General features: G+C 41.6%; 1 protein-coding gene across 1 annotated transcript; it reads right to left on the bottom strand.

The window, feature by feature from the left end:
• Nucleotides 1-6,188: 6,188 nt before the first annotated feature.
• LOC134572772 (uncharacterized) lies at nt 6,189-45,745 on the bottom strand. The gene is made up of 13 exons (XM_063431955.1): nt 45,678-45,745; nt 39,537-39,759; nt 32,219-32,352; nt 28,827-29,037; nt 27,643-27,662; nt 26,675-26,745; nt 21,318-21,404; nt 16,741-16,842; nt 12,577-12,687; nt 10,619-10,732; nt 9,361-9,469; nt 7,407-7,450; nt 6,189-6,567 (listed from the first exon to the last, which is right to left on the bottom strand). The coding sequence occupies exons 2-13, from the start codon at nt 39,659-39,661 to the stop codon at nt 6,271-6,273; spliced, it is 1,425 nt and encodes a 474-aa protein (XP_063288025.1). The 5' UTR covers nt 39,662-39,759; nt 45,678-45,745; the 3' UTR covers nt 6,189-6,270.
• Between the last annotated feature and the right edge of the window lie 26,344 nt (nt 45,746-72,089).

The raw sequence follows: 72,089 nt of genomic DNA on the forward strand, positions 1-72,089 counted from the left end.
TGAGTAGTTTGTGGTATTGTGTATGATACCAATGAATGTTGGCTGTGTATGGGCAGCTGCTTGTGGAATTGAGTGTGGTGATGGACATGTCACATTGTGTGTTTGGTGGGGTGTGTATGTGGGGGCTGCTTGGGGTATTGCATGTGAGAGACTGCTTTTGGGGTTGTGTGCGTCTATGTGGATTGTTATTGGTGTTGTTTGTGCGGACGGTGTGTGTGTTTGTGTGTGAGCTGTTCAGGGGCGGACTGAGTGGTCGGACACTTAGGACATGGTCCAAGGGCCTGGCCGAGTAAGCTCTATGTGTCTGGCACTGTCAGTCATTCACACTACTAAATTGACACAGGCCACTCGAGTCTGACGCGCAATAACCGCGCCGTCCTCGAGCCCGGTGAGGCAGTGATTACAAGAAGAGGAGGCAGGGCCCGGCAATGCTGATGATTCATGCAGCCCAGTGTGCATAGGCGCTCAACATCACGTTACGTACTTATCTCCGGCACGGGCCACTCCGATGAAAAGAAAAAAAAATGTTTCAATGATCAAGGGAACCTTTTTCAGCGCGTCCGGTCCCCTGCTGCTGTGCGGGGAGGAAGTTCCCCTGATTACCAACAAACTGCCAGGACAGAGAGGAGGGAGACCAATAGGCAGCACCAGAGGAAGGAGAACCTAACTCCCATCACATTCAGCCAGATGCCACTGGACACCAGGTATGAAAGCAGGAGGGATGGTTAAAACTATGTAATGTTATCTGGGTGTCTATGTGTATGTGTGTTAGTGTGTGTCTGTATCTGTTTGTGTGTCAGTGTGCATCTGTATCTGTCTGTGTGTCAGTGTGCGTCTGTATCTGTTTGTGTGTCAGTGTGCGTCCATCTGTTTGTGTGTCAGTGTATCTGTATGTGTTAGTGCGTGCCTGTGTATCTGTGTATTCGGATGTATCTGTGCGTGTGTGTGTGTGTGTGTATATATATATATATATCTATATATAGTTTATATATATATGGCAGAGTATACATCTCAGCATTTAAACGAAAACACTTCACACAAATGTGCCCCGGCATTTAAACATCAACACTACATACAGACACATGCATTCCAAAGCAAATACTATTCCTGAGTAAACCACTGCTTTTAAAAGGTAACAGCAGATAACAACACATTACACAGAAATACACCCCTACATTCACACACATACTGCATTCAAAAACATGTTTATATATAAAACATACAAACACTGCTCAGTGCTAAGTACAACACTGCAAGGATGGGCAAATGGTAGATCCCCAGCTGGGAGTTGTACGACCTTTCTTTCCATCCTTGCGATAAGGGGGTTAAAAAGAATTCTTGGACCAGGGCCCTATCTATTTTAGCTCCACCACTAAGCGCAATGCAGATTATCGACTTAAAAACTGGTACACAAGGCTGATCTCGACTGACATACCCACACCTGTCTGGGAATTTACCTACTGTTACTTTCACGTTGTCTAATAAGCCATCCCCAGATGGGAAGCCTAGCAACACAAGCATATTGAAGCATCTGCCTACTCAGAGATACACACTCACTCACCCATTCATTCACTAAGCGTCTGCCACGCTTATATTAACAGGGTCACTAGATAGGCCTAACCACTCTCTCATACTCACATGCTGACCTACACAACTCTGTTTATTCGTATAAAATTTTTAAAAATGTGCATAGTTTCTCCATGCCATTTGTATCTATATGTATACGAAATTCCTGGCATTAGCTATTGTGGCATTGCTGGCGTACCTGTAACCTGTATAATCCATGCACAACGAAATAAAGAATTTAAAAAAAAAAAAAAAAATAATAATAAAAAAAAAAAAAAAACTGGTACACATAGAAAACATTTGTAAAGCAAAGCAGGGGAATAATAAATCAGAGGCAAACTTAAATAGACACTATAGTCACCAGAACAACTACAGCTTAATATAGTTGTTCTGGCGTGTATACAGTAGTATGTCTCTGCAGGCTTTTTAACATAAACACTATCTTTTCAGAGAAAAGGCAGTGTTTACATTACTGCTTAGTAGCCCCTCTAGTTGCAGTCACTCAGATAGCCACTAGAGGACTTCCTGGGTCAGTGCTGCATAGTGCGCAGCACCTACGTTCAGCGTATCTACGCTCTGCATGGAGACGCTAAATGCTCTCCATAAAGATGAATTGCTTCAGTGCATCTCTATGAGGAGATGCTTACAGATGCAGCACATCATTTTGCTACATTTGCGCCATAGCCTCCCAATGCTTTCTTATGTAAAGCTTCGGATTGGCTGAGATCGTTCACTTGATGTAGCCAACTGCGACAAGATTGGTGTTGCTCTGGTAAAAAGGTAAATAAAATAACCTTTTAATGGTAGAAAAGTAGGGATGAGGGCCTAAAATGTGTTCTTACAATCTTATCCCTCTACTTCAGCCCTATCTCCCTGGAAGCCCCAAACGACCCAACCCCCACACTACAGTCTCTATCCCCCAGTTACATCCTTTATACCCACTACAATCTTTCTTCCCCCACTACTTCCCCTATATCACTTGTACAGCCTCTTCCACCTCACTACAATTACAACCCCTATAACCCCATTACAGCTCCTATTCCCCCATTAGAGCCCTTATTTGTAACACAAGAATGAACATGTGGACGGTGTGTGTATGTTGGCGCGATGTATATTTGTGTTGCATGCAAGCTGGTGGGTACAAGTGGGGGCCCGTGATCTTCTATTGTGCAGGGGCCCCATGAGTTGTCAGTCCGCCATTGGAGCTGTTTGTATTATTTGTATATCTAGCAGTGTGGATGGGGTCCAGTGGGGACCGTGCTGGCCAGGTACAGGTCAAGGGCAGGAACTGCGATGACTGCTTTAGGCTGCTCTACTCCAGGGCAGATTCCCATTCACAAGTGCTGGGATAAAGTTATCGGAGAACACTTGCTGCAATGCATAAATTGAGGATTGTCTTTCACCACCGTTTCATATTAGCAGACTTATGAAGTTCCACTGGGACTCCTGATAGGCCAGAGAAGGCTGTTTGGCTCTAGAAGCCTCAAGTGCCGTTTGGCTCTAGAAGCCTTGAGTGCCATGCATCCCACTAGTCTGTACTTTAGCAAATAACAGTGTCAATTTTTTTATTTTTTTTTCACCTTATGAGCACTTATTTGTTACGTATTAGAAATCCTGGGAAGCAACTGTCCTTCTTTAACATTGCACCCACAGTAAGTATTCATTGGTAATTTAAACAATGTGAAAGAATAACACAATACTTACCTTTTAGTAGTTGTTGAATGAGTTCACTCGCTTTTTTCAGAGCCTCTTCTTCACGCATCGAGGGTTCCTCGGTAGACAGAATCAAATCACTGATAGAATTCAGATAATCTGGTATTTTATCTTCTGAAAACATTCTCTGTATATCCTGAAATATCATTTTAATATAGCCATCCAGCCATCTGCAAAAAAAATACCGAGACGCAAGAGGTTTATCCTTACCATTTATTCATCGATTCAATCAGACATCAAAATAAATGTAACTTAAGCATTAATTAATTAATTTAATTAACACAATAGGAAAAGGCAATAACATGACCCTCCAAAATCTATCAGAATAAGCAGGACATTCATGAACTGGTGGACCTCAGAGCTAGATTAAGATGACCCTATACATTTTTATGTGATTTTCATTCTGGTAGCACCATAATAATGGGCATCCTCTGCAGTGCAGAATTATGTTTTGGGACAAGAAATAGGTTTGTAAGTCAAGTGATGTAGTGAGTTATGAGAAAAATGGAAGGGTCAAAAACTAAAAATGTATGTGGTTGACCTCGGACTTCAAGGGACACTTCACTGTCCCCTCCACTGCATTTAATTATGCATGTTCTCATTGGGGGTATACCGGTATTTAAAAACAGCTCTCTTCTGTGCAGCCTTTGCAAGCTATCCTCTTCTTCTCAAACCCAGACTTTCTGTGGCTGTCCAATCACAGACTTCCCAGTGCAGCTCAATTAGAAGTCTTTGCAAGGCAGGTGCTCTGGGCAATTGCAACCTCTTGAATTTAGTGCAAATAAGCTAACCAAACCAGGAAGTAACAGCACCAATGTCTGCTTGAAAAGCCAGGGGGGTGTAACCAGTATAATTAAAAAATGTGTCAAGTTCTATTGAAATCTGCACTACAGTATTTTCAAACTGACAAAAAGAGGGCACAATCATCACACATAAAGCTTTTCAGGAAGCTTAAGTGCTTTAGGGGTCTGGAGTGTCCCTTTAAGCATTGTTGATCCAAGGTGAGATTTATTTTCCACCTTTTGTGGCAAAATTGGATAGCTCTTCAAATTGTGGGGTGGATGGGGGGGCTTTATTTTAGATCAATAGCAGTAAAAATAAATAGGTGAAAGGCAGAATTCGAACAGCTTGATACTTTTTTCAGCCTATAATATGGACGTAACTATCTGAGCCTTAGGGAATGGAAAAGCCCTGTTTTGTTGGCAAACTGCACCATAACCACCGCAATGAGCTGTACTGGTTAGGATACATAAGACATGTTACACAAAAAAGTGATAAAAAGTGGACTGAGATGATTTTAAAAAATGCTATTATACCTTAGGGTAGAACCTCGAGAGGAGCTGGGTGTATAAATCATTGCTTATTATTATTATTTGGTATACATATAGAGCCAGCTTATTCTGGAGCGCTTTACAACAAAAGGGGAATTTAACAAATGAGACAATAACAAAGTGTAACAGGAACAAAATCATGAGTAATTAGTTCCTGGAAAAAAAACGTAATAAGTTTAATAAAACAAATAAAAAAAACGTAACCACCCCGAGAAAATCGATTGAATCAGATTCCTACTTACCCTAGTATTTTCACAAAGTTAACTAATCGATTATCACCTGAAAGAGATGACAGTGTAAAGTCAGCTTGGTGTGTAATAAGATATATATATATCAGGGCTTAAAATTTGCACTTCCCACTGGCCATTGGGCGAGTGAAACGGCCACAACACCTGACCAGTAGAAATTCACCTCTGGGGAATATGACATGGACGGCCTTTTCCAATAAATAGCAATGACTGTTATCAATGAGCAGTCACATTTCTGAAAATTACACCATGTAAACTCTATTAAATAAACTGTACCTCTAACAGACCACCTTACTCAGGAAGCATACTACCATAAGGCCCCACCACACAAGTTAGCAATTCTATCCAAATCTAAATGGAAGTGAAATTTCTGGATGGCATTGCAATGTACATTGCTTATGTGGCAGTGTAATTCTGCGTTGGCAGTACAGTGATGGCCAGGCTGTGGGAGCTGGAGGGACTCTTTGTATAAAACAGCTGGACATGGTTCCCATAGATTCTTGCCAAAACCACATGCAGGTAGACCAATACACACTCCATGTACCTAGGCTTTAATAAGCCTTTTACATGTGAAATACTCTGAATAAATGTCCCATTAATTGTGTCTAATATAATATGGGACAATGTTGTCCTATTTGCTAAAGGTTGAATTGTCAGGAATTAATTCAAAGCAAATTACTTCAAAGCAAATTTCAAATTTTAGTCCAAAATAGCTGAAATGAAAATATAGCTTCTTGGAGAAATTTTCTAATTCAGCTATTTTGCCCTAAAATTTGAAAATTCAATTTGAATTCCAGACAATTCACACTTCAGTAAATAACTTTTGGAGTTCTCCCTGCCTTTATTCAGAGGCATATGTAATGTATTCTGAATATCGACCACTTGTATTACATTGCCTGGGCATGGATTTCCTAATATGAGTTTGATCAGCACAGGGATACCATAATTATTACTACCGCAAAAATGTTGCTTTATATTGTGTTTTATCAATTAGATTCTATGTTTAACCCCTTAAGGACCAAACTTCTGGAATAAAAGGGAATCATGACGTGTCACACACGTCATGTGTCCTTAAGGGGTTAAAGACACATGTTTGAAAATACCATTGAGAGATATGCAAAATCATAATTATTTTGCCTTTATTAAATTCACTAAGATAAGAACTTAAAGTGAATTCACATTTAAGGTCAAAGTAGCTGAATTGGAAGCATAGCTGTCATGGAGAATTGAACTAGATCAGCTATCTCACTTTAATAACTAATCCTGTGTGAGTGCACAATCCCATTGGTTTTCGTTGTATATCTTTTTTTCCCCCTGTTTACATGATTTGTACTTGTGTTTTTTTGTTTTGTTTTTTTGTCTTCCCACAAATTATATATATAGCGTTTTCCAATTCCTGGTTTATTTGGCTTTTAATCCCGTATCCCTATCTGTCTGAATTGTGAAAATTCTAAAATAGAAAATGCAGCGATCGTATTAAATATACCTGTGCAGATTTCATTGATCAAGTCAAACAATGCCTTTTTAGCTTCATTTTGGAGCTGTTCTTTAGTTTTCCTTCTTTGTTTCTCTAGTTTTTTTTGATCTCTTGAATTTACGTCACTTCCACCAACAACATCAAAACTCATATACGGTAAGTGGCTTTCAGATACGTTATTCAGTTCCTCTTGAGAATGATTGTGCGTAATGTTTAATCCAGTTTCAGGACTCTACAATAGATTAAAGTGGACTTGTCATGCATGCAGTATTTGCATTTTATAGTAATTCATTTCTTTAAACGATCTGCCACACTTTCTTTCTATCTTTTTAAAAATTATTTATTGTATTTCTTTTTAAAGATGTAATTCATCAATGTTCCATTACTTCAAAAGATTATGGAAAGACAATTTATATAGATTTGCTGCTTACCTGATAATTCCTGTATCCCTCTTGCAAATGCTCTACTTACTGATGATATGCCTTTGCACACTCAGTACAGTTAGGGCTGCCATCAGAAATCTTGGGGTCCCTGACACAGCTCAATTTCTGGTCCCCCAGGGCCACCCCCCCTCCCCCCGAGTCTGCCCACAGGGCCCATCCTAAGTCTGCCCACAAGGATGAGGTGTGTGTGGGGGAGCATATTTGTTTATCATTTCTTTAAATTGTATTCTATTCCCCCCTCCCTGCATCTTACCTTGGCCAGGGAGGGGGGAGATCACATTCCCTGGTGGTCTGGTGGCATGGTGCAGGCCCCTGACAACCTGTACACTGCAGGGGGCCCAGCACACCCTATCTCCAATTCCTAGTTGCTCTTCTCTCTCCAAGATAGGGTGTGCTGGGCCCCATGCAGTGTACAGGTTGTCTGGGGCCCACAGATGCACATATATGTGTGAAACATGATATATATATGTGCACATAGGGAATGTGGGGCCGGGACTCCCTGAGCAGTCTGGGCCACCCAGGGCCACCTGGCCCTGACAACCATAATGGTTCTCATGCCCTGAATACCGTTTTATACTATATTTGAATTTAAAAATATATATATATATATTTATATATATTAGCATACCTCTTCACTTCCAATAGTCGCGGGTGACCGTTTTCCCTTTTTGCCTAAAGATAAAATACAATGTAATGAGAAAATATTTACAGTAAGCGGTACTTTTATGCTGATTCAAAGATCAAAGAAAAAGAGTCTAAAAAACCTAGTAGTTTTAACCACTTAAGGACCAAACTTCTGCAATAAAAGTGAACCATAACATGTCACACATGTCATGTGTCCTTAAGGGGTTAAATAGGGCTGCTATTTATTTTTAAATAATCAGTAGTTTACATTCATTTTGTGTATGAAATATTAGAGATGTCAATAAGCGTTACTTTACTTTTGTGCATTTATTTTACTTTGGTTAAAGGGGAATTTCCACTTCCCAAGAAATTTAAATAAAATAATATAAAATAAACATAAATTATTATGTTTGCTTATTCTTGTATTTCTATTAACAAAATGTGTATTTGTGAAATGTGAAAAATTTAATTAAATGCAGAAATCCACACCTCCTTATCCTGCTACCTGGTGTCTCCATCTAAGCTCCCTGTTGGTTCTCTGTCCTTAACACCTCACAGTCAGCATAGAGAAAGCATACAGAGAGAAGAGGAGAAATGAAACAATAATCCTATTTATCTCTTTCATTAGTGTGGAGGAAGCTCCCATGCCGCAAACCCTTGGAGAGGCTTGAAGGCCAGCCTCCTACTCACAAACTATAGGGGTGGTCCCATGGGCCCCCAAAAGGGGCTATTGTCACTGGTGGGAGGGGAGCAATGCTTAATTTGCTTCACAGCCAGACTAAGCGGGTATCGCTCTGTCCCCCGATCTCCAAGCGTTATTTGGAGGAGAGGTCAGAGAGGTAAGAAAGAGTTGAAGGATACCCAAAGACTGGAGAGAGCTCTACTCCCCAGAGGACTGGGAATCCCTTATTGAAGAATGTAGCTAAGCACTGCATGCTTGGAACTCCTTACCGAATCGTAGAATAGCCCCGACCCGATAAAACTTAAACACTCTGTAATTCTGAGGCAGATTTTCAGATCAGGGAGCTATTTGGACAGCGAGGGTGCTCGGTGGCAAGCTTTCCAGAAATACATGTTATGTGGGGGTATGGTCCAGGAAAAGGGAGTTCTGGTGGACTTTTTGTGTGCTCTGCCTCTAGGACTGCGAGGGCACACCAGGGAGCAGATTGTGTTAACTGGGGATGATGCAATTAAGTCTCCAGACAGAGTGAGGCCAGGGAGGGACAATTGTACTGTGTATTGTTTTGTATGGAGGACCCCCTACAGAGAGAGTCAACACTGTTCTGTCTAAATATCTGTGCAATAAAAATCATTGTACACCCTATATTCAGACTCAACTAATGTGTTGACGAAAGGCCATAGTAAGTAAAGCTATAATCACAGCTCTATAGGAGAGATGGTTTCCACAGTTGTATTCACTGCAGCCTGGCTCCAGTGGAAGAGGTTCTTCGAGACCACAGTCAGGTTTTGTCGACTAAGTCTGAAGCGCTCCAGAGTACCTGGTAGCAGAGTGGAAGCCGACGTGGCGGAGATACTCAATTGGAGTACAGGAGGTCTGTCACAATTAGCAATGGTTGCCATGACTTTGTCTTGTCCAAACTGGATTGTGATGCCATTTACTAAATCATTAATATAATTTTAAAAGAAAATTGAGCATTTAATTAAAAAAAGGTTGACATAAGTAATACATGTCTTTTATTGTTTTATTCAATGAGGTTAATTCCAGAAAAGTGACCTCTTTAATGAGATATATATATTTCCGAGGTTGATAAAATGAGTTCCATTAAGTTGGGTAACAGGCACTGCTATTAAAGAAAGCATGCCCTAATCACTTTGAGTACACTTAAATGGGCAAAGGGCAATATGTGATAAGTTGTTCTAAAAATTATCGTACAATTATTTTTGATATTTTATGTTTACATCGGAGACAGTTTTTTCTGATTGCAAAGTTTCATTACCTTTTTTATACCATCTTGCTTTCAATCCTCTGTAGCCAATTCCATCGCTTTCAGAAGAGCCATCACTGTGTATGCTTAAAGTATCAGAACTGCTTTCATCCAAGAGCTCCTGGAATTTAAGGAAACACATGTAAAGTTGTATAGAGGGTTCTAAGTGGAGACAACCTGCTATGGGTTGAGGCTTGACAAACGCGTTGGCAAGGAGCCTTACATCCAACATCAAGAGAACCGAAAGGGTGGGTTCAAGATGGCTAAAGTCTCCTTTCTTAAAGTAAGAGTAAATGTTTTTTTTTTCCTCCTAGAAGGACAGATTCTAATAAATATGGTATGTGATACAGGTGTAAATAATAATATTGTGGCTGTTTTATTATCTGGTGTCAGCTGCCCAGTTGCTTATCTAGTTAGACATGAATTCGGATAGTAAGGGACCACTGGCAGTAGCCTTTTCTTTATTACTAAATAAAGCACCTCAACCTGGCATTAATCAGATGAGGTTATTATCATGTGATCGATCACTGGTTGCTCGACTTTTCATTTGGTAACCCCACATCCAATGGGCATAAAGAGGACAGGAAGGGACCACTAGCATGCATGGCTGGAGGGATTATATAGGAACCAGAGGGAGATCTACCATTCTCATAAACTCTCCTATCTCACTGCTCAGGGAAAGATGGATTAATATATATGAATTATTCAGCATCTGCCCAGCATCTGACAGACCCTACACAAGGCAGAACAAAAACCTCCCAGCATTTAAATAGGCGCTATCTTGACACCTGATGTCCAAAGGTAGATACCATGTGTCTTTAAAGATGTGTAAAGCTAGATCTCCCCTCCCCTCCCTCTTTCCCACTCCCTGCTCCTCCCTCTCCTTGCTGGCCCAGACCATGCGTATGCGCTTAGCTGGCAAAAAGCTCTGATCGCAAATATCTCTATGAGAGCCCCAGTGATCTCAGGAAAAGGCGTGGAAGAACAGCGATTTGCCCAGCGCTTGATTGAAGGTGAATAAAACCTTTATTTTTTTCAGGTTTTTCAGCTAATTGAAAGGGGGGACCTTCTCCATAGTGCTTAGTCCGGCATACAACACAGAAGAGGTCCTCCCTCTCAAAAGGGTTATAGTAACCCTTTAAACAAAGAAACATATGATGTCAATGGCTACACCGTTTGTTTTTTTGTTGTGTTTTTTTTGCAGCACATAGAAAATTATTTTACAGTATTTTAGCTTTAGATACTGTTTATATATTAATCAGTCACTTACCTCTCCTGAAAGATTGCTTTCAAATAGCTCTCTCTCTTTTTGATTGTAATTGAATGGTGATAAGAAGAATGCTGCTTCTGCATCTTCATCTTCTTTAATATTGCTCACTAGTAACTAGAAGAAACATATTTGTCACATTACAGTCAATATAACACAGAGACTTGCTTCGAGATACAAACACTAACAATGAAAACGTCAGCAACCAATAGTTTCCCTCACTTTTTTATAATCTAAACATTACCATGACCATGCCGACAGGAGGAAATCCCAATTACACTCACAGGTTTTAGCTGCACATTACTCATACCAATAGTGAGAAGGGCATGTATGTGTGACTACTTAAATTCACAGAACCTAACTGCACTACATGCACCCCTGACTTTATAACTCTCTTTTATTCAAATGACCTTGATGTTGGCCCTGTAGTCAGGCTAAAGTACTAAGTTGGGGGTAGGAAACATTCGACACTCAAGCTATTGTGGACTACATTTTCCCTGATGCTCTGCCAACATTATGACTGTAAGAGCATTATGGGAGATGTAGTCCACAACATCTGGAGTGCCGAAATTTGCCTAATCCTAATCTAGGTCATCCCCACCTAAATAATTTGCAACTTGTGGTGGCTGGTAAAATTTAAAGACGATGGAGCAGGTAGCTATGATATGATGGACATAACCCTACGTACCTGACCCAATGAGTCAATAGTGTAGCGTGAAAAAGCCTATATAGATGTGAAATGCATTGTATAATACTTTTTATCCACGTTTTTGTTTGTTGTTTTATATACAGTTTTATACATTTACAATACATTTTGCAGCTCTTGATTGTCTTTACATGTATGGCTTGATTCAGTTTTTGATTGCCTTTACATGGATACATTAAGAGAAAGTTATCTGCGCAAAAAAATTGTAAGCAGTATTTCTCTGTTTTGTTCACACTGACGATATAGAGTCAGCAGTGTATATATATATTTTTTTCTATATTTCATATGTGACCAACATTTGGAGACATTGTTACAAACACCATATCCTGAGGTGGGTGATTGTACCTCCATATGCTGGCTTTCCTGAGCTTGACAAAAGCTCCTTACATATAAGTGTGTTTTACCTTTGCTATACATATATCCTCATACACAATAATAAGTCCTGTCCTCAAACTCTCACTACTCCTGGGCGGCAGTAATGACCGTAGTACACATCAGCCCAATACATACAATAAAACCCAAAGAAAAAAGTTACTTGGGCACTATTAAAAATCCCTGTGCATATTTATATAAATAGAGGTTTTTAGTTCCACTCCAATGGTCATTAGATGTAAGCCCACCTGCCACGTCAAGGCAAACCTCTTAGGTGGGTCCTACACTAACAATTTACCTTGATGTGGCAGGTGGGCTTACATCTAATGGCCATTGGAGTGGAGCTGAAAGTTAACATTTATATCAATATGCACAGGGATTTGGAATATTGTGCAAGTAACTATTTTTCTTTTGGGTTTTATTATACATACTGGTATATCCTCATTGTTGGAATTAAATACACTATTATAGTCTTCTGTTTATTGCTCTTGTTGTTACATATTGTATCTCCTGGAGATATCTGCCAGTGGGGATTATTCTGCAGGATACAATGCCTATTTGAGCTAGTTCTAAGCTCTGTTAAATGTGAGTTACCATTACTGTTTAAATCATTACTCTTTACAAGATTACAATCCTTTAATCTTGTCTAAAATTGGTTTGCAGTCTCTGGCAAATTCTTTCAGTTCTTTGTCAATGATTTACCTGTTTGTTTGTTCCATTAACATAGTCTGTACAAAAAGTTATTGTACCTATCCTTGACACTGCATATGTTTGTAAACAACATTTCCAGTGATGCTTAGTCAGCGTAAGTGTAGTTTTTAGACACAAACAGTTTACCAATATTACTTTAGTACACTGTGTAGATTCATAAGATTTGACTTACTGCAACACACAGCCGCACTTTTTCAATATTCTCACTTTTCTGAGTGTCTGTACCTGCCGATGGATTTTGTGCAGTTGATGGAATCAGTGTTTTGTCCAGTTCAGGACAGTTCTGTAAGAGAAAATAATTCAGAGATTGGCATTTTAGAATATTGCATATTCTATGTTTCTATCCATTATGTATGGATGTCTAGATTGGCATAAGTAACAGATTGTATCAATAAGTCACAATGGTTTTCTTGTATGAGAACTAGGGTTATATTCTGACGTCAGTATAGGCACATCTATATAGTAACTGAACAAAGGAACACAAGGTCTCTCTTTCTCTCTTGGCTCTTGTACAGCTATGTAACAATGTAACTCTCCCTTTAGGAGTCCAGCAATTACCATCTGGTGTTGAACATCCATGATCATGTAACATCCTTTGTTGTTTTATTAGGTATCCGTAACTCTAAGAATAAACCTGAAGAAACCGTAAGTCAGATTGCGTATTAGTACTTTTCACTATAGTCACCTGAACAACTTTAGCTTAATGAGGTTGTTCAGGTGAGAACTATAGCTCCTTGCAGCCTTTCTCATGTAAACACTGTATTTTCTGAGAAAATACAGTGTTTACATTGAAAGCTAGGAACACCTCCAGTTGCAGTCACTCAGAGTGAACCAGAGAGACGGAGTTGATGGAGGCATAATATGCCTCCATCCACTTAGATCTGCTGTCAGCAGAGCACAGGGCAGCACTGTGCACAGCATCCTGTGATTCAGTATCTCCTCCCTCTGCATGCAGACACTGAACTTTCCTCATAGAGATTAATTGATTCAGTTCATCTCATGATGAGATGCTGATTGTCCAGGGCTGTGTTTGAATCATGCTGGCTCTGCCCCTGATCTGCCTCTTTGTCAGTCTCAGCCAATCCTATGGGGAAGCACTTTGATTGGATCAGGCTACCACATGTCAGCAGACTGCTTATTTTTCTGAGTCTAACAGCATGCAGATTTACAGCTTCAGGCTTGAATACAGTAAGATTTTGACTATATTTATGGAGGCATGAGGGGCCCAGGGGGGCTAGATGGTGGTGTTAACACTATAGGGTCAGGAATACATGTTTGTGTTCCTGACCCTATAGTGATCCTTTAATATAGACGTATATTAATGATGCGAGCCTTTGACCCAAGTCTATATATACAAAAAATGTATATATCAATCAACTGGAAAAAAACACAGAAGAAACGAAAATTATTATAGACATCTTGCACAGCAGGTTTTCTGTCTATCTGATTAGCGTATCTTGCTATATTTTACACTCATTGTTTCAAGTTCTAACAAAAACGAAAAATATTATGTCTTGGACCAAAGCAGCCAACAGTTAGATCTTTAGCTGTATGTTGTAACATAAGTGATTAACCTGACAGTTATCCATGCCCTAATTATTATCACTGTACCTTATTAAAATATTTTGTGTATTTATACAAATAATGCATATTTTTGCTGCTCTTTACCTTGCAATTTTAATTATTTCTAACACTAAGTTTGACTATACACATCTTTACTTTGCATTGACAGTTTGAACAGAACTTTGTCTTCAGAAATATTTAAAGGGATACTCTAGTCCCAGGAATACAAAGCTGTATTCCTGACACTATAGTTCCCTCTGCCTCTCCCTCCCCCTTTACACCCCCTTCTCTGGTAGATAAAGGGTTAAAAACCCTTTATTTACTTACCTAAAACACTTTGCCCCCTCCGACGTCCCATGGTGATAATGTGCGCGCATTAGACCTCCCTTTAGGAAAGCATTGAATCAATGCTTCCTATGGGGAAAAATCTGATGCAGGAGATCTTCATGCAGAGCGTAAGGACATCCAGTGTCACATAGGTCAGTTTCAAACCAGGAAGCCCTCTAATGGCAGTCTGGTAGACAGCCACTGTGGACAGATTTAGAGCTGCAATGTAAACATTGCAGTTTCCTGTAACTGCAATGTTTAACATTGCAGCACTAAGTGCAAAAGGGACAGTGCACCCAGACCACTTCAATAAGCTGAAGTGGTCTGGGTGCCTACAGTGTCCCTTTAAGCCCGGATACACTGTAAATTGGTCTAAAGTACTGTGATGGTAGTCAACGTCACTGGTGATGGAGGACAGACACTGTATGAACGTCCCAGATTCCTCATGTGTTTTGGTCACCCTGTGCCCAGTATTGTGCAGGGCATGTTGAATGTATTGCTTGTGTGTGCCTTTCCCCCTCCCATTTTCCCTGTCCTATTGTTTCCCCAGCAGGGCATTGTCCCAGGGACACTGCCAGACCAGTATGAACTAGCTGCCCTGTCCCTCCTCAATCTCCCATCAGCCCCTGCTATTGTCTGACCCCACCTTTCATTGTATTATAGTGCTCTTATCAACCTATTGCATGTAAATGAGGCTGTTGGGGGCTTAAAATATGTGTGCTATGTCTATTAAAGTTAGTTGCTGTTTGACCTTCACAAAGTGTCGTCTGGTGTTTGGGGAAAGGGATATAATCTGCTGATGAAAAGTGTGTCTATAATCATAGTAGCCTGGTCCAGGTTGGAAAAGGCCCACAGTGATCCCATTCAAGCCTCTGTGACTGGGTATGAAGTGCTCCAGGGTCCCTGATAGCTACAAGGAAGCAGACTTGGCGGAGGTACTCGGTCGGAGTACTGGAGCTCCGTGACAAGTACTAAAAGTGGGGCATTTACCATGGAAACCAGTGATATCAGCAGGCATATTCCATTGGTGACACTGCTCCTTTTTTACATTTCCACCACTTTTCAGAATAGATACTTTTATATACATAACCCCCTATGAGTATTGAATGAGAGACAGTTGCAAAAAAAAAATATATATATATATATATATATTTTTTTTTAAGTATTCCTAAACTATGGTGCAGGGGTAGACAATACAATGTTCAGAACTCCAGTTTTGAACTACATCTCCCCTGATGCTTTGTTTTGGGATATATATTGTCAAATAATGTATATGATAAAATGTTAACCCCCCCTCCCCCCATTAATACTGGTAATCTCAACTAATCCAATGCTTCCCCATAGGTAAGCATTGTGGGGCTAAAGCATATGCGCAGAAATTGCTTTACTGTGCCCAATTAGCATCACCTTATAGAGATGTGATGAGTCAATGCATCTCTTTGGGGAGTGTTCATTCAACTTCTCCATGCAGAGTGTGAAGATGCTGAACATCAGTCCTGCAATCTTTGCATGACCAAACCCAGGAAGTCCCACAATGGCTGTCCAAGTGACAGCCACATGAGGTGGTGTGAGGCAGCAAGGTAAACCCTTTTTATTCTCAGCAAAGGGAGCATTTACACTACTGAGCCCACAAGTACAGTCTCTTTGCCCCGGGACCACTACATTAACTTGTAGGAGTTCTGGTGCATAGAGTGTCCCTTTTATGTTGCACTTACATTTTAACTAAGTCCACCTACCTGGTTCCCCTTCTATTTTTATCCACTTTCAGGAAATTCTAACTGTTCATGGAAAGTGGTTAACATGTACATATTGATTTCACACTAAACATACAGGGAGTGAATTACAGACCTCCATACACCATCCTTTTTGTATGCCCAGCCAGAGCATATTCAATAAAGCTTTGAAGTTCTAGCCTACAGGGACTGCAAGAACTATGAAAATATTTGCACGCCATACTGGGAGTATATAGAAGAATATACTGAAATTAAAGAAATGAAATGTAAATGGCCAGGGATGGGGGCTGGAGAACAGAGAATTAAGAGAGAGGGGTTGGGGAATGTGAAAATTATATTGGGAAGGGGATACAGGAGTGGGTGGAAGGGCAGGAACTGAAAATTGAGGGAAGGTCTCTTAATTGAGAGTGCAAAATAAATGTATTTTATTCATATTCCATATGTACTACTAAAACTGCATTACTGCCTTCTGATACAGTATTTCTTGTAACATAAATATCATTTTTTCCCAAAGCATCAAACTGTGTATGTGTGGAATTTCATCCTTTAGAAAATACAGTTTCTGCATACGTGTATGCACAAAGACACTTTTGTAATACTACAACACCCATAATACTTTGCCAGCTTTAAGGCTCCTGTATGGCTACTCCTGGTGTTTAATATTCCTTGATTCATATTATGTATATATTCCTGTGAAATTAGCCACTACAAACCTCAATCAGCGTGTAAAAATCATCAATGCTTCTTTCAGTATGCCAGAGCACCAGTCCGCCATCCTCTTTGGTAACCAGAATTCTGAATAGATTGTCTCTCAGCTTTAAATAAGAAAAATAAATCAACAATGACTGTTATAAACATGGTTATATCACGAGTCCTACATAAATAGAATATTTATCAATATCCTTTCAATATCATCTGATATGAAGAAGAAGAATCAGATTTGAGACACGTTGAGTAACATTTTAGTCACAGCATCCTGTATTAATAGGAAACGATCTAAATGTATATATGGGAAGATTGTCAAACTTGTCTATGGATTTGGTTATTTTAGCCTAAATTTGACCAATCAGATTAAGGCCTCTGTAACTGATCACCTGGCACCCCGACTGGGTACCTCCGTTGATGGATGCTCCTAGTGCTTCCCGAGGGCTCCAAGCACTCCACTCTACACCATAAGCACTGCAGACCGAACCTCTCTTCCTTCAGGGAGTGAAGCAAGAACAAGCTCTTAAAAGAGCTTAGTGATTATAGCCAAGGGAGTATACAGTGTATAGCAATCCCCAGTGTAGATGCAGCCTTTTCCCCCACACATGAGACGAAAAAAGGTGTTTAAATTCACATTTTTTTACCGTGCCGTGCTGGTCTTGCCAAGGCTGGTCCTGCCTCCATGACTGAAATCATCAATTTTGACAACCTGAGCGAAGCCAACGCTTTCTTATAAGACAGCATTGGGAGGCTATTGCACATGCGCAGCAAAATGATGTGCTGCGCCAATCAGCATCTCCTCAATCAACGGAAGAGGCTATAGTAGTGGTGTTAGAATTTGCAGTGGGGAGATATGGCCTGAATTTTAGCGGTAGGGACTGTAGTGGGGGATACAAGCTACATTTGGAGGTTAGAAAGTACCACTTCCTAGCTGGAACTGGGGAAAACCTCAGCGCTTCTGTCCCAGTCGCCATGGTGTGTCTGCACCCTCTACCTCCATTTTTATTAAGTGTATTGTTCTTTTGTATTTACGATATTTTATTGTATTTTTCATTAAAGGTTAAGTTTTAGCATTACATCAAGGTAGGGGTTTCCTAGTCGGTTGACCCAGTGGGGGGGAGGGGGTGATCCCTGTTTTTCCCCTAGGTCTTCCCCTTTGTTTTTCTTTTCATAATACACATGTAAGGGTTACCCCCTTTTCAGGTCGCCCCTGACACACACTTGGCTGGTTGCCTTTTGGCCACTAGCTGTCTATTTCTTATTTCAGATGTATAGATGATATTGTCATTTACTGATCAGTCCATACTGGAGACACTAGCACTGCTACCTAACACAGGACAATGTAGCATAAGTAAATGTAACGGCTACCCAGGTAGTGAGAGGGTATCTGCCGTTGGAGACGTCTTTTTCCCTGCAAGCTGCTGTGTAGAAGTCAAGCTGGTATAATCCCATCCACGATATCCAGAGAGAGAGAGTCAGGTTCAGCTGTAAAAAGAGCAGAGTAATATTCCCAAATAATCCCCTTTCAAGAACGAGACGAGGCTACGTTTTGAAGGGTCAAGAAGAACTGAGGTGCTGGCACACCCAGCCTGGCTTTTATTACAAAAAGGTACAAACAGAACACACCCAGGGGGAGGTTGAAAATAACCAATTACATGCATGGTACAACCCCCACGTCTCCTCCCCTCAGATAAACATATAACATAATTATAACATACACACTTTTACCCAAGTTCTGGATGTACCCCAAAAACAGGGGGTACACCTTTAAGTCCAGCACCGCTTGATAGCTTTCATTTAGGGGAACAACATGTCCAAATTTCAGCTCATTCGGTTGAGGGGTTCGGGAGTTATGGGTCCTTGAAGTTTTGACCGACCGCACAGATTTTCTAGCCGAAAAGAGTTCCACAAGTTTTGGCCCTGCGGTCGGTCTCCGTTCGCCTATTAAAACTCCACGAAATCCTTGCCATCCACAACTATCTCGGTGTTCGCTGAAATCCCCATAGAAAGTTAAATATAACTACCGAACGGCCGGTTGTTCGGTAGTTCCAGCACGAAGTTACGGTTGTATGGAGGTCTCAGCGGTGCTTGCCTGTTTGCGTATCCGTTTTTAGTTCCATGCGTTCACAGGCAAACACCGCTGTTCGTGCGCAAGATGGCCGCGAACACGTGTAAGTCCCGAAATGGCGGCCACCTATATTTTACACACGGAGTTCGTGCTAAACGATACGAACGGCTGGAAACAAGCTGGGAGGTAAAGTACTCCTTAATTACATACCAAGGTGGTCCGGTGTTCGGTAGAAATATACTGACAAGGAAACGAATCAAACTACCGAACAGATGATTTACACTGCAATTCCCTTGATTATTCCACAGGGCTCAGGGGATTGTAATGTTCTGTTACAGTAAATAACTGTGTTCTATCAAAACTGAGACATTTAGGCTACTTCTGAAAAAAGGGCATGATGCCTCAAGAATGATGTACGTGTAGATGTAATTCCAGTATGCTGACAATACCTCAAGCTTTTCTCTCTCATATTAACCCCAGCAAAGCCATTATTTCAGTCTTTTATTGGCCATATCAAGGGGGTGCAGTTCTTAGTCTTTTAGGAGTGTTGCCAGTTCAGGACGATGATAGACATCGCTTTAAACTTCTTCTTATGGTTTCAAACATCTTTATGGAATACTATAGCGTCAGGAACACAAACATGTATTGTTTTTAGTGTTAAACTAACTATATAGGTTCCCAGTCCCCCTCTAATCTCAGTAAAAAGGTGTTTAAATTCACATTTTTTTTACCGTGCCGTACTGGTCTTGCCAAGGCTGGTCCTGCCTCCATGACTGAAATCATCAATTTTGACAACCTGAGCGAAGCCAACGCTTTCTTATAAGACAGCATTGGGAGGCTATTGCACATGCGCAGCAAAATGATGTGCTGCGCCAATCAGCATCTCCTCAATCAACTGAATTAGGAGGCTATAGTAGTGGTGTTAGAATTTGTAGTGGGGAGATATGGCCTGAATTTTAGCGGTAGGGACTGTAGTGGGGGATACAAGCTACATTTGGAGGTTAGAAAGTACCACTTCCTAGCTGGAACTGGGGAAAACCTCAGCGCTTCTGTCCCAGTCGCCATGGCTTGACTGATTCTTTTGTTCTTTTGTAAGTTTTCTACCTCCTGGATTTACTCACTTTAGCTCTATATACTTCGCTATATGTGATTTTATATTTCCAGATCTTCCATAGATCACATCCTGTTGCACAGGTTGTATCCTCTATATCCTTTTGTGCTATACCACTGTTTAGTTTATACTTCACAATGGAGTCGTATAAGTTATATTTTGTTTGCTGTTTTATTTGTATGTGTATGTGAGGTACACCCTTTTAGGTGTTAGCACTGTTTCCTTGTGTCCCATATGATGATGAGGTACATATTTATATGATGTGGTTCATGAAATCACGTATTATCTGTCCTTGTCGTCTTTTTGCAGACTCGTTTTTTTATGTCTTGTGTGGGAGGAGAGCCTAAATGCCTCATGTGGCTTTCTGAGCATTTTAGCGGCAAGGGCGCTGCATTTCCGCTATTGTGGGGTTGTTGTGTGTTATCTCTGCTGTGTGGTCTGAGACCATGTACAAGTAGAACCTTTTACAGGTTATGGCTCGTGGGTGACTATGGGATGACAGTTGTAGGGACTCTGAAATATTAGTTGGTGCGTTTGCTATCTTTGTGATTCGACCATTGTCGGGTCTACATTGCTGATGTGGTTGCGTGTGGGAGGTTGCGCCATGTTACATGTCAGTGTTCATGCGCGTTGTCATCCTGTGTGCTAGACTTTTAGAGAATGCTAATTATCTGTTATGCCACAGTAGGCCATAGTATGTGGTCCCCTGGGGTTTGGTGTGGTTTTTTTTTCTTAATTTTGATTATTATCTTCCCTTATCTCCTCCAGTTGTTGCATTGCTAGATCAGTTTAAGGCCACGCGCAGTCACTGTATTTGCATAAATGCTTCAAGTTTGCTTATACGATTTTTCACATTGTGATGAGACTTAAGCTGTTTTCTAGCTACGTTTTCGTAGTCCAGGTTGACTGTTACTTGTTGTAGGAGAGTTTGTTTGGAGGGGACACTGGTGGATTTCCACGTCCTGGCTAGTAGTGTGAGGGCAGCTATAAGTGCATTATATATTAGGATGGATTCTCCTTTGGGTAAGCCATCCAGGCCAAAAAATAATAGAGCCAATTCTGGCTTCAGTGTGATGCTTGTCTGTGTGTATCTCTGAGATTGTATTTAAGACCATTATCCAAAAGGATCTGAGATGGGTGCATGTCCACCATATGTGGTGCATCGTGCCGGGTTCTCTCTCACATCTCCAAAATAAATCTGATGTGCCCTAATATATTTTCGCCAAGCGTGTTGGCACCATATACCAGCGGAAGTAAATCTTCTGCATGAGCTCTAAGTGGCCTATAGTGTCCCTTTAAACAAGGGGGTAGCACCACGGGATGCCAAATCTGATCTGCGCCCTGCATTAATTGAAATCATCATAAGGTCATAAAATAAAAATAAAAAATGATATATTTGCCAGTACCTCAAAGATGGTGGCATGCCATTTTTCCTCTTTCCACTTCAGACAGCATAGACTACATAATGAATGTTCAGAATCACTTGAGCTTGCCTTAAAAAAAAAGCAAGAAAAAACATCAACTCATTATATTAATATATATATGTATATATATATATATATATATATATATATATATATATATATTATATATATATATATATATATATATATATATATATACATACAGGGTTATTCATTAACCACTTAAGGACGGAGGCAAGTGTACAAGTTCTGATCGAAATAAAATGTAAACAAAACCTTTGCCCTATATGTCTGTTCAACCGTAATTCACCTTTTATTTTAAATTTATCCACACTTATTATATATCATTTTGTTCAGGAGAAACAAGGCTTTCATTGCACATTAAATATTTATATATTAAGCATAATTTAATATTAATAAAATCTAAAAAAGTGTGAGAAATTGAGACATTTTATTTTCATAGTTTTACACAGCATTTTAACTGTGAATGTCATAATTCTGTTTGCTTTTACTGCAATAAAATACACATATTTGTATTTAGCGGTGTTTCACGTGTAAAACAGTACCCCCTATGTACAGGTTTTATGGTGTTTTGGAAAGTTACAGGGTCACATATATGGCTTTCCCCTTTTATGTTTTTGCAGATTGATATTTGCCAGATTGGCTATTACGCATGTGCATGGGGAAAATTTTCGGTTCGGTACGGCATTCCGAAATTTGGAATTTTAACATTTCGGGACTTCGGCAATTCCCCAGGCGTGTGGAGGCCCTAAAGTAAAACGATGGGGGGGGACCTATTGTCCTCCCCTCATGCCCCCACCCCTGAGCGGTGGGTGGGGGCCCGAAATACTAATAAGGGGGGGACCTAATGTCCTCCCCCCTGGCCCCCACCCCTGAGCAGCGGGTGGGGGCCCCAAATTGGTATAAGTGGGGGACCTAATGTCCTCCCCCTGGCCCCCACCCCTGAGCGGCGGGTGGGGGCCCTAAATACTAATAAGGGGGGACCTAATGTCCTCCACCCTGGCCCCCACCCCTGAGCGGTGGGGGCCCTAAATAGTAATGGGGGGGGACCTAATGTCCTCCCCCCTGGCCCCCACCCCTGAGCAGTGGGTGGGGGCCCTACAGTAAAATAAGGGGGGCAACCTAATGTCCTCCCCCCTGGCCCCCACCCCTGAGCGGCGGGTGGGGGCCCTAAGTCCTAAAAAGGGGGGGACCTAAGGTCCTCCCCCTGGCCTCCACCGCTGAGCGGCGGGTGGGGGCCCTAAATACTAATAAAGGGGGGCTAATGTCCTCCACCCTGGCCCCCACCCCTGAGCGGTGGGTGGGGGCCCTAAATACTAATAAAGGGGGGGACCTAATGTCCTCCCCCCTGGCCCTCACCCCTGAGCGGCGGGTGGGCGGCCCTAAATACCAATAGGGAGGGACCTATTGTCCTTCCCCCAGCCCCAACCCCTGAGAGGCGGGTGGGGGCCCTGAAAAAATGCCCCCCCAGGTGACTAGGGGTCCCCAAACCCCTAGTCACCCCCTCCTCCCCAAAAAAATTATCCCCCTACCTACCCCCTTCACCCTAAAATTAATGAGGGGGGGACATTTAACTAAGAACCTGTAAAAAAAAACATAACTTACCATTCAGTGTTTTCTTTCTTCTAAAATCTTCTTTTTTCAGCCCCAAAAAAGGCCAAATAAAAAACCATAATAACCGACGCAATAAAAAAAAAAAAAAAAAAAAAACGAACGCAAAAAAAATAATCCTTCTTCACCCATGGAGGGCTCTGCGCAGACTGAGCTCTGCAGGGCGGGGGAAGGCTTATAAAGCCTTGCCCCGCCCTGCAATTAGGCTCAGAGCACTCTGATTGGTGTGTTTAACCCCTTAAGGACCAAACCTCTGGAATAAAAAGGAATGTGTCCTTAAGGGGTTATGCCATCCAATCAGAGTGCTCTGACAGGTAAATGAAGAGACTGACAGGTAAGTCTCTACATTTACCTGTCACAGCACTCTGATTGGTTGGTTTGAAATCCACCATTCAGAGTGCTCTGTGTCATTTTACACAGCGTGGGAAAGTTCTTTGGAATTTTCCCACGCTGTGTAATTTGACTCATAACTCTCTGATTGGTGGATTAAGTAACCAATCAGAGAGTTATGAGTCAAATTACACAGCGTGGGAAAATTCCAAAGAACTTTCCCACGCTGTGTAAAATGACACAGAGCACTCTGATTGTTGGATTTCAAACCAACCAGAGTGCTGTGACAGGTAAATGTAGAGACTTACCTGTCAGTCTCTTCATTTACCTGTCAGAGCACTCTGATTGGATGGCTTAAACCCACCAATCAGAGTGCTCTAAGACTAATTACAGGGCGGGGCAAGGCTTTAAAAACCTTGCCCCACCCTGCAGAGCTCAGTCTACGCGGAGCCCTCCATGGGTGAAGAAGGATTTTTTTTTTGCGCTCTTTTTTTTTTTTTATTGCGTCGGTTATTATGGTTTTTTATTTGCCCTTTTTTGGGGCTGAAAAAAAAAGATTTTAGAAGAAAGAAAACATCGAATGGTAAGTTTTTTTTTTTTTTTTTTCAGGTTCTTAGTTAAAGGTCTCTCCCTCATTATTTTTAGGGTGAGGGGGGTAGGTAGGGGGATCATTTTTTTGGGGAGGGAGGGGGTGACTAGGGGTTTGGGGACCCCTAGTCACCTGGGGGGGAAATTTTTTTTAGGGCCCCCACCCTCCGCTCAGGGGTGGGGGCCGGGGGGAGGACATTAGGTCCCCCCCCCTTTATTAGTAATTAGGGCCCCCACCCGCCGCTCAGGGGTGGGGGCCAGGGACGACGACCTTAGGTCCCCCCCTTTTTAGGATTTAGGGCCCCCACCCGCTGCTCAGGGGTGGGGGCCAGGGGGAGGACATTAGGTCCCCCGCTTATTTTACTATAGGTCCCCCACCCACTGCTCAGGGGTGGGGGCCAGTGGGAGGACATTAGGTCCCCCCCTATTACTATTTAGGGCCCCCACCCACCGCTCAGGGGTGGGGGCCAGGGGGGAGGACATTAGGTCCCCCCCTTATTAGTATTTAGGGCCCCCACCCGCCGCTCAGGGGTGGGGGCCAGGGGGGAGGACATTAGGTCCCCCCTTTATTAGTATTTAGGGCCCCCACCCGCCGATCAGGGGGTGGAGACCAGGGGGGATGACCTTAGGTCCCCCCCTTTTTAGGATTTAGGGCCCCCACCCGCCGCTCAGGGGTGGGGGCCAGGGGGGAGGACATTAGGTCCCCCCCTTATTTTACTGTAGGGCCCCCACCCACTGCTCAGGAGTGGGGGCCAGGGGGAGGACATTAGGTCCCCCTTATTAGTATTTAGGGCCCCCACCTGCCGCTCAGGGGTGGGAGCCAGGGGGGAGGACCTTAGGTCCCCCCCTTTTTAGTATTAAGGGCCCCCACCCGCCGCTCAGGGGTGGGGGCCAGGGGGGAGGACATTAGGTCCCCCCCTTATTATACTTTAGGGCCCCCACCCACGGCTCAGGCTGCTCAGTGCTGCTCACTGTTTAATAGACATGCCCCTACTCGCGGTATAGCGAGTAGGGGCATAATTTACTAATACTAAGTAATCTTTACTTAGTATTAGTAAACTTGGCTGAAAGACCAATTTAGGTCTTTCAGCCTTTTAGTAGATAGCTCCCTAATACCGTGGGAATTAGGGAGTTATCTACTTATTCATTCCTGTCATTACATTGACTGGCCAAGTAACTTACATTTTATATGAATGTATGTTACTTGATTGTTGTAAGTGTTTACTTACAGCTGAATCCTGGCTATGTTTGTATACTTTTTATTTAAAATTGTATACAATGTAACATTTTTCTTCTTTCACTGGGTAAGTATATTAGTACTTAGGCAATACTGTGCTTGGGAACTTCGGCACTTTGACACTTTGACACTTCGGCACATCGGCATCTTCGGAACTTCGGCATCTTCGGAACTTCAGCAATTCGGACATTTGGAAGTACCCGAATGTCCGAATTGCCCGAAATTCGTCCGAATTCATATTCGGACCGAAACGAATTGCACATGTCTATTGGCTATGTTGTCTTTGAGACCATATGGCCACCCAGGAATGAAAATGACCCCATCATGGCATACCATTTGAAAAAGTAGACAACCCATGGTATTCAAAATGGGTTATGTACAGTCTTTCTTAGCAGCCACTTAGTCACAAACACTGGCCAAAGTTAGCGTTCATATTTGTTTTTTGCATCTTTTACACAAAAACTGCACTTTTACTGATGATCTCATTGTCGTGATACTTTTTACTGTTTTAAATCACTCATATTTGTGTTCAGTGAAGTCTGACAACTAAAGCAGGTTTCATGGTGTTTTGGAAAGTATCTGCCTGGGTTGTCAGGCAGGTCACTGGGACCCTGGGACTGAAACGTTGACTGTACCTTTGCACAAATAAAGAATATATTGCACAAGATGACAAGCCCTCTGAGTGCATTTCTCTGGGGATGTAGATATATATATATATATATATATATATATATATAAAATTCGATTTGAAATGTATTTTTATACGAATATATTAATATCAAAATACAGTTAGAATGAAATTAGAATAAAATTTAAAAATATTTTTTATATTTATAGGTATATCTCACAAGTCCAGCGCACCCACTCATCCACTAAACAGCCACTTCAAAGCTTACAGATTTTATTAGTTTAAAAAAAAAAAAAAAACACCTAATCTAGGCAAGAATAATGGGGGTTTAGTTACAGTATATGATCATACTTTGCATAAGCCTGCCACAACGTCAATGTAACCCATTTTTAGCAGGGCCTACTCTAACAACCTAATGTCTGCTTTTATGAGATTAACCGATTTACTTGTGAGAAAAAAAATCCATCTAGGGCTCTCTGCACTATATATTTATTGACACACACTTTCATTCTAAGTGTATGTTTATATTAATATATGTAGATATATTAATATATTCACCAAGAGCCCAGCACTCACTCTCCCGTCTTCCCTCGGTGTAAATTCCAAACAAAATATAAATCTCCAAAGAAATGCACTCCAGAGGGCTTCATAATAAGTTTCAGAATTTGTTATTTTGTCACATATGTCAATGTTTCAGTCCTCACACCAGGACTTTTATCAAGACCAATTCTAAAACTTATTACGAAGCCCTCTGGAGTGCAGTTCTTTGGAGATTTCTATTTTATTCTAAAAATACATTTCGTTTTACATTTATATATATATATATATATATATATATATACATATATATTTGCAATTAGTATTACATATATAATATATATATGTGGACTATATAGATAAATACGGCTTCCATTAATAACTCACGGATTCACTGGAATTTTCCGAATCATCAGTCAAATCGCCGCTCCTTAAGCTTAGAGATCTAAATTCCACACCTGCAGAGTTACATTTAATATTAGTTCACAGCAAGACTAAGGATTGGTTAGAATTTAAAGATAAGAAGAACACTTGAGTTATACAGCAAAGAATCCCAAATAAAAAAAACAACAACACAGATCAAAAGACAAGAATATCTAAAGTAAACACAGTTGTGTTAAGATCTGTTTGAAAGTGAAACCAGTTTTTTTTTCATGCAGGCTCTGTCAATCATAGCCAGGGGAGGTGTGACTAGGGCGGCATAAACAGAAACAAAGTGATTTAACTCCTAAATGTTATCAAACTGCATGGGCGTGATCTATATATAAAAACTGCTTCATTAAGAAAAAGTTGTTTTGGTGCTTAGAGCGTATCTTTAAATTAACTAAACATCAGCTAAGTTATTTCCTACTAACCTGCACTAAGACCTATCTATATTATATTATTTATTTTTCAAAATTGAAACAGCAGATATCATTTAATGTGTGAGACAGTTGCAGCTGCACCTGTTAGATTCCCAGTACGTCTGAAGGCCATTGAAAATACAAAGACTTCCCATTTGGTGTATAACTCTATAAGTGTGATGCGCACCTTTAACCTATTAACACACAGAAGGTAGAAATCCTTGCTCTCAGATCAGTCACGTTTTATCAACATATCTATTGGGACGGCTTGCAGTGCACTGTTCTAACGCTCATTTAGCGAGTCAGTGCACTTTAACAATAACACAGGTTTTGTTCCTCTCCCTTGTTTCCTTTTCCAGTAAATGTTGTGTTTTGTGTCACTGAACTCTAGTAATGCCATGTATTGTGTAACTACATCACAGATGAGATTGGTTGTTGGCTAAAGTGAAACCAAATGTACTAATGTAAAAACCAATGTACTATTAGTTGTAATGTTGAGGTTATGTACTTTACCTTTTTCAATCTTTTTTTTTCTGTAAGGGAATTGCATAAGATATACAATTAGAAATAAACAACAGTCACATATGAATTGTTCACAAACATGTCACCAAAAAAACTTTAGCTTAATGACGCAGTTTTTGTGTAGAGATCATGTCTCTGAAGTCTCACTGCTCAATTCTCTGCCATTTAGGAGTTAAATCCTTTTGTTTCTGTCCATGCAGCCCTAGCCACACCTCCTCTGCATGAACAAAAAAAGGTTTCACTTTCAATCAGATGTTAACTAGCTTTAGAAGTTTTTATCTCCTGCTTGTAGATTGAACTTTAATCACATACAATAGGCTCTGGAAAGGTCTAGCGAGCTCTTTACAGTGTAGGAGATAAGAAATTCTAAATTAAACAGCAGTGTAAACATTTGATCTCACTTTAAAAGAAGTGCACATTACTTGCACTAGATGTGACTAGGGCTGCATAAAAAATTTGATTTATTATCATGATCTACCAAAACTGCTTGATTAAGCTAAAGTGGTTTTGGTGCCTATAGTGTCCCTTTAATATCAAACTGTGGCTCTGTGCGGTGTCAAGGGACTGCTCACATTTTGGTCAAATTGAAATGCTGAATTAACATATTCTGCATTAGCAATGTAGATTTTCTCAAACCTGGACCGACCACTGATTGTCAGACACACACTCTCACATACACACGCACACAAAAACAGAACACTGCACACAAAAACTGATTAAATAAAATCAAATCTTGACTTACAACAAACCTTACATATGTACACTTTTCCAACATATAGTGTTTATCAAAATAATTGGATACACAATCGACATAGTGATTAAACAACACAGGTCTGTTCAGTTATCCTTCTCTTATATAGGACATGCCAATAGAGTTTATTTTAACAAAGATCCAAAACCTGGAAATGACAATAATCAAAAAGAAGCTAACAAACATTTGCATTTTATGTTGTTAAAGGATATTTAATGCATTTTAATAAATAAATACTTAATGGGTACATACATACAGAAGCCAAGAGAGGCCATGTATTTTCATTTTTTTTCCGATTTGTTATCTCGAGAAAACAACTTGTTATTTCAGGGGGTCAGAAAAAATAAATACAAATACATGGCCTCTCTGAGCTTCCGTACACACATACTTAGCAGGCTAAACTGTACTGTCATCACAAACACACCTGTTTCTGATACCCACAGTTTGTGGACTGTGTTCCCCAGAGTCAATCTCCAAGCTATGGTCAGAAGAAGTTAATGGGCTATCATTTTCAGACTCCCCCGTGGACTGGTTAGAACGTACTTGTATCCCATTTGTCGTATTGCTACGGTAGTTGACTATTGATAGATTGATAAATGTAGGGTCTGCCAAATAGTTTATGGTGGTCTCTAAAACTGGATAGAAAAAGAGATTTTATGTGACCCTCCCTAAATGTTTAAATAGTATGGTACTTACGGTATTAAAATCATGCACATTGATTAAGCTTTTTAAAAAATCATTTTTATACTTATAAAAGGAATTAATAAGCACCAAAGGTTTACTGAATTAAAATGCAAATGGCAAAATGTAGGCTAACCATATTCCACTGAAGTGGTTATGGTGACAGACGTACCCTGGCACCCTCCAGGAAAAGTGATCAAATCTTTTGTAAACAATTTGACAACTTATCTAAGGTCTGCAGGCACCATCACAGCTTATTCTGGACATGGAAAATCCTGCTAGAAGCTTCCAATAGTTTAACCAACTCATTGGCTGAGTATCTGTTATACTCTTTTAGCCAATTGCCTAACCCCTGCTCTGCTGGGCTTAGCTCAATGCAGGGAGCTTTCAGTAGCCAAAGAAGAGGTGACTGGAGCCTAGAAAACCCCAGGTAACTTGTCAAACCATTTGCAAAAAATTTAACTAATTACCCTGGAAGGGTGTCAGAGCAGCCCTGGTGCCGTACACACTTTAGCGGGTTGTAGTAGTTATGGTGCTTGGAGTGTTTCTTTAAGGATTTAAGACACCGGTATTCAAGCAAAGATTCCAAAACAGATATTATAATTATAAACTTAGTAAATGGGAGGATTTATTACCATCACCTCTGTATAGAGTAAGATATAAACTCTAATAGAGATATTCCCTAAAGAGTGAATTGTTAGAATTTATAATTGAAATAAATTTTTAGACCAATATTGTCAAATTGGAAGAACTGTCAAAGGTATTGAGCTATTTTGGCCTAAAATGTAAAATTCACTATGGATTCTTGACAATTCACAATTTAGGTACGTAATAACACTGTCAGAATTTTCTTGTAGATTCTAAAATTGGGGTAAAAACCAAAGATGCAGGATTAAAGGGAAACTCCGGGCATTTCAACAACTTAATCAGAATTATGTTGTTATGGTGCCAGGAGGTCCCCAAAGTTATTAACCCCAAAGTCTTCTTTTAGAGCTGAAACTGTAAGCTTTGGTGACAATTAACCCCATCTTTAAATTTATTTTGTGTTTCATATCACCTCTCTGCAATGTCTTAACCTCTTTAGTGTATTATATCCCCAATTTGTGTCTTACACCTCCTTCAGTGTATGTTAGCAACCATTTTACCCTATGTGTGTCTTACACCCTCCTTGCGTGTGTCTTATGGTCCCCCCAACCCTTTTGTGTGACTCTTACTTCCCTTCATCCCCTTTGTGTGTCTTTTACTCCCTCCCGCCCCTTTGTGTCTCTTACTCCCTCAGCCTTGTATCTCTTTCTCTCCTTCCCCAGGCCCTCTGTTTATCTCCCCCCAGCACTTCTGTTTATCTCCCCACCCCCAGCCCCTTTGTTTATCTCTTTCTCCCATCCAGCCCCTCTGTGTGTGTCTCTTGACCCCAAGTCCCTCTGTGAGGCTCTTTCTCCACCCTTAGCCCCTCTGTGTGTCTCTTTCTCCACCACCAGCCTCTCTGTGTGTCTCTTTTTCCCTCCACCCCTCTGTATGTCTCTTCTCCCCAGCCCCCTCTGGTTTACTTTTCTCATCTACAGTCCTTCTGTGTGTTGTTTTCTCCACATCCGTGCCCTCTGGGTGTCTCTTTGTCCAACCCCAGCTCCTCTGTGTGTCTCTTTCTCCCCCAAGCCCCTCAGTGTGTCTACCCCCCAACTTTTTATTTTAAACGTTTCCCTTTAATCATATCATTTATCCTTATCATAGATTATGCAATTATAGCCTTAGTAGCTATTATAAATACGGTTGTACCTGGCATAATAAGTTCCCAATAATCTGTTGAGCAAATTCTGCAAGTTATTGCATACTAAGGTGCTCTCACTTGTCATGAATTTTGCCACAGGTTAGCTAGGCTGTGAATGTACCATTAAAGTCTGAAAATATGCATTTTAACACTCCTGAATTAGTACATATGTAGGATAATTTACTAAAATGTGAAATTCTGTGAATTCCAACTGAACTTTAGATTTTTGTCTAAAATAGCCAAACTGAACTAAGCTATGTTTTCAGTTTGGTTATTTTAGCCTACAATTTGAGATTAAAGGGGCATTATAGTCACTAAAAAAACTTTAGCTTAATGAAGCAGTTTTGGTGTAGAGATCATGCCTCTGAAGTTTCACAGCTCAATTCACTGCCATGTAGGAGTTAAATCACTTTTGTTCCTGTTTATGTAGCCCTAGCCACACCTCCCCTGGCTGTGACTGACACAGTCTGCATTAAAACAAAATGGTTTAACTTTCAATCAAATGTAACTTACTTTAAAACTTCTTATCACCTGCTCTATAAAATGAACTTTAATTACATAAAGGACTCTCTCATATTGAGTCTAGCAAGCTATTAACAGAGCAGGAGATAATAAATTCAAAATTAATGAGAATTTGCAATAAAGGAAGCATAAACATTAGATGACTCTTTACAGAGGGGCTGGGGAGAAGAGACACACAGAGAGGCTGGCAGTGGAGAAAGAGACACACAGAGGGACTGGCAGTGGAGAGAGAGACCCACAGAGGGGCTGGCGGTGGATAAAGAGACACACAGAGGGGGTAGGGGTGGAGAAAGAGACACACAGAGGGCCTTGGGGTGAAGAGACACACACAAATGGGCTGAATGGGTGAAAGAGATAAATAGAGAGACTGGGGGCTGGGGGGAAGAAGAGAAAGACACACAGATGGGCTGTGGGAGTAAGAGACACAAAGGGGAGGAATGGAGTAAAATACACACAAAGGGGCTTGGAGAGAAAGAGACACAAAGGGAATGGAGGGAAGTAAGAGTCATGCAAAGGAGTTGGGGGGACCATAAGAAACACAAGGAAGTGTTATGGAAAGTCACATGCAGCGAGGTGGGCCTAGGGTTTAATAAACAACATGATTTAACTCTTAAATGGCAGAGAATTGAGCAGATAGACTGCATGGGCATGATTTGTACACCAAAACTGCTTCATTAAGCTAAACTTGTTTTGATGATTATTTTGTCTCTTTAATTAATTTTGCACCCCCAGCAATATCCACTTTAGTGAATAACACTGCTGATTTGGATGGACACATGTCAACACAATATTATTACACAATTTTACTACTAAAACATATATATGATTATAATTATATAATAACTTACCACTTATGGCAATGATCTCAGTAAACATGGGCAGTAAATGAACTGAATCTTTCATTGAATTCGGCAACAAATGATTCAGAAGCAATTTTGTTTTCTCGCGCAGAAAATTTACCTCTTCTTCTCGCGTCTTTCTGCTTTTAAAAAACAAAAATGAAATATTGAATCTATAATTTCCAATGTGATGGAAATACTTTTATTTTTAACATAAAAAGTAATGTGGAGAGTATCATCACATTTAGAATAAAAGTACGGTAATCTGTAATCAATATGGATAAAAATTTTGCTGCAAATTAACCCATTGCTTGTTAAGACAGACAGCCGACAACTGCAATGGCGGAGCCGAGTAAGAAATAATAATAAAAAGCAGTTTGCTTCCTATGAAAACTGTAGGTTTTGTTTTAGTTTAGGCTTTGATCTTTTCCATACATTTTTGCACTGAACTGGGTATGGTAAAATATGAAGAAAGTCAACAAAAAACATATATTTTTACATTTTAGAAAAAATATATATTTTTAAATTTTTGCATATATAAATCTGTACTATGCCATCAGAGCAAAGGTAGGAAGGAGGGGAGAGAAAGATGAATAAGGTATCTATAAGAAGAGAGAAACAGGGAAAGTGGAATGAGGACTATATGAAACAAGAAGGAGGAGACAAGTGACGGAAGAAAGGGATATGGGCAGAGGGCTGCAAGTGGGGAGAGGGGAAGAGATCATGTTTGGAAAGATACATGAATAGATGTGGATGGAGAGAAGTGCAAGGGGCCTATAGTGATAGAAGCCCAATGCACAAACACACACCTGCATACATGCACACTAACCCTTCACACAGATATACTCCTGCATGCACATACTGGTACTCTGCAAAAAACACACTAGTGTATTCACACACTAATACGCCATACAAAAACACCCCTCATTCACAGGCACACCCTAACACTCCACAAAAGTATATCCTTACATTCACCCACAATGTAACACCCAATGCAAATATACGCTTGCATTTTGTACCTATTTTTAACATTGGAGTGTTGCATTTTACATTTATAATGTATTTCTTTTTAAAATAGAAAAGGAAATTAAAAAAAAACTAATGAAACTTAGCACCGGCTATATAGAGAGCTTTCTGCCAAACACATGCTTCTCATAGTAGAGAAGTACTGGACATTACTCTATGAGAAGTCCTGAACACACTTGGTATCATCATGCTCTGCATGATCACAAACACAATATGAAGATCTTTAAAATGTCCATTGCCAAAGAAAAGGAACATGATCCATGCACTAAAAGCACTTAGATTATTGGTGTCTCTTTAATCATGACAGGTGCATTGTCGTCACATGCAGGGCCGTCTTTACCGCGGGGCAAACGGGGCAGCTGCCCCGAGCCCAGTTACTCCTGGGGGGCCGAAAGCAGCTGCACCGTGGGCCTCGGTGGCCTCAAGCATTTCTCCCACCCACCAGTGCAGCCACACACTAAGGAGGCCCATCGGGTGTGCCATGCACTAAGGGCCACCCGGTGGGTTTCTGTCAGCAGGGGCCCGGTCTTGCACTATGGCGCTTTAAGAGCGCGACCGGGCCCTCTTGCTTTTCGGCAGCCGGCTGGGAGGAAGTGACGGCCGCAAGTCACTTTCTACCATAAAGAGAGGAGCGCGCGGGAGGAGGAAGTGGCAGAGCGGAGGGATCTGGGCCAAGCTAGCCAGACCCCAACTCCCAACAGCTTCAGCCACCAGTGGGAAAGCCAGTGTGTGTGTGTATCTGTGAACGTCTCAGTATATGTCTATATGTCATTATGTCTGCCTGTGTGTGTCAGTATGTCTGTCAGTGTGTGTGTGTGTCAGTATGCCTGTCAGTGTGTGTGTCAGTATGCCTGTCAGTGTGTGTGTCAGTATGCCTGTCAGTGTGTCTGTGAATGTATGTCGGTATGTCTTAGTATATGTGTGTCAATATGTCTATCAGTGTATGTGTCAGCATGTCAGTATGCCTGTGTGTGTTTGTCAATATGTCTGTCAGTATATTTGTGTGTGTCCGCATGTCTGTTAGTTTATGTGTCTGTGTGTGTCCACATGTATGTCAGTGTGTGCATGTCTGTATCAGTATGGCTCTTTTTGTCAGTATGTGCGTGTGTGTGTTGGTGAATGTGCCAGCATGTCTGTCAGTGTGTCAGTATGTCTCTGTGTCTCTCAGTATATATCTGTCTGTCTATGTGTCAGTATGTCTGTCAGTTTGTGTCTGTCTATAAGGGTATGTTTGTGTGTCAGTTTATCTGTCTCTATGTGTGTATCTATATGTTGTCATTGTGTGTATCTGTGTGTGTGTATCTGTATGAACTCTGTGTGTGTATTTGTGTATCTGCAAGTGTGTCAGGTATGTATATGTGTGTCTGTGTAACTGTGTGTGTGTCAGTATTTGTATCTTTGTGTGTGTCAGGATGTGTATCGGTGTGTCTGTATGTTTGTCAGTGTGTATTTGTATGTTGTCTTTGTGTGTTTCGGTGTATCTGTATGTTGTCAGTATGTGTATCTGTATGTTATTCGTATGTGTGTCTGTGTATCTGTGTCAGGTTGTGTATATATGTGTCAGGTGGTGTATTTGTGTGTCAGTGTGTGTATATCTGTGTGTCTGCATGTGTTTCAGTGTGTGTATATCTACGTTTGTGTTTGTGTGTGTGTGTATATTTACATACATCTCAACATTCACACGCTAACTCTACACACAAATACACCCCTGCATTCAAGCTTCAGCACTACATACAAATACACATCTGTGTTAAACACCAACATTATATGTATACACACCCCTGCATTCAATAACCAACACTACACATAAATACATGCCTACATTCAAACGCCAACACCACATACAAACATATTCCATACAAAAACCTGCTCAGTGCTAAATGCAAACCTGCAAACATGGGTAAATGGTAGAGCCCCAGCTGCATTGCTGGAGTTGCACGACAGATGGGAATCTACCTTTTAAACATCCTTGCAATAAGGAAGCCCAAAAAAATATTCTTGCACCTCTCTACTTTAGGTTACCACTGCGTTAAGGGTGTTAACGTGATTGCACGCCTGGGGAGGGTGTACAGGGTCCAGGGGGCCCAAGCAAATGCTTTGCCCAGGGTCCAATCAATATTAAAGATGGCCCTGGCCATATGGGCAGGTGGAGATTTCCCAAAAACCCATGCCCCACCCCTTTACCAATTAAACACAGCTACTCTAAGGTATTGGTCAAAATGTCTACAGCTTTATTAACAATATAATAATAATATAATAATATCTCAAAATGTCAAAGTATCAACAGAAACATTTAAAGTCATAGCCCCGCCCCTCCATCCATACATCATAATATATATTCCATATGTCATAAAGAAATGTAATGACCCATATAGTAAACATTATAATAACAATGTAACAACACAGAAATATATACAAAATTAAAGTGCAACATAATGATTAACAACCTCCTGGTAGAGGTATACCCGGATACCCCTACACCTCCAAAGTTCTGAGTCACCAACGGGCTCAAAACCAACATTATACCAGCATTGTAACCAACCAATTTGGAACAAGTCAGCCGACTTCCTTAACTCTTCTTAATTAAACCAGAGACCATGTTTCTCTCTAGCCTTCCCCTTACCAACCCCGCTGCTGTGACTAAGAACCACTCAATCTAACCAAGGGAGGGAGGGAGGGACCAATCCAGACTGGGGAGTAATTAGTTGTGACTATACTAAGATGGCCGACCTATTTATACTAGGCCTGCCCCCCAACCTAAACTACCAATCTTAGCCATCCCCACCTAAGCCTCCCTCCAACCCTGTCAAGGTCGCATTTTACTGCGCTTCCTCCATGGGGCTACATTCTTACTGTACACATCTAATAATATAACATCAGTTGCTTACACACATCCACCTTGTAACATACCCTCACCTCACTTCCAAATAACTTGCACCCAACCTCCCTGTCACACATACTCTCACCTACCCATTTACACCCACCATCCTGACACATCCACAGTTCCACACACAATTTACCTACTTCCACCCAGTTATACATTGCCATTCAGCCACCCATCCAACCAACCAACCAACCACATACTATGAACCTGTCATATTCTTCCTAAACTAGAGACATTTCTCCATCCAATTAAACTGTCATTGGTCGTGCAAATGAATACATCACAGAGCTCCACACCGAGCAAACAGTAATGTTTGCTATGTAGGAGTGTATTGCAGAGTTCCTTCGTAAAGTTTCGAAGTTTGTGGTGTGTGGAGATGATTATTACCAAGCCACCATCTGACAGCAAGAAAATGTGTTACCACTAGGGGTGCACCGAAATTCCGGCGGCCGAAAGTATCGGCCGAAAATGGACCTAATCCATTTCGGCCGATATTGGCAAATATCGGCAGAAAATAGGGCGTTGGGATTTGTCACCCACCCAGTAGCTAACCATCAGTGGCGTACATACCAGGGTCGCCCCTGCGACCCGGTATGTACGCTCTGGGCCAGCCTCTTCTCCTGGGGGGCCCAGGAGCCGGCCACCTCCGGGCCCCCCAAGGCTGGCCCTGCTTACACCCGGGGGGCAGTCAGGCTGGCGGGGGCGCGAGGTAGCACTCTCCCCTGAGTGCTTCCTCTTCAGCTCCCTCGCGCACCGCACTGATACCGGAGCCGGAAGATGACGTCATCTTCCGGCACCGGTATCAGTACGCGGCGCGCGAGGGAGCTGAAGAGGAAGCACTCAGGGGAGAGTGCTCCCTCGCGCGCCCGCCAGCCTGACTGCCCGCCGGGTGACCGGCCCCCCAGGAGCCCAACAGCACCACTGGACCCCAGGGAATCCCCTCAGCACTCCAAAAGTTAAGGAGGCTGGGGGGTTGAATAAAAAAAAATGCGTTAGTGTGTGTTAGTGTTACTGTGAGTGTTAGTGTGTGTGAGTGTTAGTGTTACTGTGAGTGTGTGTGTGTGTGTTAGTGTTACTGTGAGTGTTAGTGTTACTGTGAGTGTTAGTGTTACTGTGAGTGTTAGTGTGTGTGAGTGTTACTGTGAGTGTTACTGTGAGTGTTACTGTGAGTGTTAGTGTGTGTGTTAGTGTTACTGTGAGTGTTAGTGTTACTGTGAGTGTTAGTGTTACTGTGTGTTTTAGTGTTAGTGTGTGTGTTAGTGTGTGTGTTAGTGTGTGTGTTACTGTGTGTGTTAGTGTGTGTGTTAGTGTGTGTGTTAGTGTGTGTGTGTTAGTGTGTGTGTTAGTGTGTGTGTTAGTGTGTGTGTTACTGTGAGTGTTATTGTGTGTGTTAGTGTTACTGTGAGTGTTAGTGTGTGTGTTAGTGTTACTGTGAGTGTTAGTGTGTGTAAGTGTTACTGTGAGTGTTAGTGTGTGTGTTAGTGTGAGTGTCAGTGAGTGTGTCTGTTGAGTGTGTCTGTTGAGTGTGTGTCTGCTAGTGAGTGTCAGTGAGTGAGTGTGTTACAATGTGTGTCTGTTACTGAGTGTGTTTGTGTTAGTGAGTCTGTTTGATGTCTGTTAGTGAGTGTGTGTTTGTCAGTGAGAGTGTATGTTTTGTAAGTGAGTGTGTATGTATGTCTGTCGCTGAGTGTGTCTGTCAGTAAATGTGTGTGTCTGTTAGCTAGTGTGTATGACTCTGTTCGTGAGAGTGTGTGTGTGTCTTCAGCACTTACCTTTCTCCAGCGCCGGACTCCCTTGGCGCTGGGGATCCCTCCGCCGCTCAGCTCCGAATGCGCATGCACGGCAAGAGCCGTGCGCGCATTCAAACCGCCCATAGTAAAGCATTACTCAATGCTTTCCTATGGACGTTCAGTGTCTTAGAGTCGCGGAAGCTCCTCTAGCGGCTGTCAGTGAGACAGCCACTAGAGGCTGGATTAATCCTCAGTGAAACATAGCAGTTTCTCTGAAACTGCTATGCTTTCAGCTGCAGGGTTAAAACTAGAGGGACCTGACACCCAGACCACTTCATTGAGCTGATGTGATCTGGGTGTCTGTAGTGGTCCTTTAAGTGTGTGTGCATCTGCATGCACTGGTGTACATACCGCGGTCGCAGCCCTGCAACCCCTGCGACCAGTTGCCCGCCGCCATGTTTTGCGGCCCCGGCCTGCGCAGAGTAAGCGTGCGGGGGGGGCACGGATCAATTTTCGCACCGGGGCCCCATTTGTCATGTGTACGCCACTGCTCACCATCCACCCTGGTACCGCTGTGAGAAGACCGCACACTGCCGCCGCGCAACCTTCTAACCGGAAGTGCCAAACGTGCCGTGAGAGCAGTGGGGCAACCTGCTGTAAAACTACCCACATCGCCTGCGGTAAGTAATTATATTTAATAAAATTAATTACAGAGATTCACAAAGAATCCCCAATCCTGTGGGAAGCCATCCACTTACACAGAAAGTAATTTCTCTTTTTTTTTCTCGCTATTAAGTGATGATTGCCCTGCTGTACAGGAGGCTAATTGTGTCTTAGATAGCCTCCAGGAAGATAAAGTGTATTGCTCTAACAGAGTCTGACTAGTCCTTGCACTCAGACTCAAATGTAAATAAATATACGGTAATTAATAAAATATTATATTATAATTTAATTATATGTAGCCGGGTGACACCAGGGTGATTCCTACCTAGACCATTTTGATTGAATAAAGAAATACACTTTAAGAAACCTATCCTGCTGCAAACATATCCACATCCATTTATTAATTATATTCTGCACGTGCCAATCTGCCAAAAGTGCTTTCTTCAAGTCCCTAGTCCACATTTCTAAATCTTTATTATTAATAAATATTATTGGTATGGTATTCAATTAAATATAAATATATATATATATATATATATATATATAAAATATATATATATATAAAATATATATATATATATATATAAAATATATATATAAATATATATATATATATATTATTCAGTCATATATAGCAAACAGGGTTAACAGATTTTTATTTATATTGGTTTTTTTAAAGCTATTTTCTGTCCAATTTTGGTGTGTTGCTCTCAATAAGGGTGGTTATTTATTTTATTGGCTTGTAGTTTTTCATATTTGATTTATTAAATTCATGAAAAAGAATTATATTAATAAAATCATAGAAAAAAAAAAGTATTTTAAAAGTATTTGGGCAAAAAGGCAGTTTCGGTTTCGGTTTTCGGTCAAGGGCATCCTGAATTTTCGGTTTCGGTTTCGCCCCTGAATTTTCATTTCGGTGCACCCCTAGTTACCACTAATTTTAAGAACACACATTAAATCACAATGTCATGCACTGCTAAAACTATATTCAATAAGGATATTATTACGGAGAATGTTTACTTACTGGTTGGTGATCTTGTTTTTTCGGAACCTCCGTAAATGTTTAGTTAACCCATTGGCTACAATTAGAATTAGTTTGCTGCTGTCAATACGGCACATTTTTTGTTTTGCATTATTATAGATATCCATTATGCCATTGTTTACTTGTTTATAGAGAGGATGATTCTCTATCTCTCCTGGGGCTTTCAGCCACAAATCAATATATGTCTCATAGATGGCCTTAGATACTGTTAAGGGAAAAAATAAAATAAATAAAAAGAGAACAAAGGATATCAAAACAGTTATACAGAGTGTGAGAATTTACAAAGCACATAAATAGCAGACATACAGAGTGTGATCAAAACATTCCATTGAGAAATGAAAATTAAAGAAAGCATCAATACAGACTATGGGAAGCACGTTACTTAAACTAAAAAAAAATGATACCGCTTTACTTACTCAAGGTAAAATATAACTCAAGAAAAAAGATTCATCTTACATCTAAAACTGTTGTCCTTGATAACATACCATTTTTGAAAAAAATTTGAGTAGCTTAAAAAGGGCAGCATGTATTAAATATAAGGTTAGAAAAAAATAATTAAGACCTTGATTTAATATTTTTTGAATAATCTTTTTAAAAAGATTTTTAAGAATATGTATAAAACACATATCATCTATAAAATTATAATCAAATTATGACATAATTTTAAAAGTGTATGCAAAAATATTAAATCATTTGAAAAGCTTATCCACAGAGATTACATCATATTACAAAATATGAAACTGGTAGGGCTTCCAAAAAAAAAAACACACGCTGTCTCAGACAGAAAGTCGATAGGAGAAGGCAGAAAATGAAAAGAGTAGAGCTTACAAAAAAGGGGAATATACGATAACTGACATCCACAGAGACAATAGGGTCCCATGAACCAGCGAGTCACTGTCTATTAGGTCTTATCTGGCCAGGCATCGCTAATCTTGTGATGTTTGTCAATTCTCCATTTAGAGGTTATTTCCTCCATATCATGCTTAAATTAAATTTTTGACATGAATATATCAAAGTATCTCAAAAATATCTTCTCTCCAGTTCTTAACAACGCAGGTAATTGTGGTAATACAAATCTTACTACACAGCTTGAGAATGTTAATGTCATGTTTTGAGAATGTTAATACGAAGACAAGTCAATGCTGGAGACAAATTCAGGAGTGCCGAATCTGGATCTGGATTGATGGATGTATCTGGATGTGGAATTCTCTGCCTGAAGAAGTGGTTTTATCAGAGTCCATACAGATGTTCAAACAGCTACTAGATGCATACTTGCAAAAACATAATATTCAAGTATATAATCTTTCAATGTAGGGTAATAACTGCTTGATCCAAGGATAAATCTGACTGCCATTCTGGGGTCAATAAGGAATTTTTTTCCTAGCTTGTTGCAAAATTGGAATTGATTCAAACTGGGGTTTTTTTGCATTCTTTTGGATCAACAGCAAAAAACAAATGTGAGAAAGGCTGAACTTGATGGACGCAAGTCTCTTTTCAGCTATGTAACTATGTAAGACGAGAATATGGCAATCAGATCATATTCCCACCACGTATGAAAATATGACCGGACAGGATAGACATGGTGAAGCGTACAGGGTGTAAATACCAACATGAAATGTATTAATAACCATTCTCTTTGTTTATGGTGCATAACAAGAGGTTGTAACATGTTGTGACACCCTTTGCCATCCTCCAATCCAACCTTTACTGTTTATCTCACTACCCAGGCCAAACTCCCATAGTCTCTGAAAATGTCTACTTTAGTATTATTGAGCAGACAGTGTATTGTTAATATATTTCCACCAGCAAATCAGTCAGATTTTTATTCCATTTCAAACTGAGTCATGTATGGTAGATCCCGACTTCTCACTACAATTTCCAGGTAATGGGAGATTATTCTTAGGCCAGCTAATGTTTTTGGATTCAGTTTAAAGTCTGAGAGTTTTGAGAACATGGAGATAAACTTGTATAGGCCTGGTAGTTTAAATATGTTCCTTTGATGTGGGGACAGTTCATGTCTAAACTTATTATAGGACATGGCTGTAAAACCGTAAGGGCCTTACCCGTTTTCAGATTTTTCAGGACTAGTAAGACTTTATAAGTCATAATATCCCCCACCAAGTCTGAAGCATCAATATTACTTAATTACCTTAGTTGCCAAGTGCACCACCATTGTAGAGCAATTTGTAGTAAACTGCAAAGTCTTCAACTCTAGGATCAGTAGCTAGTAGTATATCACTTGCATCATGAATCCCGTAAATTTATTATGAAGCTCTCCTCCTTAAACATTTTTAGCCAAAGTGTCAAGTTTGTTGGCCTTTTCAAAGAACAGCCTATCAGTTCTCTGTAATCCTTGAATCACTGCGTCTTAACACAGTCCATTTATTTTCTGAGTGAACATCAGAGATTTCTCGCAGGACTCACAAGTCTCGACTCACCTGACGTGTTGTCACTAGACGTTTAAGTTTTTTTAATCAGGCGGCTCATTGTTTGTTCATATTTATGTTTACGGTTTACAGAGCAATGTATGAAAGTTTACGGTTTAAAGAGGAATGTATGATAAATGCTTTGAATACAACACAAATAAGGCTAACAGGTAAGTTGTCTTGATTATTTTCTGAAAAGTAGAGATTTATGTGAGAGCTGACCTCTGCAATGACATATACCTATTAGTCTTAAGTGTAGTGTTAAACGGTCATGTGACAACCACGATCGCACAGCTGTCAAACATTGTACTATATTGTGAAATCGAATAGTAGTGTTGTCTTGAATACATTTTCCTTTGGTGAAAGTAGAACGTAGCGAAGTCATTCTGTGTTGCATGACTCACTCTTCAGTCATTGCAGTGATTAATCACCCGAAGCAGATGATTAAAAATGCCAGAGTTCAATTGAGAAGAGCAACGGGTTCCTAAAGTCACCCCCAATGAGGAGTAACCGTGGGCTCCATTCTCCAGCATGGAAATTAGTTTCTCATAAAATCATCTGTAATTTTTACTGGGGGGAAAAAACAATCAGGAGGCTAATAATGAACAACGGGATCAAATAGCATACAGCCCCCTGCATTGTTTGGCGGAGGCATGTGCATGGAAAGGTTTTGTGAATAGTTTTCTCTGATGTGAGCTATCGTTCAAACCCTTAATTTTATAAGTAACAAAAGAAACTCCATGGTTGCACCCGGCACCGTACATCAGTAGCAAACAAACAAATCTAATAACACTGGAAGCGGGAGGAGGGACATTGCCAAAAGGAACAAAACACTAGAAGGGTAAAGAAGATGTGTAAAGATGAAAAATAGTAGACGGAGAATAAGAATGATAAAAGCATACTAAAGAAGTAATGAAAACATTGAAAAGTAAGCACAGTAAGTACAGCTACTTACTAAGTAATGCACGGCACAGGCCAAATGCAAGTTTTCACATATGAAAGTTAAAAGAAAAGGTGAAAACGAAACAGCACATTTCAAAAACCAGTCTGTGTTGTTTCAGCCAGACAATACGTTTTGATTTTAAAAAATGAGCTGCCTGCCAAGCATTAGTAATGAGTAAACAGTCAACCGAAAGTAAATTGTACATTGTATGTAAACAATAGGCTCCTATATAATTAGTGAAATATGATAAGTCAAGGAATACGTGAAGGAGCCAGGTATTGAACAGTGCAGACTGTAAACTGGTGTTCCAAAAAACATGCTGCACAAAATCATGCAAAAATATTTTCCAGTAACAGTCAAGTCAACCTAAGTTACCCACTTTTGATGTACTAAATCAGGGGTCCTCAAACTCCGGCCCCCCAGATGTTCCTGAACTACAACTCACACAAACATGATTCTTTGAATTACACAGATAGCCAGAGAATCACCATCTGGGGAGCCGGAGTTTGAGGACCCCTGTACTAAATCATTCATCATACAAATGTAAGTCTAAACACCCTAAAGAGTCACTCTAAGCACCAAAAACACTTTAGGGCAAGAACCCTGTAAATGCAGTCTTTCATTTCAAAGTTCGTTATTCCTTTTAGATAATGGGTTCTGAATTGGAGTGTGACTTTTGTACAGCGTGTGTGCAGTGTGAGTATACCACAGGCATGACTTGGACTGAGCTGTGTCTCCAACAGTGAACATTACTATGCATAGCTCCCTGTAGTGGTTATGTTGCCAAGAGTCTATGGGTGTCCCACATTTTTTCTCAAAAAACAAGGCTTTCCCTGACATGCAAAGATTGCTCCAACAGTCAATTATGATTGATTATGTGGAACTTACACTTGCATGTTATCTTTCTCAATTTTGTCCAGCCTGGACGACAATGATAGACTAAAAGCAATGGGGGAAGATTTGTAATTCTTTATTTTTGTTGTGCATGGTAATCGGTACAGAAAATCAAAGAAATTGTAAATGGTAGGGTTAAAAAGAGGTAACATATAGGTTATTATAATACATGTCTGAATCACTGCACATTTTATTTTAAATCCCGTTTCAATAAACAAGCTAGTTAAACATGTCTAGGGAAGTAGTGTGCTAGCTAGCACAAAAAGTTGTCTAGACATTCAAAATGCATGTATAATGCGTGTAAATGAATGTAAAGCATGGTATAGGCTAAACAGAAAGAAGCAAAATCATAAAGAGTACTGGAAAACATGCTACTACTAACTGAGACATTATACTACAACTGGGTTCGTGTAGTGAACGGAGACACAGAATGCCCTGCATTGCAGACTGGCTTGTTTGTAAATTAGCAGGATCTTGCCGTCAAAAATTCATCCCACCCCACATATGGGCCACTTCAGACAGTCCATCAATATTACAGGAATGTTGTCGTGCTCATCTTCATGCTACATGGTGGGAAAGACTTGTTCCATGTGTGCGAGCTGTAGGTAGGCCGCTGCACCATAGTTCAACACCTCCTAACACCCAGGCTGTAAGTGGAGCCCTCTCTGCTCAGCCAGTGATGCTCATTTGCCCCTCTGCATGGTCTCTGGCTCAAGGCATCACCAGAGGTTGGGAAGCTTGTTGGGTAAGTGGAGATCTAGTCACAAATTTTGTTCAGATGGGCCTCCCTCTTGGAGTGGGATCGGTAATCCAATACCGCAGCTCAGGTTGCAGGCTGAGTAGTGGTGTGAGGTCTGCCATATATGAGCTCCCAGACTTCCTTACAGAGCCTGTAAAATCAGGCTTCAAAGCGCTTCCTCCAAGCCAAGATTGCGGAGCTCTTGTGGTGCTATAAGTGCTACGATGCAGCGGCCCTTTTGGCCGCGCCATGCGGTCGTTTAGTCAGCAGAGGATTCTGTTGTTGTGGAGAAGTATGTTTTTCTAGCAGGGACCGGGAGAACCCCCCACTTGTCTAAAGGAGAAAAGTTGTAGGAGAAGAGTTGCGTGCAGCATGTCCCATGTCTGGAGATCGGGGGCCTAGACCTCTTCCATAACCGGATGATGTGGGCTCTCTGTGTTTGAAGACCACAAGATTATCCTCAGGCTCCTACTCAGTGGTAGGCAGTGCATAAGTCATGCTGAGCTGTTTTCAGTGCAGTTTGTGCATGAGAAGTGTGTTATTGTGCCAGAGCTTTTACAGAGCACGTCTGGCCATCTCGGCTGTCAGGAAGATTTTTTAATACTGTGGAAGTGTAAATTCTACATTATCACTGAAGAAGGGATGCTCTCTATGGTACTGAGGAAAACTCTTGTCAAACCACTCCAAAACGGTTTGGCAAAAAGGTGGTGGCATCCAGAGATGTTTTAGCAACATAACCAATTTGCAGAGTTGCAGTTATGTTGTTTACACTGCCTCTTTTATAAGCATGGACTCATGGGGTAAGTTTACATTCGTGCCAGAACTCCATTAAATCTGATACAAAGCAAAATTTAATAAATAAATTTACCAAATGGACCGATCGGTGGGAAAAGTAGCATGACTACTAGTGAAGTCTTTGTTTTTTTCGCTTGACCAATTATAATTTTTTTTGGTAAACTGAACAGTTATTTGGAAGGTGACACATTTAAATGTGTCTAGGACTTCTGTGTGTCCCTTTTCTGCAGTCGGACTGGCTAAATACACACTTATCCAATTACACTGCATTCATGTGTGATAGTCACGTCAATTGCAGGATATATAAATTAACAAATTTATCATACCTTTTTCAAGGGCATCCCTTACTTTTAAATTGTTAGGGGTATCCACCACGTCCTCCGGTTCCTATGAAAAGAAACAGTCACGATCATTAACTGTACATTTGTGTTTGTAAATAAGGATTGATAAAAGACATTGGTGAATAAATGCAGCTATTTCACTTTAAGGAAACCATGTCCAATTCTATGGGATGCAATGCTATGGAGCGTGAGACTTTTCTAAATTCTCTTAATGTTTTAACAGAAAAAAAATATATCCACAATATTATTTTCAGTTTTCTATTTAAAGGAACACTAAAGCATTAAGAATACAAAACTTTTAGACACCCCTACCCTCCATGCCGCCTGCCATGTTACAGGGCACTAGGGACCACATACATGGCTGCTGACTAACACTGGTCCAGCGGCATCCACCTCTGCCTGCTCAGCCAGGCCCCCAACAAAGACTGCAATTGCTGCAGCAGCATGGGGGCTCTTCAATTCCTTGCTCCTGCCCCTTGCCCTGTAAATGGGGACAAGTGGATCTGTATGTGTGTGTCTGCATGAGTCAGTGTGTGTCTGTATGGATCAGTGTGTGTCTGAATAAGTCAGTGTATGTCTGCATGGGTCAGTGTGTGTGTGTCTGTATGGGTTAGTGTGTGTCTTTATTGGTCAGCGTGTGTCTGTATGTATGGGTCAGTGTGTGTCTATATGTGTGTGTCTGTATGTATCAGTGTGTGTCCATGTATTTGTCTGCATGGGCCGGTATGTGTGTCTACATGAGTCAGTGAGTGTGTATGTGTGTGTCTACATGGGTCAGTGTGAGGGCGCGTCAGTCTGCATTCATCAGTGAGTGTGTGCGTGTCAGTCTGCGTGTGTCAGTACGTGTGCATGGGTCAGTGTGTATGTCTCACTCTGCATAGGTCAGTATGTGTGTATCAGTCTGCATGGGTCAGTGCGTGCATGTCAATCTGCAGGGGTATGTGTCAGTCTGCTTGGGTCAGTGTATGTCAGTCTGCATGAGTGGGTGGAGCAAATGGGGCAGCAACATTTTTATTTCCCAAGGGTGCCAAAAATCCTTGCACCAGCCCTGCTTGTGGCTGTCACTATGACAGCCACTAGAGGTGGACTTAACCCTGCAATGTAACCATTACAGTTTCTAGAAAACAGCAATGTTTCACACTGAAGCCGGGTTAAAACAAAAGGACCACTTGTACCCAGACCACTTCATTAAAATAAAGTGGCCTGGGTGACCTTGGTGGTCTTTTAATAGTTTCTACACAACAAAAGTGCAACAAAAGAAAACTAACTCAAAATAGATTCATTAGTTCTGATTGTTAAAATACATAATTCTAGTCTAAGATTTCAATACATTTTTAGAAGTTAAAGAAAATAAATATTGCAAGCAGTGAATAATGGTATTAGAGCTAAAATGTAAAAAATTTGTCATAATGAGATCACAACTTTTGTAATCGTCACAGAACCTAGAATCACAACAGAAAGGTACCATCTGATAGAAATCGTGGAGTATTACTATACTGTTTTGCAGAACTGCCTCTAGCGGCTGTCATTATGAAAGCCAATAGAGGCAAGTTAACCGTGCAGGCAGGGTCGTAACTAGAAACCTCAAGGCCCTGGTGCAAGAATTTGTTAAGCCCCCCACCCCCTCACTATAGAGGTGGCCAACAAGTAGATCCTCAGCTGCCATACAAGTACCATAATGCTTTGCCTTCTGTGGATCTTCTGTCTACTCATCATTGCAGGGTTCTATCTGTATGCATTATCTGTGAATGCAGCTGTGTTTTGTATGGAGTATATTTGTGTGAATGTTTATTTGTGTATTATGCTGATGTTTGAATGCAGTGGTGTGTTTGTGTGTAGTGTTGGCATTTAAATCAGGTGTGTGTGTGTAGTGTTGGTGTTTGAATGCAAGGTTTTTTTATGTAGTGTTAGTGTATGAATGCAGCGGTGTGTTTGTCTGTAATGTTGGCATGTGGCATGTTTGTGTGTAGTGTTGGCATTTGAATGCAAGACTGCTTTCGTGTACAGTGTTGACGTTTGAATGCAGAGGTGTGTTTGTGTGTAACATTGGTGATTGCGTGCAAATGTGGCTGCTGGGAGTAAGCAACAGGGCCACAGAAAAACATTTATGGTACTTAAACCGGTTTTTAAAAAAATGTTGCGAGTCAATTTTGACCTGAGACCTATTTCTTCTAATCTTCTGTGTGCATCTTTAATATTTATTGAATTACATGTCGTGCTGGGTTGACACAAAGATGAGTTGATAATTAAATGTTTAAGGTTAAATCACTCCTGTGGTATTTTGTATTTTTATATCCGGTTTCCTTACAGAAATGCTTTCTGGAAAAGGTAAGCCTGGCTGACTGGTTTAGGAGCGTGTCGTTCTGGCTGACTGTTTTTTGACTCTGTTATGGGGAAGATATTATTTTATTCAGCAGAATTAGTGTAAAGCATTAAATATATTATACAATATTACCTGTGTGGTTTTCAGATACCCTGAAGGTCACGCATAAATAACATGTTCCATTGAAATAATATCAAGGCTCCTCTGACAACCAGTCTCTGCTATTATAAAACTGCCAACTCGGAAAATGGTTAAAGGGATATTCCAGCATGGATTTATCACTTTTTTTTCTTTGTTATTATTTTATGTAGATAATTACCTAAAATGATCTATTAAAATGAGATACCAACAACTGCCCATCAACAGTGACTCCCCCTTCTTAATTGCACTTAATTGCAATCATGTCGATGTTGGGATATGACATTTCATCCCTGCACCCACAGCCCGTGCTATCACCAAGGTGGAGAGGGAGGGAAAGCCATACACAGCTCTCCTGCTTCCCCTACACAGGACACCAGAGACAAAATGATAGAGCCACTCCACTCCCTCCATCCATCCTTAGGGAGAAGGTAAGCAGCAGGAAAGAGGGAGATGGTAACATTTTATGGTCTTGATTAAATTAAATACTGTTAGAAAAACATTCCAAATGATTTATCTACAAAGATTTCCATAGGCTTTAACCATGACTTCTGTAGATAAATAATTTGTAAGTTATTCTAATAGTTTTGAGTCATTTGTAAGCTTATTAAATTGAGGCCTATGTGTGTTTGTATATGAGTATTAGTATGGGTATGTGTATGTCGGTTACTATGTGTGTTAGTGAATCTGTGTTAGTATGAGTGTTCGTGGATGTGGGTTACTACATTTCAGTGAATCTGTGTTAGTATGAGTGTTCATGTATGTGAGTTAATAATGTTAGTGAATCTGTGTTAGTATAAGTGTTTGTGGGTTACTACATGTTAGTGAATCTGTGTTAGTATAAGTGTACGTCGATGTGGGTTACTACATGTTAGTGAATCTGTGTTAGTTTGAGTGTTCATGTATGTGGGTTACGACATGTTAGTGAATCTGTGTTAGTATGCGTGTTCATGTATGTGAGCTACTATATGTGTTAGTATGTTCTTCTGTGCATGCATAGCAGTGTGTGCCTGTATATGTGCATGCATAGCAGTGTGTGCCTGTATATGCTTGTTAGTGCTTGTTAGTGTGTGCAGTTCTCTCATTATACATGTCAGAGAGAGTGTTTATGTTTTCATGGGAGCCCCACACATTTTTCTCACCAAGGATTTAGCAAATTGCATTGGTGGCTCTGTTCAAAGAAGTGACAGTTCCACGTACATAAAACCTGCAATAATTATTAGATGGAAAATTCAGTCCCGCACAGAACTGTTGGATTCTCTGCTGAACACTGAGTCATGCTTCAGTTATTCTAAAACATGCTCTGAGGAATAACAGGCTAATTTATATTCCCTACCATCACCACCACACTCTCTCTTGAATTAATTCTACCCCCACATGACTTCCTCCTGCTTCTCCTCTTCCTCTTCCCCCTCGCTTTTTTTTTACAGTTTTGGATTAATTTTTTTAATTATTTTTTTATGCAATTAAGTTTTTGTTTGGACACTGGGTGTTTGTTAACGCAAACTTGAAAATCAATACACCTTCAATTAAAATAAATAAATAAATAAATAAATAAATAATAAAATTCTGTTTAAAAAAAGGAAAAAAAAACTTTCAATTTATTTTGGATTTGAAGGGCAGTAAACAAAAGCTTGCCCATTCCTTACCTTTTTCTAAAAAACCCACAACATTCAATTTTAAAGTAACAATTTAAACACCATAACCCCTACTGTGTTCCAGGAGTTCTTATGCGCCATTCAGCAGTAGTCTGTCAATTGTTTACAAATGGTTTGACACTGACCCTGCTGGTGCTCCCAGTATTAAATACTGTGAAAAGCCTGTATGAGTCGGTAAGATAATGTGGAAATATGCACAATAGTATAAAAAGAACAATTGCAAACCACCAATTATAAAAGGTTAGTGCAAACACAAATGTATTAAAATAACTTAACTTATAGGTACAAACAGCATCCTACGGTTGCCTCCCAGTTGGTAACCATATAATATAGATATATCAGAAGATAGGGTTTTTGGGATATCGCTGAAATGCCTATAATAAAAGATAAAAAACGTAGTGCAATATTGTTTGAAACCAAATAAAATTGTGAGGTGTAACATTACACTCACAAATTCCAAGCGTTTTTATTCCAACCCCCATCTCTACTATGGAGAGGCACCTCTGATATGTTTTAAAAACGCTTGGAATTTGTGAGTGTAATGTTACAATTTTATTGGTTTCAAACAATATTGCACTACGTTTTTTATCTTTTATTATAGGCATTTCAGCGATATCCCGAAAACCCTATCTTCTGATATATGGAAATATGCACAACTCAGACCAGAAGGATGGCAGGCTCCCAACAGGATGTTAAGTGTCAAGCCATATGTTACGTTTGACAGATTACTGCTTCATGATACCAGGACCACCTGCCACCATAACCACTACAATGCACTGTAGTGTTTGCATTGCTCCATTATTATTACCTGCGGACAGCTTTGTGCCTGCCAATACTTGCCACGTGATACAATCTGACATACAATTTTTACATTGTCCTCATAGTCTAATCACACGACACCCAGTATGGGGGGACTTTTGTAAAGTTCAGCACACGCGCATGTTGTTAGGAATTACAGAACATGTAAACCCATAAATGAGCATTGCCACACAGGAAAGTATTTGTTTGCCCACTGACAAGCATCAATGCCATGTACATTGTCCATGATAATAACTGGATAAAAAAACAACGCCAACATCCCAAGTCTCCCTCTCCAAATATTTGACCGTCAAAGTTGCCAGGTGAGTTTAGCCAAGAAACTGCGTGCAGTGAAAAAGTTGGACTCCATGTTCTGAATTTGCTACGGCTTTGAAATCCTGGCTGAGGATCTTAGGAAACGTCGTTTAAATCCAGATTGAGATTTATATAAAAACCTGCCCACTATGAGCAGTGCACTTACTTATTGAATATTCATGTATTAAGATTACTAGAAGATTTATTCGCTAAATAGTGAATTATAGTGAATTGAAATTAGAAACCGCATTGCTCAATGTAGGCAAAATGTGTCTTTTTCACCCCTTAAGGACCAAACTTCTAGAATAAAAGGGAATCATGACATGTCACACATGTCATGTGTCCTTAAGGGGTTAAAGGGTTATTCGAAGCCTCGGAATTAACCACAACAACCTGCTGTAGTGTGTATGATGCAATTAGTTCTTTAATTATTTCCCGGTAATTAGGGCAAACTGTTTTGCAGAAGTTTGCCTTTTTACTTGGTCGTTCTTGGCGCAGAGGATCCCTTTTTGTTGGCAGTGACATACTGATCCCATCGGCAATTCATTGACTGAAAGCGTCAGTTGACCATTCTCAGCCAATAGATATAACTCTGAACATAGAAATATGCACAGACTTGGCATTATTTAGCCCTCTTGTTCCGTGCTGGCTAATGACACCCCAATGATGTCGCCGGAGGTGGCGTTACACTTCTAGCAGCAAAGGGTTAAACTTCACATGTGCCACGTTTCCTAGCGAAATGCTGCACATACAGACTCCAGGCACCATAACCACAAGAAATCACTGAAGTTGTCCTGGTACTTGAAGTAACCCTTTAAGTTTTTTTCCAACTCAGTGGCATAACTTTTTAGCCTGTATCTAATCTCCAGCTGTGTTTACTTTTCTTAAATCGTATCAGTCATTTCCTGCACTTTTAAATTAGAACAAAACAAGTGTGCTCAATTTATAGAGCCCTTGCAACGGGGTTAAGCAGGGTTAGTACACAGCATTCTGAGTTCTTCACCCCCCTCCCCCCAAACAAAAAAAAACAACAAACGAAAAAAATACCTGGGATGGCTGAGCATGCTCAGAATTGTAATCCAACAACAGCAGTCAGTGTTGCTCAGCGAGTGTGGGTGTTCAGTCTCCAGGCTCTCAGGAGGTTAATACACAGTGAAGTTATGAATTGAATACGCTCACACAAGTCCTCACACTTTCTATCGACCTTCATACTTTGTATCTATGTGACTACCTGTGTTTACAATGGAACATAACGTCGAGCTGCTAGAAAGCTTACTGAGTCATTGTAACCTGTCCACCTCACTTACCTCCGAGGAATTCATAAAGTGATTCTGTGTGTTCGCTTCCCTTTCTCCCCGAAGTTCCACGTCTGGACTGTTAGCTTCGCAGTAAAGATAGATGGTCTTTGCTACAGTAATGTAGACAAGATATATATAGGACTTTACCCACACACCGACAGATATCGCCTTACACCACCACCTCCCAGACATAGTTGGCTCTGAGTGAAGTGCTGCTCAAGTTTCTTTGTCGGTCCCAAGACCTAGCCTTCAATAGCCTTGTCTGCCACTGGGTGGGACTATATGTAGTGTGTCATCCCAGATGTTATCCGGTTTGTCAAATAATTCCCCAACCACAGATGTTAAACTCACCTTTCCAAGCAGAGATCTTGATCTCTTCACAGAAAAATGCTCTGTTTTACTTTTCTCTGGGGGTTTTCCCACTTCCAGAACGTTGCTCTTGTCAGAACACAACAATTACATAGACCCCCTCCTCCCCCAAGCCCTTATCCCCTATTTAAAAATTGGTGATTGACTTCCCCTGCTATTCTGTATTGTGTGGAATATAGGACATAGTTTTGTTTTAGACTAAAATTTGGGGTAAAATTTTAAAACTGCCTGTGTCCTATATTGTGAGTGTCACCCAGCGCCATGTCAGGGTGACTGGCAGAAGGGGGCCACATAGAGCTTCACCTGGAACTCTATTCAAATCCCCAACAATTCACACTTTATTGAATGAGCCAGTCATGTAAAAGAAAAGCCCCAAGAATTCCCTGCGTACATGTGGGCGTTTTGTCACTCTAACACATGTGTTCTACACTTTAGGTTTACCAGTGATGTGGTTATGTACCAGCAAGGTGAGGGTTATGTCTGGATATAGGAGGTAGATAATTGACTTATTTTAGCATATTGCATATCTTAGTTAGGAGGGAGTACTGTAATTAAATTGGAAAACAAGAGAAAGCTATGATATGGATAAAGCAGAAATTATGCATTTTCAGAGAGGCTGAAAAAAAGACTCTTTGGGGGCAATTTTATAAAAAAAAATAGGGCTCTCACCAGCACCCAAAGAGTTTAACAAAATAAATAGGGGGGAGCTCCTATAGAAGCTATGCAGTTGTGTGAAGCTGTGCACACAATGCTGATATCGTGTACAAAGATGGAGAACAGTTGTTCTTATTGTCAGCGATAACTGTCTTATTGCAAATCAGCAGCTGGAGACGACTGCCTCTCCTCCTTCTTCTTTGTAATCTTGTTTTCTTTTCGTTTTCTTGGAATTATCTTGTCTTGCTTCTGTTTTCTTCTAACTGTTTGCTAAACTAAAACTTTCAGATTGAAGATGCATATGTTTCTGTGCGCACAACTCGTCTGGTTACAAATACATTTTTGTTAGTCCACCCATTGTACAGCGCTGCTGAATCTTGTTGGCGCTATATAAATAATAATAATAATAATGATAATATCACAAGCTCTTCACCTGCGCCTATGGTCCAACAATGTGTGCAGCCTCAATACTCCAGAGCGGCGATCACACCTACTGAGAGCACTATGGTCGGCCAGGGCCTCAGTGGCCTTCATCCAGGAGACACACTTCCGTGCTCAGAAACATGAGATTCCTGACAGGCTAGAAGAAAGCATGGGTAGCAATATTGTTTTCCAAGCTAATTCCATTCCAGTGCACTGGGATGCAGGCAGACCCACTCAGTCGATACCTGTTTCTAAAATGGACGATTGCTGATCGACAATACACATTCGCATGTGTCTATGCGCCAAATGTAAGACAGCACCGATTCCTTGCCAGAATATTGTCACCTCTAGAGAAATTTCCAGGAAGGCCTCCTCCTGATGGCTGGGGATGTCAATTTTGCACTAGATCCGAGGATTGACACATCCAGAGGCCACAGCGCTGTGCCCCCTAAACAGTCTCCGTCTAGCCAAGACAGCTGGCGAGTTCTACACCCGGATGGCACCATTCTACCTTTGGGCTGGTCCGACCATGCACCGGTCCTGACACAACTGTGCTCCCAACTATACAAGCTGGCGGAATGCCAAAGGAAAATGAATGAGCATACCCTCACAGATCTCAAAGCAAGGCAAGCAACACGGGAGTTCATGCAACTACAATAACCCAATTACAATATTCCAATACATTAGTAAAGTACACCTAATACATTTGTGTGAGGCAAGCTGTAAGTCTGGCTTGCTCGAAGGGAAAGTAGATATGGTATACTTAGTACATCAGGAGTCCTGGTTAGTGATATCAGGGTCCTGGAATAACAATATAAGTAACCCGAGAAGAAATCCCTTCCCACCCTAGTCTTAGATGCTAAATGTTGCAGCCGTTGGTAATAAATAGCAAAAAAAAGACCTATCAATGAAAAAATCCTCAATATTATTGTCTAGAGGAGATTTGGGGATTAGGTGTGCCCTATTCTGGCTCAAAATCACCAATGTAGGCTATAACAAGTACTCAATAAGGTAAACCCCCCCAGTGGGTCTCCCCTAAAGTGTTTGGCAGTGTGTGGGCGTGTATGTATTAGGGAGTTTGTGGTATGGAGAGGCGCAGCGAAGTGGGGATGTAAAGGACAAATGTGTATCAGCAGCACCTAGTGGCAAGTGTCTGTACTGACAATATGCTTTAGAGCAAGCGTCTCAGGATCACTCTGCACTGCTTGCACAGCTTCTTCACACTCTATGTACTGATTCTAGGCAGTGGGATGCGATGTCACCACAGCTACAGCATCAGCATGGAGAAGCAGGGAGCTGTGCATTTTGTGCATAATGAGATCCCAGATGTTATAGTGCATAACAACAAAGTCACAAATGTGGAAATCCAAACAAAAGCAGAAGAAGTTTCGCTGAGGAAGTTTCCATCTTCTGTCGTTTGAATTTGTGTTTTTGAAACTCCAAAGTTTGTTGCTGTTGCAACAGTGGAAATTTTAGCCGTTTGCAAGCACCACAATTCTTTCATAGTACTGTTTTTACTCTGTGTTGTAAACTATAGGTAAGGCACTTGCCAGATTTTAATATGTTTGTGTATATTTATATTATCTATTTATTTTGTTTATTTGTAGTGGTGAAAATTATTTGTCCCTCTCCTACAGTTTTGACTGTGAATGTATTGTCTCCTTTTTTCTGAAGTCTGGGGTCCTTGCAGTTCAGACGGCAGCAGGCAGGCATGATACATGATATCACAGTCACACAGACAGCCCTGAAGCCTCAAGTTACAATGGGGTTACTAGGAACAGTCAGGGCCGGCGAGACCATAAGACGGCACATGTGGATGCCTTAGGTTGCACCGGCCTTGAGGGGCACATATCCAGGCATTTTTTCCAATGCATTTTTAGTCATTGTGGAGAGACTGTGTCTAACACAGCCTCCCCACATACTGTCATTCTCTCTACTTAATCACTCACCACCCCTCTATATTTATTTGCCCCTCACCTGCTTACCTCCTGTGGTTCATTGGGTCCCTGGTGGCCCGGTGGGCTGCTGGTGAACTCCTTTGTGGTCCAGTGTGTTGTTGGAGCAGCCGCACTCCTTCGTGGTTCCGGTGTTCAGCGATGACGTTAGAGTGCAGGCTGGAACCCGGTGACTGTGCTCTGACACCTACAGTGTGCCGGAACCGCGAGGGAGTGCGGCTGCACTAAGAACACACTGACCACCAGGGAGTCCACCAGCAGCCCACCAGACCACCAGGGAGTCCATATCTAAGAGCGGGCAGGGTCAGGGGTGGTTGCTAAAGGGGACAATGACACACAGAGAGGGGCTGGAGTAAGGGGACAATGAAACACACATAGAGGGGCTGAGAAGTGGACTATGACACACACATAGAGGGGCTTAGAAGGAGACAATAACACACAGAGGGGCTGCTGAAGGGGACAATGACACATGCTGAGGGCCCTCGAAGGTGGAAGTGACACACAAAGGGGCTGGGGGGAGTAAGATACACAAAAGGGGGGTGATAGACACAAAGGGGACAATGTGGGTTGTAAGACACAAAAGGGGTTAAAGATACACAAAAAGGAGTAAGACAAAAAGATGAGATGAGATAGTGTGTTATCGGGCCTGCCGGGACAGTGCACCCAGCACCCAGCTGTACAGTGCCCATTAACAGGGCCGCCATCAGGGGGTGACAACCATGACTGTTGTCATGGGCCCGGCGGTCCTGGGGGGCCCAGGCGCCCCCATTCCCAATGTGCATACATATATATAGCGGTTATCGCTATATACATGTGTTTTGGCAGTGGCAGAACTACCTGAGGGGGCCCATCGGGTGGTCCATGCACTTAGGGCCACCCGATGGGCATATCTCTAAAGGGGCCTGATCAGTGCCGTGGATTTTTAATAGCTAGTCCGGGCCCCTTTACAGATCCTGGCACTGGCAGTGCTGGGAGGAAGCACTTCCTCCCAGCTAACACCCGCGTGGGAGGAAGCACCAGGGAGTGTGAAGAGGAGAGGAGGACAGTCAGACCCACACCCACATCAGCCCCAGGCCCCCAGCCAGCAGAGTCCACCCTCCCGCAGCCTAAAGATAAGAAACAGGAGGGTGGGAGGAAGCATTGGGGAGTGTGAAGAGGAGGACAGAGTCAGACCCACACTCACATCAGCCCCAGCCAGCAGAGTCTACCCTCCTGCAGGTAAGAAACAAGAGGGTGGTTAAAAAAAAGTGTGTCAGTGTGTCTGTATCTATGTGTACCTGAGTGTGTGGGTGTCTGTCTGTATTTATGTATCTATCAGGGTGTGTATCTATGTGTTTGTTTGTATCTGGTTGGTAGTGTGCAACTGAGTGTATGTTTTTGTTGTTTTATTCTTTGATTTTTTTTATAGCAGTGCTGCAGCTTTTATCTTCATGGTTTTCTAGTGTCTGTGCTTTTGATTTTAATGTACACTTTTTGTCCACAATCATTTTCACTACTTAGTTGATATGCCCCATTTATTTTAGTTTTAGTTGGGGCTCTATTTAAATGTTTAAACAGATTGTTTTTTTCTTTTTTTAATTCTTTATTTTTGCAGTGCATATGGTGGTAACATTCAGGCACGTGGTACCCCAAAGGCAATCCGCATGCATATTTCAAAACAAAGAGTGATAACATGGAAAGCATTAGGGTATGGTAGTACAATGCACTATTTTTATATTTATGAACAGGCTTAAATCATGCTATTTAGGCATATTATAGATTATAAGATAGCTTTTCAATAGTTTTATCAATCGCTGCCAACGTTGGGTATTACTATTAGTCATCGCTACCAACAGTAGGTATCTGAAGGTCTATGTGAGTTAACGGTTACACAACATCACTTTTTATAGTTAAGGTAAACAGGTTTTGCTGAGACATTCTACGAGGCATTACTGGTAATGGTAACATGTAGCTGGAACCTAACTTGTCAAGTTTACTGCCCTTTTTTATATTTACTGACAGCAAGATAGACGATTATGGTGCGCTTGTAATTCATGCTAGGATGCTATGTGTGATGCCCTGCGTGTCACATTGTTAACAATGGATATAATTCAACAGTGTATCTGCGAGTCATAGAACAAGTCTGTGTTGCCACAAGAGAAAGTACTGACTAGTAGTACTACACATATCAAGCACTTGTATAGCAATAGTTAACAGCACTATTTTCTGTAGATTCAGCGTATGTTGTGTGTAGATCTGTCTTGAGTCCAGGGGGTCCCGGGCAAGAGGCTGCCTTTTCAAGCGTGGGTACGGTACCTGTCTGAGAACTTGCGCCAGTCGAGGGGTTGAGACCTGCAGGCGGTCATGCTGAGGTTCAGGCGAGCTATGGATGCCAGCAGCGCTGAGCTTCCGTGATTGTTGGGTCGCGTATAGCTTGCTGTACAGGCACCATATCAGAGCTGCAGTCCCGGTCACCTTTCAGACGGTGCACCGCAGGGGCCAGGCAGAGCTCCTTCATGGTGGATTTTTCAGCCCGATCTGCGCAGGTTAACCCCCTGCATTTCGAGCTTGTGGGAAGCCGAGACCGCGGGGGCTCAGGAGGTGAGTGTCCTGTTAAGGCTCTGTGTGTCTTGCGTGTTTCATGTGGCTTTATGGGTCGAGCCAGCTTATACCGGCGGGCTGCCTCGTGCAAGATGTGTGCGGGGGGAGCTCAGTATTCGGTTCCCGCGCATATGGCCTCCGCCATCTTGGATGCAGGCCTTAGGCCGTGAAGTCTCCGGGCCTTAGTTGTGCGTTGGTGGGTAAGTGTGGCTGCAGGTTGTGGACCGGGATTACCCCCACCGGTCCAGAGGGGGGGGAACAGGGCCGGGTCCGCCAAGGTTCTGTGTGCCTGCTGGGCCCCTTTAGACAGGATAGTGGAGCAGCGGCCGTCCACTCCACTCACCGCCGGGAAGGTCCTGCTTGGAACCGCGAGGCCCTCTCCTCCGAGGGACTAAAACTCGGAGAGCAAGCCTCGCCTCGGATCCGGTGCCCCTTGCACATGGTGGGTCGCGGTTGTTGGTGGTTATATTCCCTTAAATGCTTGGGTTATAGGCTTATTTGTTGGTGGTTTGCAGGAGCTGATTTTCCCTGCGACCGTCCAGCATGGCGGTCCGGCCCCGCCCCCTTTAAACAGATTGTTAGTTTGTTTTGGTAACTTTGTTGTAATGTATATCTTTTCTATTTGGCGCTGCCTGTCCACGTTGTGTACGTTTTTATCTTGCATAGCCTGTCTTATATTTTATTATGTGCATGGCCCATTTTTGGTCGTTTGCATTTATTTTTTAAAGTGTGTTAATTATATATTGCTGGAGCGCTCACGCTTTCTTTGTTTTCTGAGATTCTCAACTAAAGCTGTGTTAATCTGCCGATAGAATTGATTACTTTATTATTGTTTCTCTACATTTTTACACATATATTTTATTTATATTTAGTTTTTACGTGTATCTGTTCGTGTGTCTGTATGTATCTGTGTCAATGTGCACCTGTGTGTGTGTGTGTCTGTATCTTTCAGTGTGTCTGTATATTTACATGTATGTCAGTGTGTGTGTATGTATCAGAGTGTTAGTGTGTGCATGTGTGTATCTGTGTATATATGGGTTGCCAGATTGCACCTGAGTGTGTATCTCTGTGTGCGTGTAGCTGTGTGTCTGTATCTGGGTGTCAGTGTGCACGTGAATGTATGTGTGTGTGTGTAACCGTGTCTGTATATTTCCATGTATGTCAATGCATGTACCTGTATCTCCTATGTGTGTGCATGTATATGTATCAGTGTGTGTGTGTGTGTGTCAGTTTGCACCTGAATGCGTCTGTGTATGTGTGTATGTCTATGTATCTGTGTCAGTGTGAACCTGAGTGTATATGTGTGTAACTATGTGCCAATATGTGTAACTGTGTGTCTGTGTATTTGCATGTATGTCAGGGTGTGTATCTGTATGTGTGTGTGTGTGTGTGTGTGTGTGTGTATACACTACAGACAAATGCACGCTTGCATTCAAACACCAACATTCAAATACACACATGCTCAATTCAATACCATGTTTATATTCAAACACACATACACTGCTGAGTGCTAAATACAGCCCTGCAAATTGTAGATCCCCAGCTAGCAAAGCATTCTGGGACTTACAACAGATTCAGAACAACATTTGGCCACTTTACACACATTGCATCCACTAAACACACACTGTGCATTGACTACACACACACACAGAGACTCTGCATTCACTCTACACACATAATGCATCCTAGTGGGCAGATTCAAGGACGGCCCTGTGGGCGGACTCGTGAGTGGACTCTGGGGGCCCAGACCTTGAACTTTGTCAGGGGCCCCAAAATTTCTGATGGCAGCCCTGCCCATTAATAATGGAGGGGTTAGGCTCTATATGGGAATGGCATCCTGCCAGGCTCTGACAGTCAAATGATGTGAAATTACACTAAATTACACTAATATATATATATATATATATATATATATATATATATTAGCTCTTATAGTCATGTGTCATGACAGTGTATATTATTATATGCTGTACCTTCTCTCCTTGTAATATTTATAATGTGAATACGGGGATAAGAGGATTCAAACCTGAAGAAAGGCTTTATTAAACCAGGGTGGCCAAATATTGTGGAACTACAGCCCCCTTGATGCTTTGCCAACTTAAGCCTGACAAAGCATCATGGGATTTGTAGTTCTACGCTTCTGTCATTTGGCCACCCTTGTTCTATCCCCTAATAGCACATATATGCCAGAATTGTAATTGAGATGCCTGTCATGTATGCTCAATGCCAATAGTAATGTCTGAGAGATAGTAAGTGCAGTTTCTGTTTGGAAGCATTATGACAGCACTTGCCAACCACATAAAGTAAATCAGCTTATTAGTAAATGGACACTGTAGTCACCAAAACAACTTTAGCTTAATGAATCAGTTTTGGTGTAGAGATCGTGCCTCTTAAGTTTCATTGCTTAATTTAGGGCCATTTAGGAGTTAAATCACTTTTGTTTCTGTTTATGCAACCCTAGACACACTAGACACACTCCTCCCCTCATGCAGCCTGTATGAAAACAAATGGTTTCATTTTTAATCAGATGTAACTTTGTGGCGAAACCAACCTCGCCACTGAGCATTGGAGAGGCCTGTTTGCCCGCTTCCTGCCCGCTGACTATGGCCCCTGGACATATTGCCCTTTAAAAACTACATTTGGGCATGTTTTATTTTATATTGGGCTGCTGCTGGCCCTTTAAGAACTGTCTGGGGCCATATTGAGACTTTGGGTAACAATACCCTTTAAGACTATGGCCCCTTGAAGGTATTACCTGTTAAAGACTCTTTTAGCAGATTGGATTTTATAAGACTGTCCCTTTAAATAATTTGGAACAGTGCTGCAGCTTTAAATGGGCACTTCGGATGCAGCCGAAGTGCCGAAGGAGTCGAAGTGGCCGCCATTCGACAAACGAACACGTGGCGGCGGCCATCTTTGTTAATTCGAACGAGGTCAGCGGTATGTGTAGCCAAATTCATGGAACTGAAATCGGCTACACATTTTACCGAATACCGCTGACCCTTACCTTCTCCTACACTTCGTTTTTCAGCTCCAGAGACTAAGTCCCGTTCGAAATGGTCGTTTTTTCGCATGAAATTGACCGGCCGCACAGCCCAAATATATGGAACTGTTTTGGGCAGGAAATTGTGCTTGCGGTCGGTCATAAAGGGACCTCCAGCTAACTTTTGATCCGCTGGAGGGATTTGGCTGATTTTTGGAAGTGTTTATGTTTGAAGTGTGCTGATTCCGAATATGTAAGATTATGGAGATTGAATGTATAGTTTTAAAGTTACAGTGTATGTGTGGAAAGTATATTTTAAACTGTATGCATAATGGGATTATGTGTCACACTAAGGGGAGGGGATGTGTGGGATGTAACATCTATGTCATTGGTTCTTTTATGCCTCCCCCTGGGTGTGGCCTGTATGTGTGAGTTGGAAATAAAAGCCAGGCTGGATGAGCCAGTCCTCAGTTCCTGTTTAACCCTCAAAATGAAGTGTTGTCTCGTTCTTGGGGGGGAATTGGATTGTAAGCTGACTGCCAGGAGTGTAAGCGGATTGTATGCTTTTCTTGTTCAGCTGTTCCAGTTCGGAGTGTTATCTTGTATCCAGTTCGGGAGTTTGGTGTTCTGCAGTAGCTGTGCCTGTCTCTCAAAAAGGGGATTATCGCCTAAACTGGGTTTTATCCTCTTGTAAGTGAAACGGTCCGTTACAATTGGTGGCAAGCGGCGGGATCGTTCCTACAGCCAGAAGGACAGCTACAGAACACCAATTCCTTGGAGTTACAAATTGAGGGCAACGTTAGCACTCGTGCAGCGCCCCTGGCAGCAGAGGTATCCAGCGACTTGGAGCAGACAAGTATGGAAGGCTCTGACGCTGAAGATGATTTTATGGCCGAGGTGAGGCAGCGAGTGGCCCAGTATGGGGGTTATATATCCATGGACATATTCCAGGAGATCTGGAACCAGGTCATGGCTGAGCAAAACTCAAAGATGGACGGAGAGTATGCTCAGCAGGAAGAGTGTTACAGCAGCAGAGTAGAGGCTGCATCCGAGGAGGTTAGCCGCCTCCCCCTGAGGCGGCAGGAAGAACCCGAAGTAGGGGTCCTCATAGATTGGTCCTGTGAGGAACCACAACAGGCAGGTGGAGATGGGACCGAGGTCTCTCCACCGGGCCCAACGGGATGGTGGTCAGCAGGCCCAGATCCCCAGCGGCAGAGTAAGTCCCAGGGAGATGAAGGTGCCGTCCTTCCTCCCCAGCGGCAGTGTGTATCCCAGGGAGATGAAGGGGTCGTCCTTCCTCCCCAGCGGCAGTGTGTGTCCCAGGGAGCAGAAGGTACCGTCCGTCCTCCCCAGCGGCAGTGTGTACCCCAGGGAGCTGATGGTGTCGTCCGTCCTCCCCAGCGGCAGTGTGTAACCCAGGGAGCAGAAGGTGGCGTCCTTTCTCCCCAGCGGCAGTGTGTAACCCAGGGAGCAGAAGGTGGCGTCCTTTCTCCCCAGCGGCAGTGTGTACCCCAGGGAGCTGAAGGTGCAGTCCTTCCTCCCCAGTGGCAGTGTGTACCCCAGGGAGTTGAAGGTGCCGTCCTTCCTCCCCAGCGGCAGTGTGTACCCCAGGGAGCTGATGGTGTCGTCCGTCCTCCCCAGCGGCAGTTTACCGTCCAGAGAGAGGAGCTTGTTACACCCTCTCTCCAGCGGCAGCCTAACCCACCAAGGGGAGATGTTAAGCCCCACAACTGTGCAGATGGGACCGTAGTCTCTGCACTTACAGCACAAGGGGTAGGGACGATCGGTCCTGCCCCCCAGCCACCGAGCGGTGTATCCAAAGGGGAGACAGTCGGTCTCCCCCTCTGGCAGCCGAGCTATGCACCTACAGGGGAGACAGTCAATCTCCAGCAACCAGGACAGAGTACCGCTGGTTTGCCCGCCTCCTGCCCGCTGACTATGGCCCCTGGACATATTGCCCTTCCATCTCTTGCTCTGTAAATTTACTTTTAATTACATACAAGATGCTCCTATATGGTCTAGCAAGCTATTAGCAGAGCAGGAGATAAGACATTTTAAATAGAATTTGCAATGAAGGAAGTATAAACATTAGATTACTCTTTACAGGAAGTGTTTAGGAAGGCTGTGTACATCACATTCAGGGAGGTGTGACTATGGCTACATAAGCAAAGTGATCAAATTCCTAAATGGCAGATAATTGAGCAATGTGACTGCATGGTTTATACACCAACACCGCTCCATTAAGCTAAAGTTGTTTTGGTGACTTTAGTGTCCCTTTTGTGATGATGTGTCATTTTGTTTGTGACATCTCTAATGTTAATTGTTTAACTGCACTGTTATACCTCAAATAGTTAATGTGTTGGTACACTTTAAATCTTGTCATGTAGCCCGGAACAGGAGATAGGTGACAGGATATAGTTCAAGGGACACTATAGTCACCTGAACAACTGTAGCTTAATGAAACAGTTTTGGTGTATAGAACATGCCCCTGCAGCCTCACTGCTCAATCCTCTGCCATTTAGGAGTTAAATCCCTTTGTTTATGAACCCTAGTCACACCTCCCTCCATGTGACTTGCACAGCCTTCCATAAACACTTCCTGTAAATAGAGCCCTATTTAGGCTTTATTTATTGCAAGTTCTGTTTAATTAAGATTTTCTTATCCCCTGCTATGTTAATAGCTTGCTAGACCCTGCAAGAGCCTCCTGTATGTGAATAAAGTTCAATTTAGAGATTGAGATACAATTATTTAAGGTAAATTACATCTGTTTGAAAGTGAAACCAGTTGTTTTTTTCATGCAGGCTCTGTCAATCATAGCCTGCAATCATAGAAACAACGTGATTTCACTCCTAAATGACAGATAATTGAGCAGTGAAATTGCAGGGGAATGATCTATACACTAAAACTGCTTTATTTAGCTAAAGTAATTTAGGTGACTATAGTGTTCCTTTCAGTTGTAAGGTGAAGACTGAATAAAGACATCCTGGTTAAGCTTCTAATCCTCTCTCAGTGAAACTCGAAGAGGTAACAATTAAACCAGCAGACAAAGGAGGAGGTTTAGTCATTTTGAATACTAAGGACTACATGGAAAAGAATCAGAGACTGCTAGGAGATACCAACACATATCTCGGGTTGGATTATGATCCCACGTCCCAATATCAAGAGGAATTGAAAACAATATTAACCTATGGGAAAGAAAGAGGTATTTTAAATGAAAGAGAATACAAATATCTTTTTATCCAATTCCCACGTATCCCAGTGTTTTACCATCTACCTAAGATCCATAAAAGATTGGAGAAACCTCCGGGAAGACCCATCTTATCAGGCATTGGATCTCTTACTGCTAATCTCTCCCAATATGTTGACCACTATCTACAACATCTGGTCCTGTGCCTAAAATTGTACCTGAAGGATTCCACCCAAATTTTAAACCTCTTATCAGATTTTAGTTGGGAACAAGACATGTTTTTAGTCACTGCTGATGTCACCTCACTATACACAGTCATCGAACACTTACAGGGATGTGAAGCCGTCCAATTCTCTTTAGCCACCTATTCAGATTTTAAAAATGATCAAATTGACTTTTTAATCCAGTGTATTGCATTTATTTTAACTCATAACTATTTTTGGTGTGATGATCACTTTTACCTCCAGATAGAGGGGACAGCCATGAGGACACGATTTGTGCCAAGCTACGCCAACCTTTTTATGGGCAAATGGGAAGAAGAATCGATATGGACCAATTGCCCATATGGCGCAAATCTGTCCCTGTGGCGCAGATACATCGATGACTGTTTTTTTATATGGAAAGGAGACTTGGAGTCTTTGGAACAGTTCAAAATCTACCTCAATAACAATCCCTATCACTTGAAGTTCACTTTTAATCATTCTAAAGAGCAAATTGAGTTTTTAGACCTCAAAATTTTTATTGAGGAAGGAAAAATACAGACGAAGACTTTTAAGAAGAGTGTCGATTGTAATAGTTTTATTCCTTTTAATAGTCACCACAAACCCACATGGCTAAGCAGCATACCTCAAAATCAGTTTAGGAGGGTTAGACGCAATTGTTCCCAAACTGATGTCTGTATACAACAAATACAAGAAATGAAAGGAAGGTTCTTAGAGAAAGGATATCCTCCAACCCTATTAGAAGGAGCCATTAATAAGACATTGGCCACACCAAGAGAAGATACATTACGGAAGACACTTAATACTGAATTTAATATCTCTGCACCGGCTTTTATTACACAATACAACCATCAGGCTCACACGATAAAGAAAATTCTGGAAAAACATTGGGGAATTCTGGAACAAGATCCAAAAATGTCCAAGTTCATCGACCATCAACCACGGATCATCTTCACTAGGGCTCCCAACCTCCAACTTCTAGTGGCTCCAACCATGAAATCTTCACATAAGACACCGGATCAAGACCATACACATGATTTTACACGATGTAAGAAGTGTCTACCATGTAGGAACAACCCAACTGCAGAACAGAGGATAACTACGTTTTCATCACAGACCAATCAGGAAGAGTTCAAGATTAGAAGCAATATGAACTGTAACACCTCAGGGGTCATCTACCTTATAACATGCCCATGTTCTAAGCAATATATTGGACGTACCAAGAGACCCCTGAAGGTACGCATTGCAGAACACATTAGGAACATCAGAAAAGGACTATTAACCCATTACCTCTCCAAGTATTTTTCAGAGCAACATGGCAGAGACCCCACTGGTTTAACCTTCTTAGCCATAGAGAAAGTGAAAGTCCACTGGAGGGGGGGCAGTATCGATAAAATATTGGATCAAACAGAAGCCAGGTGGATTTTACATATGGACACTCTGATCCCTAAAGGACTCAACGTAGATTTTGAGTTGAACGCATTCCTCTAGATACCTGTTCCTTTTAACTGTTCCTTTTAACTGATCTCTTCCCTTTTTTTTTTCTCCGTTTGATCATTCTGAAGTATATGTTTTTAATGAATATCATTTAATCTCGTCTCCTTTTTTCTGTTTACAGATCGGATCCATCAATATTGTAACTTTTTTATTTATCAACTAATTATTATGTTAGATATTTAACTCACTCTATATCTGCTGAATCTTTATGTATCAAGAATGACTGTTGGAATGTATAAATGGATTATCTAATTCCATATTATTATTGATTATTATACCTTATATGGAGCAGTCCCATATATTATATTAACGTTACACATAAGTATAAAATGTATAATTTTAAACAAGATCGATTTACAACACAATTTTATCAATTTTCATATGTTTTATCTTATGTATCTCATTTTGTGTTTCTTCTCTTTATCATATGATTGTAGATACTATTTATTCCAATATCTCATAAAGTTATGTCTTCATCCTATTTTGTATGTACCAACTTAATAATTTTATAGTTTATATTTATATTTTTATATTTATGACTAATTATATGACTTAGACATATGACTATCTATGGGTAGCACTATCTTAATGTGTATTAATATGCAACCAATTTATATTCATAGGGAATCCATATATGTTTATTAGTACCACTATTTCTCCTTTCTTTGTTCCATCTAAGTGAATTATGTTTTAATATATTTTAAGTAAAACATGCAACAAACTTATATTTATAGGGAATCCATATATGTTTATTTATACCACTATTCTCATTTTCTTTGCTCAATACATTTTAAGTGAATTATGTTTTTGCAATTTCATTTTAAATTGACTAATTGACAGAGTATATTTAAACGAAGCTGCAACAATGGTCTTCATTCTGCCTCTGAAGAAGTGGGGCTATTTCCCCACGAAACGCGTAAGGCATCACTAATTCATCCGGATACAGATCCTGTCGACCGTTGCCAGTAGAATCATCCATTCGCCCGGGACTCTCGGTGTTTCACTGCAGCACTATCTGTGCACGCTCTCTGGAGAGAGGTCTGAACAAGGACGCACACCTCAATCTATTTGCCGTCCTCACCGATAACCGGAGTGGAAATACAGAATACCACAACCTTATCCACTCCCATCCTGGTGCATCTGAGGGTCTACGAATGATTTTCTAACCCCCATAGACTGGTAATCTATATTGGATTTTAAACGGATCTGTATTTCTTGATGCATTTTAATTTTACATTTTTTTGTACTCTTAATAAACTGGCTCTTATCTTTTATCCAGTTTTGAACCTGTTATTATCACATCACCATTGTTGCACATATCAGCGATTTAACTATTTTTAGCATGCAGTTCCCTATACTGTAGTGCCATAACATTATTATTATTATTTTTACAACATTATTATTTTTACAACATTTCTATCAGAGATAGTCTGTTATTTGTACCTTCCAGAGTCTTTTTTGTTGCATGTGTTGCATATATTATCTTAGCTTTATATTACTACGATTTATCAAATATATATATACCCCTTAAAGGTGTACTACCCCTCCTTGTTTTTCATCATCTATTTTGAGCCACTCCTACTTGGTAGCTCCTGGATTATTAACACTATCCTCCCAAGTGTTCTTTTCTGCTTTCTTATAGGTTTTTGGTGAAACCCTATTTTTCCAGTTTGAAGCTACCTGACATTAGCCTTACTCCCTCTCTCTGTGTTACATTAGGTACACCAGATCTACTGTTTTATACGTCATGGTACTGTTGTCTTCTATTCCTTTCCCAACAGCTGAGCATAAGTGATTATAGCTGCAGCAGGGAGTAGAGGAATAGTGTAGATGAATGCAGCTTCCAAGACGATTCTCCCCAGCAAATAGAATATTCCCCAAACATGAGCCTAGACTTCATGAAGGGTGTAACAGGAATGATCTTTATTGAAAACACACTGGCTTTTATGAGAAATCCTCCTGCAAGAGGACCTCCCACAGCAAACAAAGACATTGACCAATCATCATACAGTTTTACAGTAATACACACTGTGACAAGACTAATCTCGCCATATATCATTGGAGGAGCCTGGTTGCCCGCCTCTTGCCCTGTGAGTATGGACCCTGGGAGATTTGGCCCGTTCATTCAGTATGATAGGAGTTATGTATTTTTGTATCCTTTTGTGTTTTACTGGTAACATGTGCTCAGTGGAGTCTGCCTCTATCCCTGGATCTAATTGGATTATTTTCCCCATTGTCTCCAGGATAGAGGGCTCTGTAAAACCGGTTTGGGCCAGATTGCCATGCTGCCAGCCAGGCCCCAAAATATACTTTACTAACTTCTGAACCCCTGGTCTGATTCATGCCATTTTTTGATATGTTGTTCCCCTGAATGGATTGATTGTGAATGTGATGTATATTTTAGAAGTTATGAATATGCTGTAAAAACTGTATTTTTCCTGCCTGTGATAAATTACATTAACCCATTGTGTTCAGTAATTATATCAGAGGCAGAGGGGAGGATTTTATGTGTTTGTGCTGGGTGTGTTTTATGTTTTACTGTACGGGATTGGTTACATGTTGTCCCTCCCTGTGGGATGTCCCCTTGCATGGGGACTTGCATAAAAGTCTGTGAGTGTTAATTAAAACAGACCACTGCTTAACCCTCAACACGGAGCTCTGTCTCGTTTTTGGGGGGATTTACTGTATGCTGTTAGAGACTGATTGCCAGGAGTGTAAGCTGATTGTCTGCTTTTCCTGTTCGTCTGCTAGCAGCTATTAGTGAGGTTCCAGTTCGGGAGTTGGAGTGCTATTTTGTATCCAGTTCGGGAGTTTGGTGTTCTGCAGTAGCTGTGCCTGTATCTCTGTAATCTACTAAACGGCTTTTAACCCCTTTTATGCCTGGGGGTGCCGTTACAATTGGTGGCAAGCGGTGGGATCGTTCCCACAGCCAGAAGGCCAGCTACAGGAGACACCATTCCGTGGATTTTACAATTTGAGGGTACAGCGACACTGACAGCACCAGGATGGAACCAGCAGTAGAGTACAATGAGGGTGCCATGAATGACCGAGATGCAGTTCGCAAAGGTATCTGGTACCAGGCACTGGGTATTGCGGAGTACCAGCGGGGCGAGAGACCCCCCAAGGAAGACCAGCGATTGCAGAAGCAACTAGCCCTGTGGATGCCCTTCCTAGGAGAACAGCCCCTGGAGGAATGGGTGAAGGAATTGGAGCTCCGGGTATGGCAGGAGATATGGCTGGAAGATGCCTACGAGGCACTCTGGTGGTATGGGGCACAGTACCTGCCCTGGACAGCCGAGCATGACAAGCCAGAGGGAGAGGAGTTTGATGGTCCTGGTTTGTTATGGGAGTCTTTTTCAGAGCTCGAATTTGGGAGCCCTACACAAGCCGGTTCAGTGATCTCTTGGAGTGGAGGGAGAGCAGGTATGACTGGGACGACACTCACGAGATTGAGCAAGACCTGGTCCACCTGGGGCTAGAACAGGGCTACCAGCAGCTGTTTCAATGCAGTGAGAAGGCTCAGCAGGAGAGCAGAGTGACAGACCCAGAGCCAGACCCATTCAGCTGGGACGAGAGAGTAAAGTTTTACTGGGAAGAACCCCAGGTGGCCGGTGGAGATGGGACCGAGGTCTCTCCGCCGGTCCTGCAGGGAATTGGGAGCCCAGTCTCCATTCCCCAGCGGCAGTGTGAACTGCAGGGAGGGGAGAGCAGCGTCCCTGTGGGATGTCCCCTTGCATTGGGACTTGCATAAAAGTCTGTGAGTGTTAATTAAAACAGACCTCTGCTTAACCCACAACACGGAGCTCTGTCTCGTTTTTGGGGGGATTTACTGTATGCTGTTAGAGACTGATTGCCAGGAGTGTAAGCTGATTGTCTGCTTTTCCTGTTCGTCTGCTAGCAGCTATTAGTGAGGTTCCAGTTCGGGAGTTGGAGTGCTATTTTGTATCCAGTTCGGGAGTTTGGTGTTCTGCAGTAGCTGTGCCTGTATCTCTGGAAGGGGAAGATCTACTAAACGGCTTTTAACCCCTTTTATGCCTGGCGTTGTCGTTACACACGCCTTCCCTCTGCCTTGGAGATATTGAGATAAGTTAAGGAATAAATCAATTATCTCCAGGCAGAGGGCACACAATTTCCCCAAAAGTTGGAACACCCTTTTCCCCACACGGTATCCCCACAAATTACATATCCCCTGATAGCCCCGATCTGGGGGACAAACATATCCAAATTTCACCCAGATCGATTCAGGGGTTCTTAAAAAGTATGGAAGTCATGTTTTACTGACCACACACGAGGCTTCTGCCCAAAACAGTTCCACGAATTCAGCGTGTGCGGTCGGTCAATTAAGAAAAAGGTAAAAAACGAACAAAGTACCAAATGGATCCTCCTGGCTCATAGGAGCGATTGTTCCCCTTGTCTGTACGAACAAAACTACCGACTGGCTGTTCGGTAATTAAGAGAAGCCAGCGTTCGGTAGTTTCAGCGGTGGTTCATGAGGTCGAGTGTCCGATTTAAGTTCCAGACACTCGACGACCAAGTCCCACTGACTCCCCTCGTGCGAACAAGATGGCCGCCGTTTTCTTTTCCACGTGGCGTTCGGCTATACGAACAACGTCCGCACAGGGAGCACTTAATCGTCGGTTCTTTTGAACTTAATGAGCCAGGAGGGGGTTCGGTGTTCGGTAGTTTCAAACTACCAAACTAATATCCAGTATCCATGTAATGAATGGAGGAAACAAACGAATAAAGAAGAAAATGTCAAATAAAAGTCCATTTTCTTCAGAGTGTATTTCAGGAAAGTTAATAAAATGAAAAGTCAACTGTAATAAACCAGGAAAATCATGAGGTGAGGTACTGCCGGACTCCCAGCATGCCAATCAGCCTATGCCAATCATTGTCAGGACACAGTCCACCAAGATTATGCAGGTTTTCAGGCCTAATGTCATAGGTGCAGGCAAAAGGCTTAGGGTCGGAAGGCAGTTTTCCCTCCTCCTTTCATCCTTCTGTGTTAATCCCAGCCTTCTTTGGGAGTCTTTAGCACCGGTGCTGGTTTGTGCATCACCTTCTGCAAGGCCTGCTGGTGCGGCCTCCAATGCCTTAGGTGTACTGCACGGTGATGGAGGTTGCTGGTCGGCATGACTTGCTCCTGGATGGACTCAGAGGTGCGTGGGCAACTCATGAAACAGTTATGTGCTGCTTCACTCTCAGGTTTTGCCAAAAAGATTAGAATATTTTGTCTAGTTGGCGTATTTTGCTGGGCGTCTATCCAAAGCGATCAGGGGTACACGTGGAATCGGGCGGATTATCTAAGGCATTATTATAGGTATATATATATGTATATATGAATTTGTTTTCAATATTTTTATTGTAGTCATGTCATAAGCTTGGTTAACCAACATTTTTTTTTTTGTAGCGTGTAAGTGCCTGCACAGAGGCATGGTTCTCGGTACAGTGTTATAAGCCGCTGGTTGCCTGCGCAGAGGCGGGTTTGGCATTCTTTATGCATCATAGTTATCTGTCATACACTGCGGTTTGTGCATGTCTGGATGTATACATTTATTTTATGTAAATGTTGTGGTGGACATACAGGTAAGTTTTGGAACCTTGTTGTGAGCTTGTTGCGTCTTGTTAGTCCCTGTGTGCTTCGCGTGTGCTAGTGTTTTCGACAATTTGTCGCGTCTGTTGATGTTGCGATTTGGTACTGATACTGGTACTGATGTTGGGATCGTTGATGTTGCGTTTGGGTTTTACTTATGGCTTTGTGTAGTAGGTCTTTATGTGGGAGTGTAGTGTGGCGTGTCGGGTGTCCGGGGTGGTATCTCCTATATGTTATCTTTTCTGTCCGCCCCAGGGGTAGTCCCGCTCGTCTTGGCTTCTTGTCTTGCTTAATGCTGTAGATTTTGCTGGGTTTGCTGGGATCTGGCGGATAGTGCGGTATCTTGTTTTTCTATTAGTATTGTGTAATTCGGTCTTTGGTGTGTTTCTCGTCGTGTTGGCCCCT

The sequence above is a fragment of the Pelobates fuscus genome, chromosome 9 (assembly GCF_036172605.1).
Source record: "Pelobates fuscus isolate aPelFus1 chromosome 9, aPelFus1.pri, whole genome shotgun sequence".
NCBI lineage: Eukaryota > Metazoa > Chordata > Amphibia > Anura > Pelobatidae > Pelobates > Pelobates fuscus.

Excerpts from the sequence above, each read along its gene's own strand:
- LOC134572772 (XM_063431955.1), bottom strand. The coding sequence starts at position 39,661 with ATGGATATCTATAATAATGCAAAACAAAAAATGTGCCGTATTGACAGC. Across the intron at positions 32,353-39,536 it reads AAAAACAAGATCACCAACCA|CAGAAAGACGCGAGAAGAAG; the intron begins GTAAGTAAACAT and ends GTTTTTTAAAAG. Across the intron at positions 29,038-32,218 it reads TGAGATCATTGCCATAAGTG|TTTTAGAGACCACCATAAAC; the intron begins GTAAGTTATTAT and ends TTTTCTATCCAG.